Source organism: Capricornis sumatraensis, chromosome X (assembly GCF_032405125.1).
Source record: "Capricornis sumatraensis isolate serow.1 chromosome X, serow.2, whole genome shotgun sequence".
Taxonomy (NCBI): Eukaryota; Metazoa; Chordata; class Mammalia; order Artiodactyla; family Bovidae; genus Capricornis; species Capricornis sumatraensis.
Genome location: NC_091092.1, coordinates 28,451,146 through 28,523,234, shown reverse-complemented (window position 1 = coordinate 28,523,234; position 72,089 = coordinate 28,451,146). Strand labels below are relative to the sequence as shown.

At 39.5% G+C, this 72,089-nt stretch overlaps 1 protein-coding gene across 2 annotated transcripts; it reads left to right on the top strand.

Moving 5' to 3' along the window:
• The first annotated feature begins 20,208 nt into the window (after positions 1 to 20,208).
• Positions 20,209 to 60,129, top strand: SLC25A14 (solute carrier family 25 member 14). Of its 2 annotated transcripts, none has more exons than XM_068962564.1 (10): positions 20,209 to 20,274; positions 25,098 to 25,191; positions 26,551 to 26,698; positions 29,175 to 29,269; positions 30,517 to 30,602; positions 34,096 to 34,191; positions 46,649 to 46,773; positions 47,551 to 47,686; positions 59,025 to 59,105; positions 60,062 to 60,129. In XM_068962564.1, exons 1-10 carry the CDS (start codon positions 20,209 to 20,211, stop codon positions 60,101 to 60,103), a joined length of 969 nt encoding a protein of 322 aa, XP_068818665.1. In that variant the 3' UTR covers positions 60,104 to 60,129. The 2 variants fall into 2 exon arrangements, with proteins under 2 accessions (XP_068818665.1, XP_068818664.1); XM_068962563.1 differs by having other exon boundaries at positions 20,209 to 20,283.
• The last annotated feature ends 11,960 nt before the right edge of the window (positions 60,130 to 72,089 follow it).

The window sequence follows — 72,089 nt, the reverse complement described above, 5'->3', positions numbered from 1 at the left end:
TTATTAAGCACTCTATAAACACTCATTCCTCTTTTTACTTCTGTTCCCATGAAAAGTTACAAATTGATTTTGATACAAACCATGTTGGGAACTCTTAACAGTCTTGGATGCTCCTTGGAGAGGCAGCTGTTTTGAATTCCTGCAGTTTGTTCTGAGCAAGATATGGACCTCTTAACCATTTTTTAAAAAGTGCTCAACCAAAGGTTGTGTAAGTCAGGAAAAGTAAACTCTGTAAAATTGGAGACATTGGAGAAGTTCCCTACATTAAGAGGTTTTTCTTGGTTTGGGAAGTTATTGAGAAAAAAACTGAGTCAACCCAGATTCTTATGACAGAATGCAGATTCTTAGAAGACAGAACGCCTCAGTTTCTCAAATCTTTTTAAAGGCAAGGGGAGCTATTTACCTCACAGGGTAGTTATGAGACCTAATGGGGTGTGTCTGTCAAGAGTTTGTCATGCTCAATAAATATTAGTTTCTTTCATTTATTTATTTTTGGTTGTGCTGCGTCTTTGTTGCTTCCTGCAGGCTTTCTCTAGTTGTGATGAGTGGGGGCTACTCGTCCTGGGGTGCATGGGCTTCTCACTGGGGTGGCTTCTCTTGTTGTGGAGCATGGGCTCTAGGTAAATGGGCTCCGTGGTTGCGGCTTGCAGGCTCTGGAGCACAGGCTCACTAATTGTAGTCCATGGACTTTAGTTGCTCTGCAGGCTTGTGGAGTCTTCTCGGCCAGGGATTGAACCTGTGTCCCCTACATTGACAGGCGGATTCTTATCCCGTATACCACCAGGGAAGTCCTTCTTTTTGTGATGTGCTTTTGTTTTCATATATTCTAATACTTTTATTTTGAGAATAACAAGCTTGAAATGATTTCCCTCAATATATTGAATCTCTACTTGTTTATGATATATATCCAATGTTACCTAACTGAAATGATTATTTTAATGTTAATATGTCTTACTATGCACTTTTTTTTTTTTTTTTGCATGGAGCAAGGCATTTTCTTGGCCTTTAGCATAGCTAATTATGCAGTAAGGTACCAGCTGTCCTGAACCAAATATCTTCTCTGAATTAAAGATACCACTGTATCTAATTGTTTCTTCTTTCCTGATTTCTTGCTGTGCTGTTCTTAATTTCCCACCAATCCTGTCTCCCTCCATGGTATCACTTTTGCTCAGTATCTTTTTTCCAGCTCGGAGTCTTGTACTCTTAGATATCTGTTCTCTTGTCCTTGGACTGTTTACATAGAAATCTGCCCCCTCCTTTCATTTGTGAAACATTTATTGATATTCTGTCGTATTCAAGTCACTGGAACTGCGTGGACAAAAGAAAAATGATCAGTTCACATTCCCTGGGCAGGAGTGCTGAATTTCATGGGAAAGACAAGTGATTGTACTATATGCTGATAAGTGATATAATACAGACAGCCCATGGAGTAGTGGAAACACAGAAATACAAGCAACAGTTGTTTAATGAAGCCTTCAAAGCATACACCAAACTGAATGAAAATGATAATCTGTTGTGTAATACAAGGAGCAGAAGATTTCAGCCTGGAGACATGTTCTATTATTCAAGTGGTCTTGGTCAAGTGAATCACTCTATCTAGATATCCCATTCCTCGTGTGTAAAGCAAAAGTTTGGAACAAGACCGTGGTTTCCACAGTGTATTTTATACAATATTACTAGTGTGCAGATAAACAGCTCCATGATCAAATACATTTGTGATTACTGGGTGAAACCAGATTAAGCAGATTTGTTTATTGTTGAATTTCTCAGTTTTTGATTGGATATTGTAAATTATACATCTTCAAGAGAGGGATCTAATTCTTTACATTTTTTATACCATAGAATCCTTTTGTATCAGAAATTAACTGCTACATAACATTTTAAGAAATACTTATCCTTTAGGTCTGTGATTCATTGCGAGTTTACTGCTATATGAAACATAAAATGAGTGATTTTTTTTTGTGTGTAAGATTATCCAATTTTTACAGCATCATTTATTGAAAATATTATCCTTGTCACCTCAGTGGAAAATCAGTTGACCATACATGTATGGGTCAACTTCTGGACCATCTGTTCTGTTCTGTTGATCACTGTGTCTATCCTTCCAGCAGTACTATTATGTCTTGATTACTGTACCTTTATGATAAATCTTGAAATCAGATAGTGTAAGTCTTTAACTTTGTCATTCTTTTTCAAAATTGTTTTGTCTATTCTAGGTCCTTTGCATATCAATTATGAATTTTAGAATTAGTTTATCAATTTTTACTGGAAAGCCTCCTAGGATTTTGGTTGGTATTGTGTTGAATCTATTCCTCAACTCGAGGAGAACTGACATCATATCAATATTGAGTCTTCCAGCTCATGAGGATAGTATCTTTTTCTATTTAACCAGTCTTTAATTTTGCTTAGTGATCTTTCATAGTCTTGTAGTTTTCAATGTCTAGGTCTTGCACATTTTTCATTCCATCTATCCCTAAATATTTCATATTTTGATGCAGTTTTAAATTACTTTGAAAATCTAAATGTCTAATATATGAAAATACAATTGACTCTTGTATATTGACTTTATATGCTGTAATGAGCCTTACAGCCTTATATCCTATAAATGAGCCTTTATAGGCTCATTTGTTAGTTGTTGTAGCTTTCTTGTATTAATACATTCTTTAAGATTTTCAGTTTCAACAATTTATCATGTTTGAATAATGAGAACTTAACATTTTCCTTTCTACCCTAGATGCATTTTTTCTTGTCTTACTGCTCTGACTAGAATTTTTAGTATAATATTGAATACAAGTGGTAAAAGTAGATTGCTTTGATTTGTTCCTGATGTTAAGGGAAAATCATTCAGTTTCTTACTAAATATGATGTTAGCTATAGGATTTTCTTCAGACTGAGGAAGACCTCTTCTATTCTAAGAGATTTTATGCTTTTGCTAAGAAATTTTATGCTTTTGTCCAATGCTTTCTGTGTCTAATGAGATGATTATATATTTTCTTTATTCTTTTATTAATATGGTGAATTACAGTGATTAATTTTCTTTTTATAATTGAAGTATAATTTGCAATGTTGTATTAGTTTTAAGTGCACAGTAAAGTGATTTAGTTATACATATTCTTTAAATTTTTTGTTTTTAATTGATTTTTTATTGAAGTATGATTGACTTATAATGTCATGTTAATTTTAGGTATACTGCAAATTCATTCAGTTATATATATATACATGTGTGCATATATATTCTTTTTCAGATTCTTTTCCCATATAGGTTGCTACAAAATATTGAGTATAGTTCCCTGTGCTGTACAGTAGGTCCTTGTTATTAATTTGTTTAATATATAATAGTGTGTATTTGTTAATCCCAAACTCCAAATTTATCCCTTCCCTCTACTTTCCCCTTTGGTAACCAAAAGTTTGCTTTCTATGTCTGTAAGTCTATTTCTGTCTTATAAATAAGTTCATTTATATAATTTTTTAAGATTCCACGAAGTAATATCATATATTTGTTTTTCTCTGACTTACTTCACTTAATATGATAATCTCTGGGCCCATCAATGTTGCTGCAAATGGCATTATTTCATTCTTTTTTATGACTAATATTCCATTTTGTATGTACCACATCTTCTTTATCCATTTATTGATGTACATTTAGGTAGCTTCCATGTCTTGACTATTGTAAATAGTGCTACTATGAACACTGGAGTACTTGTATCTTTTCAAATTACAGTTTTCTCTGGATATATGCCCAGGAATGGGATTCTGGGATCTATGGTAGTTCTATTTTTAGTTTCTTAAGGAAGTTCCATACTGTTCTCAATAGTGACTGCACCAATTTACATTTCCACCAACAGTACAGGAGAGTTTCTTGTTCTCCACACCCTCCAGCATTTATTGTTTGTACACTTTTTGATGATGGTCATCCTGAATGGTGTGAAGTGATACCTCATTATAGTTTTGATTTGTATTTCTCTAGTAAGAGTGATATTGAGCATCTTTTCATTTGGCCATCTGTATGTCTTCTCTGAAGAAATGTCTATTTAGATCTCCTGCCCATTTTTTGATTGGGTTGTGTTTTTTTTGCTATTAAGCTGTACCAGCTGTTTGTGTATTTTGGAAATTAATTACTTGTTGGTCACATCATTTGCAAATATTTCTGCCCATTCTGTGGGTTGGCTTTTCATTTTGTTTATGGGTTCTTTTGCTGTGCAGAAGCTTTCAAGTTTAATAAGGTCTCATTTGTTCATTTTTGTTTTTTATTTCCGTTACTGTAGGAGACAGTCCCCCCAAAAAAATGTTGCTGTGATTTATGTCAAAGAGTGTTTTGCCTATGTTTTCCTTTAGGGGTTTTATATTATCTGGTTTTACATGTAGGTCTTTAATGTGTTTTGAGTTTATCTATCTATATATATATAATTTCATTCTTTTACATATAGCTGTGCAGTTTTCCCAGCACCACTTATTGAAGAGCCTGTCTTTTCTCCATTGTATATTCTTGTCTCCTTTGTTGCACACTGTGCTGTGTATTTAGTCACTCAGTCATGTCCGACTCTTTTGTGACCCCATGGACTGTAGCCCGCCAGGCTCCTCTTTGCATGGGGATTCTCCTGGCAAGAACACTGGACTAGGTTGTCATGCCCTCCTCCAGGGAATCTTCTCAACCCAGGGATCAAACCCAGGTCTCCCACATTGCATGTGGATTCTTTACCATCTGTGCCACCAGGGAAGTCCAGGAATACTGGAGTGGGTAGCCTATCCCTTCTCCAGGGAACCTTCCTGACCCAGGAAGTCCAACTGGGGTCTCCTGCATTTACCAGCTGAGCTACCCGGGAAGCCCTTGTTGTACATTAATTGATCTTAAGTGCATGGGTTTATTTCTGGGTTTTCTATCCTCTTCGATTGATTTATATGTCTGTTTTTGTGCCAGTGCTATACTGTTTTGATTACAGTGATTGATTTTTGATAGTCAAACATAATCTGCATTCCTCAGATAAATCCCACGTAGTCATGATGAAGCATCCTTTTTACATATTGTTAGACTTTACTTTGGAGAAGGCAATGGCACCCCACTCCAATACTCTTGCCTGGGAAATTCCATGGACGGAGGAGCCTGGTAGGCTGCAGTCCATGGGGTCTCGAAGAGTTGGCCACAACTGAGCAACTTCACTTTCACTTTTCACTTTCATGCATTGGAGAAGGAAATGGCAACCCACTCCAGTATTCTTGCCTAGAGAATCTCAGGAATGGGGGAGCCTGGTGGGCTGCCATCTATGGGGTCACACAGAGTTGGACACGACTGATATGACTTAGCAGCAGCAGCAGACTTTACTTGCTAAAATTTTGCTAAAAATTTTTGCATATAAGTTCTTGAAGAATCTTGTTCTTTGTTTTTTTTCTTATAATGTCTTTGAATTTACTGCTAAGTCACTTCAGTCTTGTCTGACTCTGTGCGACCCCATAGACGGCAGCCCACCAGGTTCCCCTGTCCCTGGGATTCTCTAGGCAAGAACACTGGAGTGGGTTGCCATTTCCTTCTCCAATGCATGAAAGTGAAAAGTGAAAGTGAAGTTGCTCAGTCATGTCCGACTTAGCGACCCCATGGACTGCAGCCTACCAGACTCCTCCGTCCATGGGATTTTCCAGGCAAGAGTGCTGGAGTGGGGTGCCATTGCCTTCTCCAGTCTTTGATTTTGATTCTGGAGTAATGCAGGTCTCACAGAATGGGCTGGAAAGTAATTCGGTGGCTTCTATTTTCTGGAAGTGTTTGTGTAGAATTGCAATAATTTCTCACTAAATGTTTAGGAACATTCACCAGTGACATCATCTGGGCCTAAAGTTTCTTTTGTGGAAAAGTTTTTAAACTACAAATTAATTTTTGTAATAGTTGTAGGGCTAGTTGGGTTGTTGATTTCTTCTTTTGGAAGCTTTTTAAAAAATAAGTTAATTTTTATTGGAGTATAGTTGCCTTACAATGTTGTGTTAGTTTGTGCTGTACAGCCAAGTGAATCAGCCATATGTATACTTATATCTCTTTTTTCTTTTCTGGATTTCCTTCCTATTTAGGTCACTACAGAGCATTAAGTGGAGCTCCCTGTGCTATACAGTAGGTTCTCATTATTTATCTATTTTATTGTACTAGCGTATATTTGTCAATCTCAGTCTCTCAATTCATCCCACCCTCCCCACCAGTATCCATATGTCTGTTGCTGATTTCTTTTTTTCAAGACTTATTTATTTATTTTTAGCTGCACTGGGTCTTCGTTGCTACACTCAAGCTGTAATGTGCGGGGGCTACTCTTCATTGCAGCGCATGGACTTTTCACTGCAGTGGCTTCTTGTTGCAGAGTACAGGCTCTAGAGCCTGGGCTCAGTAGTTATGGCACACAGGCTTAGTTGCTCTGAGGTATGTGAAATCTTCCAAGATCAGGGACCAAACTGGTGTCCCTTGCATTGCAAGGCAGATTTTAACCACTGGACCACCAGGGAAGCCCCTGATTTTTTCTTGAATGAGCTTTGACAATTTGTGTATTTTTTAAAAATTTTCCGTTTATCCTTTTCATTATCAAATTTATTATCATAAAGCTGTTGATAGTATTTCCTTATCATTTTACATTCATACTACTTAGCTATTTTTAAATAATTAATTACCCAAAACTTAACAGCTTAAAACAATACATATTTATTATCTCACAGATTCTGCAGTTCAGGAATTTGGGTACAGCTTAGCTGGGCTTCCCTGGTGGCTCAGACGGTAAAGAATCTGCAGTGTAGGAGACCCAGGTTCAATCCCTGGGTTGGGAAGATCCCCTGGAGAAGAGAATGGCAGCCCACTCCAGTATTCTTGCCTGGCAGGCTACAGTCCACGGGTTCCCAAAGTCAGACACAACTAAGCAACTTAACACTTTCACTTTCACTAGCTGGATCCTCAGTTCAAGGTCTTCCAGAAGGCTGTAATCAAAGGCCCTGTCAGCCAGGGCCAGGGTCTCATCTGAAGACTTGACTAGGGAAGAATCCAATTCTATGCTCACATGAGTGTTAACATGATTCAGTTCCTTGTGGGTTGTTGAACTGAGGTCCTCAATTTTTTGCTGGATGTTGGCAAGAGGGGCCCTCAGCATGGCAGCTTGTTTCATTCAAGTCAGCCATAGATGGGGTTGTTGAACTGAGGTTCTCAATTTTTTGCTGGATGTTGGCAAGAGGGGCCTCCAGCATGGCAGCTTGTTTCATTCAACTCAGCCATAGAGGGTAGCAAGATGGAGTCATAGCCTAGTTATGGAAATGACATCCCCCTACCTTTGCCATGTTTTACTGGTTAGAAGCAAGTCACTAGGTCACTTCAGACTCAAGGGGAGAGGACTACACAGGGGCATGAATACTGGGAAGCAAGCATCAATGGGGATCATTTTAGACACAATATTTGTAGGATCTATGTTTTATAGTTTATTGACATTCTCAAAGAACCAGCTTTTCTTTGTTTTTCTGTTTTCATGGTGTTTGAATTCTGTCATCTTTATTTTGGGTTTATTTTCTTACTTTAAGTTTAATTTGCTTTTTATCTTTTAATTTCTTTTTTCTTTTTTGGCCACACCATGAAACATGCAAGATCTTAGTTTCTTGACCAGGGATCAAGCCCATTCCCCCCTGCAGTGGAAGCACAGAGTCCTAACCACTAGACCACCAGGGAAATCCTTTTTAATTTTTTAATGTGAAAGCTAAAGGCATTGTTTCCAGGTCCTTAATGTTTTCTAGTATAGGCATTTAGTGCTATAAACTTTCTTCTAACAATTGCTTTAGCTACATCCTATAAATTTTTATGATTTCATTTTCTTTTTAGCTGTAGAATATTTATTTTTATTGAGGTGTAATTGGCATATAACATACTAGTTTCAGATGTACAGCATAATGATTTAGTATTTGTATATATTGTAAAATGCTCACCACAATAAGTCTACTTATTTGTGTGTTCATAATTTTCAGTTGCCAACAACTGGCCATGACCGGAAAACTCAGCACCCTAACATTCTAGTTGACTCAAGCAATGAAAATGGGTTCACGCCATCAATCTTGATATTTCTGTGTGAAGCAACTCTAACAAGATGATACAACAGTGACTGCTACTCCAGATGTACACAACAAAATCATCAGTCCGTTGGTGATATAAAGAACACTCTGACAGACACATTCTTTTGGGTTGGCTGAGGATCAGTTATGGTTCTCTTGGAGACAGGCAAGGAGTAAGTTACCAAGCCTGCTGTGTGAACTCTTCTACCCACAACATGCAAACATGAGATTTCCTATTGTGCTAATAGGAGCGTTGTTTTCACAGGGGAGGAAATTTAGGAACAGGCAGGGTGGGTACTTGTCCAAGACCACACAGCTGGTGAAACCTGGCCCATCAGTGGGAAAGCCTAAACAGAGTTAAGGAATAGAGTTGGCATGTGAAAAGTTTCTGAAATATAGAAGTCAATAGAAGGTAGAGTTTGTTTTTTTTTTTTTACTACTTTTATTATTACACGGTTCTCATAAACATAATTTCTGACAGCTGCAAATTATTTGAAAAATCATGTATATTTAAGGCAAGCACAACTCTAAAATACTATTCCTTCAAAAACATGTTTAGAATTCCATGGTAACAAAACCTTTATTTAGAGAAACAGTTGTCATAAAAAGAAATTCAGAAAGAACATTTATCAACATGTGAAGAATTTTATAGGATATAGGATTATAGATTTTTACAAAAATCTTATCTTTCCACTCCAGTTTTCTTAAAAGAGGATATTTTTAAAATGTTCTGATCAGAAATAAAGCCACAATAACTGTTCTTATTTTTTTAAAAAAAGCTATAACAAAATAATGAAGCTGCTATGAAAAGCAGTTTGGTAGTTCCTTGAAAAGTTTAATATAGAATTACCATATCGCCCAACAATTCCACTCCTAGGTGTAGGCCCAAGAATTCAAAGCAAGGAGTCAACCAATATAATTCAAACCAAGGAGTCAAACAGATTCTTGTAACCAGTTTTCAAAGCAGCATTATTTACAGTGACCAAAAGGTGAAAACAACCCAAATGTCCATCAGCATATGAATGGATAAGCAATATGTGGTACATATATCAGTTCAGTTCAGTTCAGTTGCTCAGTAGTGTCTGACTCTTTGTGACCCCATGGAGGGCAGTACACCAGGCTTCCCTATTCATCATCAACTCACGGGGCTTACGCAAACTCATGTCCATCGAGTTGGTGATGCCATCCAACCATCTCGTCCTCTGTCACTCCCTTCTCCTCCTGCCTTCAATCTTTTCCAAAATCAGGGTCTTTTCCAATGAGTCAGTTCTTCACATCAGGTGGCCAAAGTGTCAAGAGTTTCAGCTTCAGCATCAGTCCTTCCAATGAGTATTCAGGACTGATTTCCTTTAGGATGGACTGGTTGGATCTCCTTGCAGTCCAAGAGACTCTCAAGGGTCTTTTCCAACACCACAGATGAAAAGCATCAATACTTCAGCACTCAATTTTCTTTATAGTCCACCTCTCACATCCGTACATGACTACTGGAAAAACCATAGCTTTGACTAGACGGACTTTTGTTGGCAAAGTAATGTCTCTGCTTTTTAATATGCTGTCTAGGTTGATCATAGCTTTTCTTCCAAGGAGTAAGCATCTTTTAATTTCATGGCTGCAGTCACCATCTGCAGTGATTTTGGAGCCCCAAAAATAAAGTCTTCACTGTTTCCATTGTTTCCCCATCTATTTGCCATGAAGTGATGGGACCAGATGCCATGATTTTAGTTTTCTGAATGTTGAGTTTTAAGCCAATTTTTTCACTCTCCTCTTTCACTTTCATCAAGAGGCTCTTTAGTTCTTCTTCACTTTCTGCCATAAGGGTGGTGTCATCTGCATATCTGAGGTTATTGTTATTTCTCCTGGCAATCTTGATTCCAGCTTGGGCTTCATCCAGCCCAGCATTTTGCATGATGTACTCTGTATATAAGTTAAATAAGCAGGGTGACAATATACAGCCTTGACGTACTCCTTTTCCTATTTGGAACCAGTCTGTTGTTCCATGTCCAGTTCTAACTGTTGCTTCCTGACCTGCATACAGATTTCTCAAGAGGCAGGTCAGGTGGTCTGGTATTCCCATCTCTTTAAGAATTTTCCACAGTTTGTTGTGATCCACACAATCAAAGGCTTTGGTTTAGTCAATAAAGCAGAAGTAGATGTTTTTCTGGAATTCTATTGCTTTTTCTATGACCCAACAGATGTTGGCAATTTGATCGCTGATTCCTCTGCCTTTTCTAAATCCAGCTTGAACATCTGGAATTTCTCAGTTCATGTACTGTTGAAGCCTAGCTGGAAGGATTTTTGAGCATTACTTTGCTAGTGTGTGAGATGAGTGCAGTTGTGCAGTAGATTGAACATTCTTTGGCATTTGCTCTTCTTTGGGATTGGAATGGAAGCTGACTTTTTCCAGTCTTGTGGCCACTGCTGAGTTTTCCAAGTTTACTGGCATATTGGGTGCAGCATTTTCACAGCATCATCCTTTAGGATTTGAAATAGCTCAACTGGAATTTCATCACCTCCACTAGCTTTCTTCATAGTGATGCTTCCTAAGGCCCACTTGACTTTGGACTCCAGGATATCTGGTTCTAGATGAGTGATCATCGTGGTTATCTGAGACATGAAGATCTTTTTGGTATAGTTCCTCTATGTATTCTTGCCACTGCTTAATATCTTCTGCTTCTGTTAGCTCCATACCATTTCTGTACTTTATTGAGCCCATCTCTGCATGAACTGTTCCCTTGGTATCTCCAATTTTTTAGAATAGATCTCTAGTCTTTCCCATTCTATTGTTTTCCTCTATTTCTTTGCATTGATCACTGAGGAAGGCTTTCTTATCTCTCCTTGCTATTCTTTGGAACTCTGCATTCAAATTGGTATATGTTTCCTTTTCTCCTTTGCCTTTAGCTTCTCTTCTTTTCTCAGCTATTTGTAAGGCCTCCTCAAACAACCATTTCGCCTTTTTGCATTTCTTTTTCTTGGGGATGTTCTTGATCACTGATTCTTGTACAATGTCATGAACCTCTGCCCATTGTTCTTCAGGCACTCTATCAGATCTAATCCTTTGAATCTATTTGTCACGTCTACTGTATAATCATAAGGGATTTGATTTAAGTCATACATGAATGGTCTAGTGGTTTTCCCCATTTTCTTCAATTTAAGTCTGAATTTGGCAATAAGGAGTTCATGATCTGAGCCACAGTCAGCCCCCAGTCTTGTTTTTGCTGACTGTATAGAACTTTTTTATCTTTGGCTGATTTCAGTATTGACCATGTGGTGATGTCCATGTGTAGAGTCTTCTTGTTTCGTTGGAAGAGGGTGTTTGCTATGACCAGTGCGTTCTGTTGGCAAAACTCTACTAGCTTTTGACCTGCTTCATTTTGTACTCCAAGGCCAAATTTGCTTGTTACTTCAGGTATCTCTTGACTTCCTACTTTTGCATTCCAGTCCCCTATAATGAAAAGGGCATCTAAAGGGTGTTAGTTCTAAAAGGTCTTGTAAGGCTTCATAGAACCATTCAGCTTCAGCTTCTTCAGCATTACTGGTTGGGGCATAGACTTGGATTACTGTGATATCAAATGGTTTGCCTTGGAAATGAATAGAGATCATTCTGTTGCTTTTGAGATTGTATCCAAGTACTGCATTTTGGACTTCTCTTTACTATGCTGGCTACTCCATTTCTTCTAAGGAGGTCTGCCCACAATAGTTGATATAATGGTCATCTGAGTTAAATTCACCCATTCCAGTCTATTTTAGTTCGCTTATTCCTAAAATGTCATTTTTCACTTTTGCCATCTCCTGTTTGACCACTTCCAATTTGCCTTGATTCGTGGACCTAACATTCGAGGTTCCTATGCAATATTGCTCTTTTCAGCATCAGACTTTACTTCCATCACCAGTCACATCCACAACTGGATGTTTTTTTCACTTTTGGTCTGCTGCATCCAGATCCCTTGCCTATGCGGCAGGCCATTGCTGACCCGTACCTTCACAGGAGATACCTAAACGCATTTCAGGCTCAGTCTCTGTGGGGTCTCTGGGTCCTGGTGTGCACAATGTTTTTTTGAGCCCTCTGAGCATCTCTGGCAGGTAAGGGGTTTGATTCTAAATGCAATTTTGCCCCTCCTACTGTCTTGCTGGGGTTTCTCCTTTGCTCTTGGAAGTGGCGTATCATTTTTTGGTGGGACCCGGCATTCTCCTGTTGATGGTTGTTCAGTAGTGAGTTGTAGTTTTGGTGTTCTCGCAGGAGAAGATGAGCGCACGTCCACCATCTTAATTAATCTTACTCTATAATGTTGGTACATATATACAATGGAATAATTATTGTACAAAGGAAGGAAATTCCGAAATAGAGTACAACATGGATTAACACTGAAACCCTGTACTAGGTGAAAAAAAACTAGATACAAAAGGACAAATATTGTATGATTTCACTTATATGAGATACCTAGAATTGTCACACTCAGAGAGACAGAAAGAACAGTGGATATTAAGGGCTGCGGGGAGAGTAGAAGGGGAAGTGATTGTTTAATGGGCTTATGTTTGAAATAATGGGAAGTTCTGGAAATGGATAGTGACTCATTCCAGGTGGCAGTGGTAAAGAACCTGCCTGCAATGCAGGAGAGGCAGCAGGAGCCACAGGTTTGACCCCTGGGTGGAGAAGATCCCCTGTAGAAGGCAATGGCCACTCACTCCAGAATTCTTGCCTGGGAAATTCCATGGACAGAGGAGCCTGGTGGGCTACAGTCCAGGTGGTTGCAAAGAGTCAGATACGACTTAGCCATTGAGCATGCATGCAGTGTTGTTTGCACAACACTGTGAATGTACTTAATGTCACTGAACTATTAAAATGATAAATTATATATATTTTACCATAAACAACAATGACAGCAGCAACAATGACAAAAGGAGTCAAAATTAGACTATTTCATAGAGTTGTAGTTGCTAAGTTGATAAAGTTTGCTCAATTTCGTATGCATTGCGTCGGTGATGTTATTTAACCATCTCATCCTCTGCCACCCCTTTCTCCTTTTGCCTTCAGTCTTTCCCAGCATCAGGGTCTTTTCCAGTGAATCGGCTCTTGCATCAGGTGGCCAAAGTATTGAAGATTCAGCTTCAGCGTCAGTCTTTCCAATGAATATTCAGGGTTGACTTCCTTTAAAATTGACTGGTTTGATCTGCTTGCAGTCCAAGGGACTCTCAAGAGTCTTCTCCAGCACCACAATTTGAAAACATCAGTTCTTTGGCACTCAGCCTTCTTTATGGTTGAACTCACGTCTCTCCACGACTATTGGAAAAAACACGGCTTTGACTATATGGATGTTTGTCTCAGAGTGCTGGGCTTAAATGAGATAATTCTTGTGCTGTGCTTAGCATAATGCTGGGCTTATGAATAAATTTCTAATACTTGGAACCATTTGAAGATGGAATGGGCTTCCTTAGGGATGGGATAGTGAGTGAGTCCATGCTACTGGATGTGTTTAACAGGAGGTGAATCAGACTTAAGTTTCCTATGCAAATGAATCACCTGGGGATAGTGTTTAAATACAGATTCTAATTTAAATAGGTCCTTCGTGGGGCATGAAATTCTGCATTTCTAATAAGCCCCAGGTGATGATGAAGATGCTTAGTGATGAAATTTGAATAGCAGGGAGCTAGATGATTCTTTCGAGTGAGGGGATGCTGGAGAAGGTCTGTGATCCTCCATCAGGTGGAGCATTGAATTAGATCTCTGCTGTCCATTATGGTGGCCACATCACCATATGTAGCTGTTTGAAATGTATCTTGTCTGAGATGAGTTGTGGGTGTAAAATACACAAGAACTCAGTATAAAGAAAAGAAACTGTAAGACAGCTCATTAATACTTTTTATATTGATTGCATTCTGAAATGATATTATTTTGGTTATGTTGGGTTAAGTAAATATTGTTAAATTTTTTAAAAGGGCTGTGAATAGAAGGTGATTGGGCAATAACTAGAGGGTGTCAAAGGATTAGAAGAGGATTTTCTTGCTTTGGCAGCCTGGAAAGAATATGAAGCTAATAAGAAAGGGAGACTTTGGCTCTCCAGGATCGGCAAAGTGGGTGAGTGAGGGAGTGAGGTCTATAAGAAGGAAAGGAGGTTAAAACAAGGTTTGTGTGGCTTGTATTGTTGTTTAGTCGCTAAGTGGTATCTGACTCTTTGCGACCCCATGGACTGCAGCACGCCGGGTTTTCCTATCCTTTACTCCTGTGGCTTGTATACAGTTATATAAAAGATGTTAAGACTGGAAGGAAACATGTAGAAATGTTAACGTTGCTTTGCAGGCAGATTCTTTACCGTCTGAGCCACCAGTACTTCTTTGTATATGTTTTTATATTTTCCTTTTTCTTCCATAAAGATGCATAACTTTTAAAATTGGGGAAATGTGGAGGGACCAGAAATTAGAGGTAGCTTGAAACACTGACTTTTAGCACATGAGGAACACCCCAGAGGAACGTGTGACAGGAGCACACAAGTCACAAGAATGATAGTATAATAAGCAAATGTGTAGGCATAGAAAGAAGACTAGGAAGAGGTGCTCCACACTGTTAAGAGGAGTGTCTGTGGATATTAGGATTTCAGGTAATTTATTCCATCTTTTCACTCCCAATCCAGGGATTGAACCCAGGCCTCCTGCATTGCAGGAGATTGTGGCTTCTTTACCAGCTGAGCCATAAGGAGAGCCCTAAATATTATCTTTTGACTTTTGTGAATAATTCACTTTTTGTGTATAAAGTTTAAAAATGATTATGTACTTTTTTATAATCAGAAAAAGAAGCTACTGTACTTTTGAAAAATAGGCATGTTCTTGCCTCACAGAAATAATAGTCCCACTATATCCTGTGTTGATAAAACCACATCTTAGGCTCTCGTCTTCTACCAGCTTGGAAGAAACAAGTGGCCTATAGAACTGCCTGTGAACTGCCTATGGAGAGGGCCAAATCACAGGAAACTGGGCCTGCTACAGGGGCTGGGAGTGGCCTCTGGCCAACAGCCAGCAAGAAAGTGAAGCCCTGGTGGTACAGCTGCATAGAAGTGAATTCTGCAACAACCTGAGTGAGTTTGGACATGGATTCTTCCCCAGTCAAGTCTTGAGATAAAAACACTGGCTATTTACAGGATAGGAGGCAGGCGGTCACTACAGGTGGGTCACTGCAAGATTATTGCATAACACGCAATAATCTGGAGAGAAAAGGGGGGAGGGAATGTCTTTTAGGGCTGTTTAAGAATCACTGAAACAATGGAATATTACTCAGCCATAAAAAGAATGAAATAATGCCATTTGTAGCAGCATGGATGGACCTAGAGACTGTCATACTGAATGAAGTAAGCTAGAGAAAGATAAACAGCTGATTCTTAAACTCCCGCCTCCCTTTTCTCTCCAGACTTTTATGAAGTGTCTTTCAAGTATTTTTCCTATTAAAAAAAAATGAGTTGCCTATCTTTTGATTGCTGAGTTTAGGAGTTCTTTATTTATACTGGCTATGAGATTTGATGGGATACATGGATTAAAAATCTCTTCTCCCAGCCTGGAGCTTACCTTTTCACTCTCTTAATTGTGACTTTTAATGAAAATAAAAGTGTTATCAATATTATTTATTTTCCCCTCAGTTTTATTGCAATATAATTGACATAATATTGTATTAGTGATGTGAACTTCACCTCAATTAATTTAAAAAAAGGGCTTCTGACTCCAAATAAAATTCTTTTTTCATTTTTTTAAGACGAGGTGTTTCTCTTGGGAGAGTAGAAAGATGAAAGCACTTTTTGGTTCAACATAAGTGAGAGTTTTCAAACAGAACTATTGAAGAGCTTAATGGGTTGACTTGTGATCTATGCTTACACTGGAAATATTCTAGCAGGGACTGGACAACTGTCTGTAATGAGTATTATAGAAGGGAGCTCTAAGTCTCCTTCTGATTTGAAGATTCAAGGATTCTATTCACTTGAATAGCTGATCTCGGAGAGATCAGAATTTGAACATTCCTGGCACCTATAACTACTACATAACCCAAGACAGAGTATAATCAAATTTGGGTTGTGTGGTACAGACTATAAACAGAAAGTGATTAAAAAGTGGCCAACTTTGACAAATTAGATTTTTTTTTAATTTGCAGTTTAAAAAAATTTTGGAAACTAAGCAAACAGCAAATATGTTAAATAAAAGTGTGCTATATGTTTATAGTGTTGTTTCTACAAATGCTATTTTAAAATTAATCTATTGTAGATCTTTTAAGATAAGTCATTTGAAAACAGTGCTTCTTTTAACGAAGTTTACCTAGGTGTTTGGTGAGATTATCTGGCAGTGGCTGAGGTGACAAAAGTGCAGCACAGTCTTGTAGAAAAGCTAAGAGAGTGATTTGGTCACAAAGAGAGCCATAATTCTACAAGGTTGGGCAGTCTGGATGTGAGGGACAGGCCCAGGTCACAGCTACAGCTAGACATATGGTTCATGTCACTGGAGAGAATATAGTCCTTCCAATTTAGAAAGACTCTAAGCTGTAACTCCCTTAGTCTGGCTGGAAGAGAGTACTTTGCTGAGATGTAAATTTAAGGGTATTTACATTTTGGAATGCATGTACAGGTTTCTCACATTATTTTTAGTAAGGAAGTTTCTGAAGGTAACAAGGCTATTCAGTTCAGTTCAGTTGCTCAGTCGTGTCCAACTCTTTGTGACCCCATGAATCACAGCACGCCAGGCCTCCCTGTCCACCACCATCTCCCGGAGTTCACTCAGACTCACGTCCATCAAGTCCGTGATGCCATCCAGCCATCTCATCCTCTGTCGTCCCCTTCTCCTCCTGCCCTGAATCCCTCCCAGCATCAGAGTCTTTTCCAATGAGTCAACTCTTCGCATGAGGTGGCCAAAGTACTGGAGTTTCAGCTTTAGCATCATTCCTTCCAAAGAAATCCCAGGGCTGATCTCCTTCAGAATGGCCTGGTTGGATCTCCTTGCAGTCCAAGGGACTCTCAAGAGTCTTCTCCAACACCACAGTTCAAAAGCATCAATTCTTCAGCTCTCTGCCTTCTTTACAGTCCAACTCTCACATCCATACATGACCACAGGAAAAACCATAGCCTTGACTAGACGGACCTTAGTCGGCAAAGTAATGTCTCTGCTTTTGCATATGCTATCTAGGTTGGTCATAACTTTTCTTCCAAAGAGTAAGCATTTTTTAATTTCATGGCTGCAATCACCATCTGCAGTGATTTTGGAGCCCCCCAAAATAAAGTCTGAGACTGTTTCCACTGTTTCCCCATCTATTTGCCATGAAGTGATGGGACCAGATGCCATGATCTTCGTTTTCTGAATGTTGAGCTTTAAGCCAGCTTTTTCACTCTCCACTTTCACTTTCATCAAGAGGCTTTTTAGTTCCTCTTCACTTTCTGTCATGAGGGTGGTGTCCTATTACTAAAGTTGAAAGCAGTGTGGCATAGTGGTTAACAGTTTGGGCTCTTAAGTCAGAAATGAATTTGAATACCAGCTTTGCCACTCACCATGATACTCTCTTAACTTAAGACCTCACATTTCCTATCTATCAAAAGGGGGAAATAATAGCCCCTGTCTCATAGGGTAGTTTTGTGCACATGAAAGCTTTTCGCACCACCCTTGGTAAGTATTCTATAGTGTCAGCTGATACTATGTGTGCTGCCTGAATGAATTTTTTAAGTGGGGGCAAAAAACCAAAATGTGAACTAAAATGAGAATGATCCTTTTGGAACAAAGGTATTCTGAACATTCATTCATTTAACAAATGCTCATTTAGAGCCACGTGCTTTGCATTGACTTTTACTCAACATCTAAACCATACTATTTTGTATTCCCGTGTGATTATGGATCCTTCACACAAGAGGCTTAAAAACGTAGCCCATTGTTTAACGTAATCACCTAGGGTGATTTGAAGTTGTCCCTTCTGGTTCCTGGGGGTGGCTAGAGCCCGAAGCTGGTCACCAGGCCCTCATATCATTTGCTGGCTGATTGTGAGGTCCGGATTAACTCTTGGACTCCCCTGTTATATTTACACTCTTTATTTTATCTAAAACTTTTTATGGTTCCCTTTTTTGCTTCTAATTTGCTCTTTCTTAACCATGCTTTTGGTTCCAAATAGGAAAAGGAGTACGTCAAGGCTGTATATTGTCACCCTGCTTATTTAACCTATATGCAGAGTACATCATAAGAAATGGTGGGCTGAAGGAAGCAGAAGCTGGAATCAAGATTGCCAGGAGAAATATCAATAACCTCAGATATGCAGATGACACCACCCTTATGGCAGAAAGTGAAGAACTAAAGAGCCCCTTGATGAAAGTGAAAGAGGAGAGTGAAAAAGTTGGCTTAAAGCTCAACATGCAGAAAACGAAGATCATGACATCTGGTCCCATCACTTCATGGCAAATAGATGGGGAAACAGTGGAAACAGTGTCAGACTTTATTTTTTGGGGCTCCAAAATCACTGCAGATGGTGACTGCAGCCATGAAATTAAAAGACGCTTGTTCCTTGGAAGGAAAGTTATGACCAACCTAGACAGCATATTAAAAAGCAGAGACATTACTTTGTCAATAAAGGTCCATCTAGTCAAGGCTATGGTTTTTCCAGTGGTCATGTATGGATGTGAGAGTTGGACTGTGAAGAAAGCTGAGTGCCAAAGAATTGATACTTTTGAACTGTGGTGTTGGAGAAGACTCTTGAGAGTCCCTTGGACTGCAAGGAGATCCAACCAGTCCATCCTAAAGGAGATCAGTCCTGGGTGTTCATTGGAAGGACTGATGTTGAAGCTGAAACTCCAGTACTTTGGCCACCTGATGTGAAGAGCTGACTCATTTGAAAAGGCCCTGATGCTGGGAAAGATTGAGGGCAGGAGGAGAAGGGGATGACAGAGGATGAGATGGCTGGATGGCATCACTGACTCAATGGACATGGGTTTGGGTAGACTCTGGCAGTTGGTGATGGACAGGGAGGCCTGGCGTGCTGCGGTTCATGTGGTCACAAAGAGTCGGACACGACTGAGTGACTGAACTGAACTGAACTGAACCATGCTTTGAGGGCCTGGCGACCTCAGACCTGATGCTGAGGTTATTTGCTTACTTGATGTTTATTTCTGTCTCCTCCGCCCCCATCTCCTCCCTCCGCACCCCCCCAGCTCAGCTGCTGCTGCTAAGTCACTTCAGTCGTGTCCGACTCTGTGTGACCCCATAGAGTGCAGCCCACCAGGCTCCCCTGTCCCTGGGATTCTCCAGGCAAGAACACTGGAGTGGGTTGCCATTTCCTTCTCCAATGCATGAAAGTGAAAAGTGAAAGGGAAGCCGCTCAGTGGTGTCCGACTCTTCGCGACCCCATGGACTACAGCCCAGCTCAGGCACCCCTCTAAGTACCACTCATGCCTTTTCCCACTTTTAAGATCTTTGCCCCGCCTCCTCACGCTCCCTTCATTCCCGTACTCTGCGCGCAGGCGCCCCACCCCTCTTCTTTCCCTAGACCTTGCACGCACGAGGTGGGTGGTGATACTGTAACAAGGCATCACTGCGCCCACGTTAGCTGCAGAAGCTGCTACATTCTCATGCCTTAGCCTCTTCTCCCTGCACTTCCCTAAAGTCAGGTTTCCCCCTCTGGGCCTTTGCGCTGGTAGCCTGCCCAACTCCCCCGTTAAGACCCTTGTCATTTCCGCCTCTTCTTTCGCGCCTCCGTTTTTAGGCTTACAGGGGCGGAGTTGGGATGGCTGTACCACCGTTACCGAGGCGACAGCTTGGTTACTTCCGTTGGTATCAATGCTTCCGGGTTGGCGTTGCAGTGGCGCTTCCGACTGTGGGAGCCTCGGCTTCCCAGTCGTCCGATGAGCCCGAGCAGGTGAGGGGGAGCTCCTGCACTTCCAGGCTGGGGAGCGGGGCTGGGCCGCGCCAGGCCGCGCGGGGCCGGGCTGGCCTGGTTCCCGACCTGGGAGGGGCTTAACGGTCCTTTGATCTCTCTCTCCCCTCAGCTGAGTCCCTTCCCTGTTTTTCACTCTTCTGGAATCGGTGGTTTTACTTCTTCGATTGAACCCTGCTTCCTCGACCCCCCAGGGAGGCCGCCTCATTAAGGCGCCTCCCTTCTCTCCACGAACTCGCTCTGACAGCTGAGGAACTGGCAAGATCCTGCTACCCAGAGGGTGAATGGGTATCTTTCCTGGAATAATCCTAATTTTTCTAAGGGTGAAGTTTGCAACGGCGGCCGTGATTGTAAGCGGAGTAAGCAAACACCTCCATTGTATTAGTGTGAGGGATGCTGTTGAAAGGTGCTCCCTTTCAATTTCTAGCCCCTGTCACTCTTGAGATCAAGGCATTGAAGGCATCTATTAAAATGCAGTTCAGCTAACTGATTGGGATGACAGCCATTATGAATATGAATTAGCTTCTCAGACAAGGTAACAGCAGGGACATTTGTAGTTCTCTGTCAGTGTTTCCTTGTTTTTTTGTTTTTTGATTTTTTTTTTTTTCAGGCCAAGGGTGCTTCAAGTCATCATCAACTCTTCCCTCACCTTCATCCCCTACATCATCAAGTTCCTTTGTGTCTCCATTTTAGAAGTTTATCTCTAACCTTGCTGCCAACAATCATCTTGTCTGCTTTACTTCACACCATCCTAAGCTAGTTTCCCTGCCTCTCCTGTTTGTAATGCATTGCTTGCTGCAACCCTAGTAGGCTAACTAAAATGTGGTCGATTTCATCAGGTCACTAGTCTATTCAAAAATTTACAGTATCCCTTCCACTCTGCCACACTCACTTTGATTTCATGCCTTTCAACTGAATCTGTTCCTTATCATACTGTTTGTCTGATATTGTTTCAATATAAACAATATGTAAACAACATATTGTTTCAATATAAAATAATTCTCTGTTCCAGTTAGGTTGCGTTCTTCCTTCTGAGAACAAACCATACTGATGCTTGCCTCCACATCCTGTGTTTTTCCCCAAATTTGTGTCTATACAGCCTGTTCTCCCCTTACTCTCTCCTTTACCTACACCTGTTAATATTCTACCTGCCCTCTATCATGGCCCACTGTAAGTTCTCTCATTTCCATAAGCTTTTTCAAATTATTCAAGCTCACGTGGATTGGTTCCTTTTCCATGCTTGTCCTGCTCTTATAGTTTGTGCTATATAGTTTAGCACTTATTTTTTTTTTTCTCTGATGAACTACTTTGATTTCTTCCACCGGATTATAAGCTCTTGAAAGGCAAGTACTGTATTTCATACAACTTTTATCCCCACACCCATCTCCTTAATTATCCAGGAAACATAAATATTGCCATGGTGTTAGAACATGTTATGTGTTTTTTTTTTTAAAAACTGGCATTTGCACCTGTAGCACATTTGGGCATTTAGTATGCCTTCAATAAGCATTTGCTTGAGTCTCTATTTTATCTTCTGAATCTGAGAATATCTAATGCCTACTCTTTCTTAAAGGGGAAACCAAGAAAAGCACCTGGATTTTTCTGACCAGAGCTTTGCAGTAGTGTGACAGGATTATGTAACTTGTGTTCTAGGACATTCTTCTCACTCTTTAGGCTATCAAATTTTCCTTAGTCAGATTTCAGAATACATGTCTGCATTTTGAAGGCATTTTTCATTGGCTTCTTTACACAATAAAAATACTTAAGGTACTGTATTTCTATATTAACTCAGATGTGGCTTCTTTTACCCATATCTGGGGATAGACCCCACAAATCAAAATCCTTTGGGGAGTATTTTGCACAAATAATTTTCTGCAACAAAACCTAGGGAGAGAGTCTCTGAGGATCAGCAGTGTCATGTACAGAGTGTGTAGTATTGGTTGGGTCCAGCAAGTTATCTTTCTGATTTCCCCTGTAACCTTTTACATACAAATGTTTATAAAGGACATCACGCTGGAACCAACCAGGTATTTAATGGATGTGTACCCAATTCTATGTAAGCTATACCAGGGGTTATAAAAAGTACTGTGAGACCAGGTGCCAGCCTTCAGGGATCTTACCTAGTTAAGAGAAAATAACATGGGGCAACCAGAATATAAACCTCATCCTAGTCATTATTTGTATGCCTGAGATTTAAGATATAGAAGGGATAAATGAATGCTCAAAAGAGCGTTACACAGCTGTGAAATAGGTATGACATAACATGCATGCATATATACAGCCTTATGTAAAAGACTTGGGGATTATAGCTGACATTTTAATGATTCAGTAGTGTGATATGACTCCCATAAAAGTGACTGCAATTTTCAGCTATAGTAATTGAAATGTAATATGGAGAACAACAAAAATTATTGGTAGATATTTAGCCTAAAAAATAAGATGTAGGAGGAAAATGGTAGCTGTCTTTAACTGTTTGAAGGACTCCCCTAAGGGAAAAGAATAAATCGTTCATACTGCCTCCAAAATATGAGTGAAAACTAGAGGAAGACAGACTTTTGGCTCAGTATGAGGAGGGAATGTCTAAAATCAGACTTAAAGATGATACAGGATTTCTTCATAACAAGATTCTTTCCCTGCATTGGAGGGAAAGAAAGTTTACTATCAGATGGGAGCGGGAAGATGGCAGTGGTCCCAGACTTTTAGTCTTCATGGACCAGTAAAATTGAAATGAAAGTGTGGGGAGGCAGCACAAATTAGGGTAGCCAGTCTTATTTGGCCAAATAAGAACACTAAACAAAATCAACTACCAGCTATTACATTTCATATAAGAAAGGTGATTTTTGAAAAATGCTCTAGGAGTAGGAAGAACATGATCTTCTAATAGTCCTTTAAGTGAGATACATTTTTAGCTGAAAAAAGGCACTTGGTGCCCTTATTTTCTTTATTTCAACTCAGAATTGTGAAAATTTCATTAAAGAACTACTGGGCTAACTGACCAGAGATTGTGACTGGTCTTTCTGCTCCCTGCTGTGACTTTGCCCCGTGCCTTTAACTGCATTACTAGTATTCTCTGAACCCTGAGTACATCTTTATTAAAAGGCTGGGTAGCAGGTAGTCAAGTCAGGCTTCTTCTATAATGAAGAGTTGAAAGAAGTTATAAAGAGAGAGCTTTCGAGAGAAGCATAGCTGCCATTTGAAATATTTGACTGTTTGGGGAAATCTCTAAATTAGTGAATGGAAAGGGCATTCCCCCTCCCCTAAACTTAGAAAAGGGATATGCCAGTTCCTTGCTTTTCCATGTCTACCCTTTCATTGTGTGTGTCATGTGTTGCTATTATTTGTAGTCTTAAAATATGGGCATAACTGAAAATGTTAATTAGGTAGTATTTAGTACTCAAGACTCTTCTTTCAAGCTGCAGCTGATATTTAAAGTACTTATTCCTACTTTGCTTTTTAGAATTCTTTTAAGCAGTTTTCCTCCAAAAGAGCTATGTATTGCCGACCCTGTATGTCAGATGGACTGGCTGATCATATTATGCATGAAAGGAAGTTTCCATAATTATTTTTGTGGCCTCTTAAACATTTGTCTGCATGTTAGCTATCCTTTCTGGAAAGTTGTTTTTCTGTCCTTAGTTACAGAGGATTCCTTATGCGGAAACAAAGCAAAACCTTGTCTCCTCTTAAAAGAGACTGTCAGTTCAGTGCTAATCCCAGATTGGGCAGTAGGGGAAGTGGGCAGTAAGTATTATCTGTTAAAATATATATATTTGAGTACTTAACTATTCAAAAAATGTAATAATGTTAACTAATAGTTTTTGAATTAGGTGCCAGGTACTTTTTCTAAGAGTTTTATATGTTTTATTTAATTTTCACAACAATCCTATAATACAGTACTTATTATTATCATCCCCATTTTACAATTCAGCAAACTCAGGGACACGTGGTTAAATAACTTGCCCGAGGTCACAGAATGAATAAGTGGTGGTGCCAGGATTTAAACCTAGGCAAGTCTAACTTTTTGAATCCTCATTCCTGGCCAAAGACCAATTGAAGTTGCTTTTGAAATTCAATAGTAGGCAGACCTTGAAGATCTGAAAAAAGGAATATTTAAGAGAAATCTGAGAAGCCATCCTAAGAAAATAGCTTCCAGCTGGACCAGAATTTAGTAGGCAAGGCCTAGAGCAGTAGGTCTTAAAGCTTGGAAGTATCAGCATTGTTTGCAAATTTTCACTTTCTCAGGCCAGACCCAGACCACCAGTCAAAAACTTGCAGGAGTAAGACCCAACAATCTGTGTTTTAATCTGCCTTCTGGGTGATTCTGGTGCCCATTAAAATTTGAGAACCACTCATGGAGAAAGCAGAGCTGTGGGGAAAATAAAATTCCAGAGAGAAAATAGGCTGAAAAGATTGAAGGTGACAGGTCTAATGGGGGCAGGAGGGGGAGGGAGGTAAGGAGGACTGGGAGTAGAATACTTTGTTAAAGAACTCAAATATCAAAGAGAAATAGCATTTGTATTTATGTGCTTTAAAAGGACAGGGACAAGGAGATTCACTAGATGGATATATGTTAAATGTCAGAGAGAAGAGAGACATCATCCATGTTGCTGTCATTCCTCAGAGAAACAAAGGAAGGTGAAAAGGTGCTTAACCTGACCTAGTGTGAGGAGGTTTTGTGTAGCTGGGAAGTAGCTAGATGAAATAAAGTTTAGTGGAGAGATGAGGGCTAAGAATATGAGAGGGTAGTGATGCCAGTCTGTGCTTTGCACCTGAATCAAGCTAACAATACCATGAACTGCTTTTATGAGATGCCTCAGCCTATGTAATTTAAACTCCAGATTCCTTCACTTGTAATTGTCTAGTTGAATGTCTAAGTTGGGTGTGCTAGATGGACTGAAACCTCTTCATCGGGTGGGATGGGGATAAAACACTAAAGAAACTAGAGAACGTGAAGTGCACAGGTTGACATTTGAGTAAATCGCACACTTACCCCTACAGAAAGGCAGCAAAGAACACATTCACGGTCATCTATCACATAAAACAGGAGCCTTCATTTTGTGTCATTCCACTTGGTAGGGTTTTTTTCTATGTCTGTTTTGTTTGCTCTAAGTTGTGATCATACACTGACAGGTGCTCCTCACTCTTGTGCCTTGTTCTGATTTGTGTTTATTTTTAGCACCAGAAAAGTGCCACTGTAAGCCATGAGATGTCTGGTCTGAATTGGAAACCCTTTGTATATGGCGGCCTTGCCTCTATTGTTGCTGAGTTTGGTAAGAATGTGGAAACTGACATATCTGCTCCTTTAGGGTATAGATATGGTAATGTTATTTTTGGTAAAAAGTGGAGAAAAAGAAGCTTGCCCTATTTGTTTTAAAAACTGTTGTCTCGTACATAAACATGGATCATCCAGAAACCAACACAATACTGTAATTATCCTTCAATTAAAAATAAGAAAAAAACTTGCCTCAATGCTATCAAGTAATATTTTCTGGGAAAGTACTACTACTGTAAGTGATGTTAAGAAAAGTCAAACTTAGGACTCTATTTTGGTGGTTTAATGATTTAATTTGCTAGGCTTAAGAAGTGTGCATGAACATATAGAGGAGTTTGGTAAGATAGCGGTTTCTGCTATATTCTTATACTAATGGCCTTTCCTTTGTGCTAAGTTGTTCATAAATTTCTTAGTAAGTGTTCAAACTCCTTGTTTTCAAACCTCTTTCCCATTTTGGAAGAAAATTGACCAACAAGATCAAACCAGATTCTTCTCTTTTTGATTTTAACTTTGAAGTACTTTTAGATTGTTTTTCATTTTCCAGATTCTCTTTCCTAAATTGTTAAGTGACCCCACTAGCTTTTCTTGACTTTCTTGTCATGAACTCTGGTGTTCTGATATCAGGGTCATCAGTGACCAGAGTTGCATAATCACTGTGTTAGTTTTAGACCTTGAAATAGTCCTTGAAACATTTTGCCAATATAATGACTACTTTGTGTTGATATAATAAGAGAAAGAAGTTTGGTTAAAGAAATTTTCCTGCTAAACACTGTGCTGGTTACTCCTGAATTACCTAAGGAACCAGATGAGTAGGCTATTTAGTCCTGTTTAGGACTTTACCATTATCTTTCATAATGCTAGAAAACTGTTTCTTATAAACAGATAAAAGAAAAACCCACAAAACTTTGTAACAGTATTTAAAAGTATGTGGAGCAGCGATCCCATGCTTTCCTATCTTCTTTGCAAAAATTTGCAGAGATTTTATGAGGGGGAAGTGGGGAGACGAGGTGGGAGGTGGAGCAGAAGGAAGAGACAGATAATTGCCAGATTGTATGTTAAGATGAAATTAAAACAGCATGTAAGTTATTTTGCATTTACAGTGTGTTAGGACTGTGCTAAAGCACTTTATTATATCATAGTTTCAGTTACACTGTGGATCAAATCCTGCTGCCTAGATATAGTACATTTCACTTTATCATATACAGCCCTTGTCCTCTGATAGTAATATTTTAGTGAAGATCTAGCTGTTATAAAAAGGACTTTGCCTTATGTTTTAAAAATTACCATTGGCCTGAATCATCCAAAATTTAACTATGACTCTCTGGAAAAACTTATAAATGAGTGTGTTACTTCATAGGAACTTTCCCTGTGGACCTGACCAAAACGCGACTTCAAGTTCAAGGCCAAAGTATAGATGTCCGCTTCAAAGAGATAAAATACCGAGGAATGTTTCATGCCTTGTTCCGAATCTATAAAGAAGAAGGTGTTTTGGCTCTATATTCAGGGTGAGAATGGATTCTTGCCTTACATCATGAATAGAAATAATTTTTTGAGAAGCCATGTAGTTCAGCGTTCGATAGTTTGTGCCCTTTATATTCACCATTTCAACTTGTAATTCAATATTTTTTTAACTTTTTGTTTTATATTGGAGTATAGCTGATTAACAGTGTTGTGATAGTTTTAGGTGAACAGTGAAGGGGCTCAGCCATACATATACATGTATCCATTTGCCCCCAAACTCCTGTCCCATCCATGCTGTCACAAAATGTAATTCAGTATTGATGTGCCAATTTATATTTCACTTGCTTGTAAATCTTGAACTTTGGATTTTGTGTTTATTTGGCTATAAGTGATACATTTTAAAAATAGATATCTCAGTGTAGCCCTGGCTTTCTCCTTTTTTTCCTGAGAGTCGTCCATAGCCACCATGAATATAATTGACAGTATATATTTCTGTGATATTCTTCCTGAGTTGCCAAATCCTGACTTAAATACTATTCTGGCAGTTTAAACAGAAAATGAAGACTAAGAGAGAGGGAGACCCGTCATTTTTGGGGGGGGAAATCATCTTTTGATTATTCATAAATCGGTGGCTTATTGTCCACTGTGTTGTTTAATCTCCTGCCAATTTACTAGTTCACTTCTGCATCTAGGGTCCCAGTTCATTGCTCTGGGAATGGATATCAATTTTATTATTAACTTATGTTGGACTTAATTTCAAAGATAATTTACTTGGGGAAAAAATCAAGAATTATATCCTGAAGCAAATGAGTCATGGATCATGTGTTTCACCTTGTTCTTTCATCGGCACAGATAATCACAAGATATTTTTTTCAGATAGCAAGCAATAAAGTCAGAAATATGCATGTTTTGTCATCATTTTAAAATCTTAACTGTTTGAACTGCTGCTGTCTTTCTATTTATAACTGCTAAAGTTTAATTCTGCAATATGGAAGAATCTCAAAGGAGGTATGAGTGAGAATGTCTCCAGTTAATAAGCAGAACTTAAATAGAGTGAAATCTTGGCTCTGGTGTCTCCTGGATAAGATTAAAGTTGTATCTGCAACTGCTAGGAATTAAGGTGGATTTTTTAAAAAAAGCTATGAAGCAGGTAATAGTGTATACTTCTTCTGCATTACTGGATTCAATTTGCTAATATTTTGTTAAAGATTTTCGTATCTAAGTTCATGATAGATATTGGGTTGTAGTTTTCCTTTTCTGTACTGTTTTTTTCTGGTTTTGTTATCGGGGTAATACTAGCTACGTAAAATAAGTTGAGACGTGTTCCCTCTTCTGTTTTCTGGAAGAGATTGTGTAAGATTGATGTTAATTTATTAAATGTTTGATTGAATTCCCTAGTGAAATTATCTGGGCCTAGAGATTTCCTTTCTGGAAACTTTTAAATTATAAATAAAAATGTTTTAGATGTTATGAGATTATTTGGATTATCTGTTTCATATTGATTGAATTTTGGTAGTTTGTGGTTATCAAAGAATTAATGCATTTCTTCTAAGTTGTTGGATTTATAGCATAAGGTTGTTTATTGTTGTTGTTGAGTCACTAAATCATGTCCAACTCTTTTGAAACCCTATGGACTATAGCCCGCTAGGCTCCTCTGTCCATGGGATTATCCAAGCAAGAATATTAGCCATTCCCTTCTCCCAAGGGACCTTCCCAACCCAGGGATCAAGCCCAGGTCTCCTGCATTGCAGGTGGATTCTTTACCACTGGGCCACCATTCTTCTAATGACTGTAGGGTTGTAGTGCTATTCCCCATGTCATTCCTGATATTGGTGACTTACTGTTTTTCTCCTATTACTACCATGGCTCTTACTAGAGGTTTATTACTTTTGTTGACTTTTTTCGAAATAACTTTTTGTTTCATTGATTTTTCTCTATTTTCCTGTTTTCAATTTTATTAACTTATGCCATTTATTATTTACTTCCTTCTGCTTGCTTTGGGTTCACTTTGCTCTTCTTTTTTCTTGTTTCATGAGGGTAGGAACTTAGATTATTGATTTTGAGACTCTCCCTCTTTTCTAATGTAAGCATTTTGTGCTATAAATTTCTCTCTCAGCACTGCTTTGGCTGCATCCCACATATTTTAAAAGGTTGAAATTTCATTTTCATTCAATTTTATGTGTTTAAAAAATACACCAATGTCACCCAAGGATTGTTTAGAAGTACCATTTAATTTCCAAGTGTTTGTGGGTTTTCCTTACCCTACTGATTTCCAGTTTAATTCCATTATGGTGAGAGAACATACTGTATATAATATCAATTATTTTAAATTTTTTGAGGTTTGTTTTATGACCCAAATATGCTCTCTCGGTGCATGTTCCATGGATACTTGAAAACAATGCCTATTTTGCTGTTTTTATGGAATGAGGCTGGTGATGGAAGTGAATAGGCAGTCTAGATATGTATAATCTGCAAGTATATGATAAGGATAACTTTTTTTTCTTTCCTTCTCTTTGGCAGAATCGCTCCTGCTTTACTAAGACAGGCATCATATGGCACCATTAAAATTGGCATTTACCAGAGCTTGAAGAGATTATTTGTAGAACGTTTAGAAGGTCAGTGTAGACTCCTCATCCTCTTTTGAGATAACACTCAGAGGGATTGTTGAAATTATGCTTAGTGAGAAGTGTTAATCATGGGGTGTCTGAGAATAGATAACAGTCATTGCAGGTCAAAGTAAGTTTGTACTGATTTGAGATTAATCCCACTATAGGTTTGAGGGATCTGCTCTTCAAGTTTGTCCCTTTTCCTGTCAAACAAAAAAAGGCTTCTGGTCATCAGAAGGAGGACATGGAACAAACTTGTTGAGAAAATTAATGCTGTCCTCATCTATAAGAGAATTTCAACTATAAGGAATCCTCTAGCTGTGGATTTTGATAAGCTTTGGTTAGATAGAATGGTTTTATATATACATAAAATATGCTCATCTTAACCCACATTCAACATTACCATATGTCTATTTGCTGCTATAGCTTTTTCAGCTAAATACTGTACTAAAATGATTATTTTACTACAGGCCTGAGGCTGTTGCATAGTTGGGGACAGCTGGAGAGCCTTTCGGTTAGTAATGTCCTTTGAATTGCTTTATTTTCTAACTCAGCTTTTTCTGAAGCCTCTTCTTTGAGGATCCTGAAGTCTTCTAGTCCTGAAATAATTTCCTCTCACATTTTCTTCACTTGGGTTTACCTACTTTCTCTTCGTATGCTTTTCATGGTGAGGAGGCAGGGTGAAGATTGAATCTTAGAATAATATGCTCTGGTTTCTTTGTTCTTTTTCCTAGCTGAGAGAGTTTAGTTCCAAATGACTAGTTTTTCACATTTAACTACAGAAATCTTCTGTAAATAAATAGACGCTAGTAGCTATCAAGGCCAATTAAAACTAGTATTTAGGAAATTTTTTTCTATTAGACATAAGATTTTATTTTTTAATATTTGGTTCTGAGTCTATAGAGTTGATTATTCTCTAGAAAGAGACTTAAAATTTTTTCTTTAGATGTTTGAAGTGATTAAAGTGCTATTTGCACTTCCTGAATTTATATGGAATATTGGCAGTTATATAGAATAATAGGATATATTCCAGTATATTTTAGAAATATTTTAAAATAATCTATGTTTTACAAATATTTTGTTTCAGTACTCATTTGGAACCTAGAAATATTTGAGTTTCTTTATTTTCATAAGCTTTGTAGTTCATTCCTACGGTCATTTTTCTGACCATGGTTCCCTTTCTCTGATAGCTCAGTACTCTCTTTTCAGAAACTCTCTTATAAGCAGACTTTTCTTTTTCTTGTTCCTTTTTACAGATGAAACTCTTTTAATTAATATGATATGTGGAGTAGTGTCAGGAGTGATATCTTCTGCAATAGCCAATCCCACTGATGTGCTGAAGGTAAGAAAAGTCTGGTTGCATTGGGTGTGTTCAGTGTGAAGCAAAAAGACATGAGCTTTGTATCAGATTTGGTTACAAATCCCTACTGTGTCACTTGCCAGCTGTAAAACCTTGGGCAGATCACTTAACTGCTTTAAGCCTCAGTTTTCTCATTTGTAAAATGAAGATAATTCAGTATATAATACATAAAGTTGTTAAGAATTAAAGATAATATATGTAAACTATCATGTGTAAACATGGTAGGTAGTAGATGCTCAATAAATAGTAGTCAGTTTATTATGATATGCTTTAATCCATTGGTCTTCAGACTATAAAGTATGCAAACCTTTAAACGTTCTTTCCAAGAGCTATGCAATTTTAAGGGAATCAATTTCCAGATCTTCTTTCCAAGAGCTATGCAATTTTAAGGGAATCAATTTCCAGATCCCTTACTTTCTTTATACCCCTCTCAAAAACTGATCTAAAAATGAACTTATGTTTATAACAACCCTTTCCCTACTTTAAAAGAGAAAGGCATATTATATTCCCCCACCCATCCCAAATCTTAGTATGGTATATCGACCTGTAGTGTAACCTGGAATATCAAACAAAGGGATACACTGAAATACAGTTTTAGAGAAACCTCCTTTAATGACTAATTGAGGTATCTTAAGTCTATAATGTTGATGTCTTTTCCTGTCTTATCCATATTTCTATTAAAGATGAGATTTGGCTTTAAAATTATATATTTTGGCTTATGTTGAGATATTCTGAATTCAGGACCAGAACATTATAGGTTAGTGGTACTGAATTTTTTACAATATAATTGGATTTCTTTCAGTATTTATCAGAACACAAAATGAAACATTTATTTAATTATATCAGTAACATCAGTCAATATTTTATTTAATCTAATAATTGAATTTGATCTAATAGTATCAATCTATATCTTATATTTGAGATAGAGTGGTAAACATTTCCAACTTATTAACTCATTTAAACTTATGATAATTAAAATTACTAAATATATGATTAAAATGTATAAGAAGATCCCAAGTTTTAAAAAATTATTTTAGGGGAAATGTGGGGGAAAAAAAGTAGGAGAACATATACTTTATTTATTTGAAACCACAGGTGGCTAGGTTAAGTGGAAAGGGCATCTGTTGTGATTCAGAGAGTTTTGAGAACTGAGAGAGTGACTTGAAAAACACATGAAAGAAATCAGTGGTGGTTGATGATATTTCTGGATTGAATTGAGAAAATTTTACCTACTGAATTTTTATATCACTTTAGAGTATACAGACCAAGTATTTTTAAAGATAACTGCTGCTGAGCCGCTAAGTCACTTCAGTCGTGTCTGACTCTGTGCGACCCCATAGACGGCAGCCCAACAGGCTCCCCCGTCCCTGGGATTCTCCAGGCAAGAACACTGGAGTGGGTTGCCATTTCCTTCTCCAATGCATGAAAGTGAAAAGTGAAAGTGAAGTCGCTCAGTCATATCCGACTCTTAGCGACCCCATGGACTGCAGCCTACAAGGCTCCTCCATCCATGGGATTTTCCAGGCAAGAGTACTGGAGTGGGGTGCCATTGCCTTCTCCGAAAGATAACTGACTGTATCCTAAAACTCTAAAATATTTGCCATGTAATTACACTTGTTAGAATGTGCTTTTCAGATTCACTTCAGTTTCCTGTCCCTCTGACCTGTCTGGTACAGTTGCAACCACTGACGAATGCTACAGTCTGCCTTTTCCTTTCTTATACTTAGGTAGGGCTGAGTGGTGAGTGGTCCCAGGGAGTGGGGGACCAGTGTAGTCACAATCTTATTAGGAGTTATAATCACTGTTGATCTGTTTAATCCTTTCACTTATCCTTAAAGGGTTCTCTGAACTATGTGCTGCTTTCTTGCCTGTGTGCCTGTAGTTCTCTTTTTGCCTGCAATGATTTCCCCCCCTTTCCTCACAAATTTGTCCTTCAAGACAGCTCAGAAACAGGGTCAGGACTAGGACAACACAAGTGATATACTCCGCTTGGGTGCAAAATGTAAAGATGTGCCAAAAAAAACCTCAATAATCAAGAGGAAATAACATTTTATGCAATCTTTTTTAAAAATTTAAATGAGTGCAAAAAATTCATGATGAAACAAAATAGCCATATTTTGTACAATCCATCTCACTTGCTTATGTTAATCCTGCCCTGTTGGATCCTGTCTTTAGTTACAGTTTTGATGATTGGTTCATCGTAGGTTTTTGTGCATTCATTTTTATTTTTAAAAATATTGCATTGAAATATCATTTATCTGAATTTCTGAGGTTTTTTTTTTACACCCCCCTGCTACATTCTGTGGCTGAGGAAAGTGCCACACTTACCTCAATGTCATCCCAACCCTGCTCAGGAATTACCTCCATAAAGAAGTCCTCTATTTACCATAGGATATTTATGGTTTCAGTTTGTCTTTGTGATAGTTTCTATTTCATTTTAATATGGTTTAGGTTTTATTTCTACACTGTTAGTAGTAGCAGTTGACTTTCCACATAAAAACATATTGCTGTACCATGACTTACCAAGAACATTTATTAAAACCTAGAGTTGTGCTTCATGAAAGTCAGGCCTGAATTTGGTCCAGTAGAATTTAGTGGCTGACTACTATGATCTGTATGTGCTCTCAGTGGTGAATTGTACCAAATCTTTCACATGGCCTGTCAATGCTATCTCCCCTTTCTTGTGCTTCTCAGAGGCTACTTTGCAGAGTACAGTGTCATGCTTTTTACAAGTAAAACTCAATGTGAGGTCTTGTGAGCATTAGATTATATTTTAAAACTCCCCTCCCCTGCTTTTTACACCTCAATAAAGAATGCATGTTCAGTGTAGCAAAAAGTGGAAGGCAGGAAAAACACAAAAGAGAGAAATGCCCGTTTGCGGCTTCATCACTTAAACTTAAGCTACCATCAACATTTGGTTGTGCATATGGTTATTTTTAAGTTTACGTATTTTTGATAAAAGTGATATGCCATACATACTGCTTTGCAACCTGCTTTTTCTATCTAGCAGTTAATTGTTGACATTTTCAAATATCCACAAATATTATTCTACAATCAAATTTTATGGCTGCATACTACTCCATTAAATGGATGTTTCATACTTTATGCAACTAATCCTTTGTTATTTTTGAACATGTAGGTTGTTTCTAGTTTTTCACTAAACTAATCATAGTTTAAATGGATTCTTTTCTATCCTCTCTGAGTACATGTTCCTTTTTTTCCCCCAATTTTCTTCCAAATCAGGAAATGATGGACTTAGTATGAAGAATGTGAGGCTGATGAAAATCATCTTTATAAAATATACTTTGACACAAATAATGCTTTCTATACATAGCTTAAGTCATTAATTTCATCATAATAGCAGGCTGATTTTTTTTTTTATAATTCCCAAATACTGTTTTCTTTATTTTAAATGAGTGAAACGTTTCATTTTGGTTCTCTGGCAAAACAAAATGTGCACCTCTTCTGATTTTAGATTCGAATGCAGGCTCAAGGAAGCTTGTTCCAAGGCAGCATGATTGGCAGCTTCATTGATATATACCAACAAGAGGGTACCCGGGGTTTGTGGAGGGTGAGTACTCTTGGTATTATTCTTTACACCTGGAATTTGTGAAGAAGACCTTTAATGTAAAGGCATAAAATTGTGAATTGTCACCTTATACTATGTAAGATTCTTGATAACCCCCCAAAGATAAGAGGGTAAGAAGCTCCTTATCACCTTTGAAAGGACTAAAACTTATCAGTTGTCTTTCAGTTCAGTTTAGTCGCTCAGTTGTGTCCGACTCTTTGTGACACCATGGACTGCAGCACGCCAGGCCTCCCTGTCCATCACCAACTCCCAGAGTTTACTCAAACTCATGTCCATTGAGTCAGTGATGCCATCCAGCCATCTCATCCTCCATTGTCCCTTTCTCCTCCTGCCTTCAATCTTCCCAGCATCAGGGTATTTTTTAATGAGTCAGTTCTTCACATCAGGTGGCCAAAGCATTGGAATTTCAGCTTCAGCACTAGTGCTTGCAGTGAATATTCAGGACTGATCTCCTTTAGGATAGACTGGTTTGATCTCCTTGCAGTCCAAGGGACTCTCAAAAGTCTTCTCCAACACTGCAGTTCAAAAGCATCAATTCTTCGGCACTCAGCTTTCTTTATGGTCCAACCCTCACATCCATACATGACTATTGGAAAAACCATAGCTTTGATGATATGGACCTTTGTTGGCAAAGTAATGTCTCTGCTTTTTAAAAAAATTTTATTTATTTTTAAATTGAAGGATAATTGCTTTACAGAATTTTGTTGTTTTCTGTCAAACCTCAACATGAATCAGACATACGTATACATATATCCCCTCCTTCTTGAACCTCAAAAGGAACCACAATATGATGGGCATATTGTGCCCATCTTTGCGTGAAATGCTCCCTTGCTGCTACTGCTGCTAAGTCGCTTCAGTTGTGTCCGACTCTGTGCGGCCCCAGACGGCAGCCCATCAGGCTCCCCAGCTCCTGGGATTCTCCAGACAAGAATACTGGAGTGGGTTGCCATTTCCTTCTCCAATGCATGAAAGTGAAAAGTGAAAGTGAAGTCGTTCAGTCGTATACGATTCTTCCCTTGGTACCTCTAATTTTCTTGAACAGCTCTCTAGTCATTCCCATTCTATTGTTTTTCTCGATTTCTTTGGATTGATCACTTTAACATTATAAAAGTTAAAAGATATACTATAAAATATTGAGAAAATATATGAAGAAGAAAAATATCCAATAATTCCACTAGCAAGTAATGTCTGTGCTTTATTAATATGCTGTCTAGGTTGGTCATAGCTTTTCTTCCAAGGACCAGGTATCTTTTAATTTCATGGCTACAGTTACCATCTGCATTGATTTTGGAGCCCAAGAAAATAAAATTTGTCACTGTTTCCATTGTTTCCCCATCTACTTGCCATGAAGTGATGGGACCAGATGCCATGATCTTCGTTTTCTGAATGTTGAGTTTTAAGCCAGCTTTTTCACTCTCCTCTTTCACTTTCATCAAAAGCCTCTTTAGTTCCTCTTCACTTTCTGCCGTAAAGGTGGTATCATCTGTATATCTGAGGTTATTGATATTTCTCCTGGCAATCTTGATTGTAGCTTGTGCTTCATCCAGCCCAGCATTTTGCATGATGTTCTCTGCATATAAGTTAAATAATCAGGGTGACAATATACAGCCTTGACGTACTCCTTTCCCAATTTGGAACCAGTCTTGTGCTCCATGTTCAGTTCTAACTGTTACTTCCTGACCTGCATACAGATTTCTCCGGAGGCAGGTGAGGTGCACTGGTATTCCCATCTCTCTCAGAATTTTCCACAGCTGGTTGTGATCCACACAGTCAGAGGCTTTAGCGTAGTCAATGAAGCAGAAGCAGATGTTTTTCTGGAATTCTCACACTTTTTCTATGATCCAGTACATGTTGGCAATTTCATCTCTGGTTCCTCTGCCTGTTTTAAATCCAGCTTAAAAAACTGGAAGTTCTTGGTTCATGTACTGTTGAAGCCTAGCTTGGAGAATTTTGAGCATTACTTTGCTAGCATGTGAGATGAATGCAGTTGTGCAGTAGTTTGAACATTCTTTGGCATTGCCTTTCTTTGGGATTGGAATGAGACTGACTTTTTCCAGTCCTGTGGCCACTGCTGAGTTTTCCAAATTTGCTGGCATATTAAGTGCAGCACTTTCACAGCATCATCTTTTAGGATTTGAAATAGCTCAACTGGAATTCTGTCACCTCCACTGGCTTTGTTTGCAGTGATGCTTCGTAAGACCCACTTGACTTTGGTCTCCAGGATGTCTGGCTCTAGGTGAGTGATCACACCATCGTTGTTATCTGGGTCATGAAGATCTTTTTTGTATAGTTCTTCAGTGTATTCTTGCCACCTCTTCTTAATATCTCCTGCTTCTGTTAGGTCCCTACCATTTCTGTCCTTTATTGAGCCCATCTTTGCATGAAATGTTCCCTTGGTATCTCTAAATTTCTTGAAGAGATCTCTGGTCATTCCCATTTTGTTGTTTTTCTCCATTGCTTTGGATTGATCACTTCAACATTATAAAAATTAAAAGATATACTATAAAATATTGAGAAAATATATAAAGAAGAAAAATATCCAGTAATCCCACTAACTAGAAATATCACTGTTAACATTTTGTTATATTAACTTCCAGTATTCTATATATACTTCGGGTGTTTTTTTTTTTTTTTTGTTCCTATAACTTTTTATCCTATGTTAATCACTTAAGTTTGTAATATTAAATAAGACTACTAGTTCAGTTCAGTTCAGTTGCTCAGTCGTGTCCGACTCTTAGCAAGCCCAGGAATCGCAGCATGCCAGGGCTCCCTGTCCATCACCAACTCCCAGAGTTTACTCAAACTCATGTCCATCGAGTCAGTGATTTTATCCAGCCATCTCATCCTCTGTCATCCCTTTCTCCTGCCCCCAATCCCTCCCAGCATCAGAGTCTTTTCCAATGAGTCAACTCTTCGCATGAGGTGGCCAAAGTATTGGAGTTTCAGCTTTAGCATCATTCCTTCCAAAGAACACCCAGGACTGATCTCCTTCAGAATGGACTGGTTGGATCTCCTTGCAGTCCAAGGGACTCTCAAGAGTCTTCTCCAATACCACAGTTCAAAAGCATCAATTCTTTGGCGCTCAGCCTTCTTCACAGTCCAACCCTCACATCCATACATGACCATTGGAAAAACCATAGCCTTAACTAGACAGACCTTTGTTGGCAAAGTAATGTCTCTGCTTTTGAATATGCTATCTAGGTTGGTCATAAATTTCCTTCCAGGGGTAAGCATATTTTAATTTTATGGCTGCAATTGCTATCTGCAGTGATTTTGGAGCCCCCCAAAATAAAGTCTGACACTGTTTCCACTGTTTCCCCATCTATTTCCCATGAAATGATGGGACCAGATGCCATGAGCTTTGTTTTCTGAATGTTGAGCTTTAGGCCAACTTTTTCACTCTCCACTTTCACTTTCATCAAGAGGCTTTTTAGCTCCTCTTCACTTTCTGCCATAAGGGTGGTGTCATCTGCATATCTGAGGTTATTGATATTTCTTCTGGCAATCTTGATTCCATCTTGTGCTTCTTCCAGCCCAGCATTTCTCATGATGTACTCTGCACACAAGTTAAATAAGCAGGGTGACAATATACAGCCTTGATGTACTCCTTTCCCGATTTGGAACCAGTCTGTTCTTCCATGTCCAGTTCTAACTGTTGCTTCCTGACCTGCATATAGGTTTCTCAAGAGGCAGGTCAGGTGGTCTGGTAGTCCCATCTCTTTCAGAATTTTCCACAGTTTATTGTAATGCATATAGTCAAGGGCTTTGGCATAGTCAATAAAGCAGAAATAGATGTTTTTTTTGAACACTCGCTTTTTCGATGATCCAGTGGATGTTGGTAATTTATCTCTGGTTCCTCTGCCTTTTTGAAAACCAGCTTGAATATTTGGAAGTTCACGGTTCCTGTACTGCTGAAGCTTGGCTTGGAGAATTTTGAGCATTATTTTAGTAGCATGTGAGATGAGTGCAACTGTGCGGTAGTTTGAGCATTCTTTGGCATTGCCTTTCTTTGGGATTGGAATGAAAACTGACCTTTTCCAGTCCTGTGGCCACTGCTGAGTTTTCCAAATGTGCTGGCATATTGAGTGCAGCACTTTCACAGCATCATCTTTCAGGATTTGAAATAGCTCAACTGGAATTTCATCACCTCCACTAGCTTTGTTCATAGTGATGCTTTCAAAGGCCCACTTGACTTCACATTCCAGGATGTCTGGCTTTAGGTGAGTGATCACACCATCGTAATTTTCTTGGTCGTGAAGTTCTTTTTGTACAGTTCTTCTGTGTATTCTTGCTACCTCTTCTTAATATCTTCTGCTTCTGTTAGGTCCAGACCATTTCTGTCCTTTATCGAGCCCATCCTTGCTAGAAATGTTCCCTTGGTGTCTCTAATTTTCTTGACGAGATCTCTAGTCTTTCCCATCTGTTGTTTTCCTGTTTCCTTGCATTGATCGCTGAGGAGGGCTTTCTTACCTCTTTTTGCTCTTCTTTGGAACTCTACATTCAGATGCTTATATCTTTCCTTTTCTCCTTTGCTTTTCGCTTCTCACTTTTCACAGCTATTTGTAAGTCCTACCCAGACAGCAGTTTTGCTTTTTTGCATTTCTTTTCCATGGGGATGATCTTGATCCCTGTCTCCTGTACAGTGTCATGAACCTCTGTCCATATTTCATGAGGCTATCTATCAGATCTAGTCCCTTTAAATCTATTTCTCACTTCCACTGTATAATCATAAGGGATTTGATTTAGGTCATACCTGAATGGTCTAGTGGTCTTCCCCACTTTATTCAATTTAAGTCTGAATTTGGCAATAAGGAGTTCATGATCTGAGCCACAGTCACCTCTCAGTCTTGTTTTTGCTGACTGTATAGAGCTTTTCCATCGTTGGCTGCAAAGAATATAATCAATCTGATTTCGGTGTTGACCATCTGGTGATGTCCATGTGTAGAGTCTTCTCTTGTGTTGTTGGAAGAGGGTGTTTGCTATGACCAATGTGTTCTCTTGGCAGAACTCTATTAGCCTTTGCCCTGCTTCATTCCATATTCCAAGGCTGAATTTGCCTGTTACTCCAGGTGTTTCTTGACTTCCTACTTTTTTATTCCAGTCCCCTATAGTGAAAAGGACATCTCTTTTGGGTGTTAGTTCTAAAAGGTCTTGTAGGTCTGTATAGAACCGTTCCTCTTCAGCTTCTTCAGCATTACTGGTTGGGGCATAGGCTTGGATTACTGTGACATTGAATGGTTTGCCTTGGAAACGAACAGAGATCATTCTGTTGTTTTTGAGATTGCATCCAAGTACTGCATTTTGGACTCTCTTGTTGACCATGATGGCTACTCCATTTCTTCTAAGGGATTCCTGCCCACAGTAGTAGATACAATGGTCATCTGAGTTAAATTCACCCATTCCAGTCCATTTTAGTTCGCTGATTCCTAGAATGTCGACGTTCACTCTTGCCATCTCCTGTTTGACCACTTCCAGTTTGCCTTGATTCATGGACCTAACATTCCAGGTTCTTATGCAATATTGCTCTTTACAGCATCGGACCTTGCTTCTATCACCGTCACATCCACAACTGGGTATTGTTTTTGCTTTGGCTCCATCCCTTCATTCTTTCTGGAGTTATCTGTTCACTGATCTCCAGTAGCATATTGGGCACCCACCAACCTGGGAAGTTCCTTTTTCAGTGTCCTGTCTTTTTGCCTTTTCATACTGTTCATGGGGTTCTCAAGACAAGAATACTGAAGTGGGTTGCCATTCCCTTCTCCAGTGGACCACATTTTGTCAGACCTCTCCACCATGACCTGCCCATCTTAGGTGGCCCCACATGGCATGGCTTAGTTTTACTGAGTTAGACAAGGCTGTGGTCCGTGTGATCAGATTGGCTAGTTTTCTGTGATTATGGTTTCAGTGTGTCTGCCCTCTGATGCCGTCTCACAATACCTACCGTCTTACTTGGGTTTCTCTTACCTTGGATGTGGGGTATCTCTTCACAGCTGCTCCAGCAAAGCACAGCTGCTGTTCCTTACCTTGGATGTAAGGACCTTGCTCCTTACCTCTCCCGCGTCCTCGTCCAAGACTACTAGTAGTACAGTCTATAATGGGAAATTTTTTAATAGGTTCTTAAAAGGGAGAGACTCACTTTTATTCTTTCTTTATAATTTTCCCTAACTGTGCTGTGCTGTGCTTAGTCGCTCAGTCGTGTCTGACTCTTTGCAACCCCATGGACTGTAGCCCTCCAGGCTCCTCTTTCCACAGGTATTCTCCAGGCAAGAATACTGGAGTCGGTTGCCATGCCTTCCTCCAGGGGATTTCCCCATCCCAAGGATCAAACCCACATCTGCATTGCAGGCAGATTCTTTACCTTCTGAGCCACCAGGGAATGTCAGACATACAGAAAAGTTGAAAGAACACAACAATGAATAGAACCTACTCACCTGGATTAAATGACTCAAAGTTTAGTCATATTTGCTTTATCTACTTACATATATATATACACATATGCATACCTACCCACCCACCCACACACACACACACATTTTTTGCTAAATTATTTGAAAGGAAGTTGCAGACGTCATAGTACTCCCCTAAGTACTTCGTTATGCATATCCTAATAATAAGGACATTCTCCCTCATAATGACAGTAAAAGCTCCAATATTTTGGCCACCTGATGTGAAGAACTGACTCATTAGAAAGGCCCTGATGCTGGGAAAGATTGAAGGCAGGAAGAGAACGGGACATCAGAGGATGAGATGGTTGGATAGCATCACTGACTCAATGGACATGAGTTTGAGCAGCTCTGAGAGATGGTGAAGGACAGGGAAGCCTGATGTGCTATGGTACATGGGGTCACAAAGAGTTGGACATGACTGAGTGACTGAACAACAACAACAAATTGTCACAACTCAGAAAATTTATAAGTCCCTAATACCTAACACCCAGTCCATATTCAGTTTTCTTATAAAATGTTTCCTTGTATTTCCCCTATATTTTCTGTATGCTGGAGGTTAGATCTGTTGGCTTGATTAGATGCATGTGAAATGTTTTTGGTAAGAGAGCTTCATAGGTGACCCTGTATGTCATATTGCACCACAGCAAGAGGCACATAATGTTAGGTTGCCCCCAAATTAGTGATGCCAAGTTTGTTCACTTTTTAAGATACTGTCCACCACCTCTTACCATAATAAAAGATAAGTCTTTCCCCCTTTGCAATTAACAGGTAATGTCTATGGTAATATATCTAACAACAACATGTATATATTCTGTTACTTAATAACCTTTAATCAGTGGCATCCATCAGTGATACTTGAGGTTTGCTTTTTGATAAAAAGGGTCTTTGAGGTACCCTATCTTGATTAGTCTAATTTAAAACCAGAAAATGGAACTAACTAGAACTCTTTCACAAACTAATGCTAGGAGAAAGACAAAGACAGAGCAATAAATAGAATTGGAGATTTTGTCAGGGGAACATAACTACTTAATTTTTATTTAAAATAATCTTTTAATTGTGATAAAATATATACAACACAATTTTACATAGTTGTACAACCAGTCTCCAGAATTCTTTTCATCCTGCAAAACTGGGACTCTGTACCCATTATACAACAGCGTGCCATTTCCTCCTCCCCCAGCCCCTGGCCACCAACCTTTTATTATCTCCTTATGAATTTGATGGTTCTGGGTACCTTGTGTAAGTGGAGTCATACAGTATTTGTCTTTTTATTACTGGTTTATTTCATTTAGCATAATGTCCTCAAGGTTCAACCATGTTGTCACATGGGTCAGAATTCCTTTTTTAAAGCTGAACAATATTATATACATACACTGCATTTTGTTAATCCATTCATCCATTGATGAACATTTAGTTTGTTTCTGTATTTTGGCTGTGAACATGGATGTGCAGATGCCTTTTCAAGACTGGTTTCAATTCTTTGTGTATATACCCAGAAGTGGGACTGCTGGATTGTATGATAATTCTGTTTAATTTTTTGAGGAATTGAAAATGGCTACTTTTACAATCCAGGCTATTTACATCATCCAGACATGTAAGGTAAAGAAGTGAAATACATTGTGTTATGTATTCTTTTGACTTTCCAGGTGGCGCTAATGGTAAAAAACCTACCTGCCAGCGTAAGAGACATGGGTTCGCTTCCTGGGTCGGGAAGATCCCCTGGAGGAGGAAATGGCAACCCTCTCCAGTATTCTTGCCTGGAGGATCCAATGGACAGAGGAGCCTAGCTGGCTACAGTCCAGGGGTCGCAAAGTGTCAGACATGACCGAGCAACTTAGCATATTCTTTTGACACAGACACGTATTATTTACATATTAAAATACAGGAATATTTTTTTTCATTTCAACAGGGAAATGTGTTTGCATTTTTCTTCAAACACAGGGCCCTTTTCTTCTGTATTTTATTTTCTTGCTTTGATTGTAATAACATGGGTACTGGAAACATTTCATTTTCACTGGAAGCATTTCCCTTTCTTCCTAACTCCATTGTGAGAAATAACAGCAGGAGTACAGTAAGAAAGTGACTGGCGCTTAAGTCAGGGTCGGAGAGACAGTAGAGTGGCGACCTGGAGAGCACTTGCCCTGTTCATTGCTGCCATGCACCGTGGGAGTCCATTGCGCTTTCAAGAGAGGCTGAAAATCTGCATTCCTGTGTGAAGTATCCATTCCTGTGGTAGTTTTTTTTTTTTTTTAAATGTTGACAGCTAATTCAGCCTTCTAGGAAATACTGTGTAGGCCACACAAAACATGTCTGTGACCAAAATTCACCCTGTGGAGCCATACTGTTCACCAAACTAGTCTTCTTGGGCTACCTTCTAACAGAGTTGAGCAGGTGGAAGGGTCAGAGAGGAAGGTACTGCTGGGCAAACCAGCCAGACCAGCTGAATCAAGCATCGGATGATAGCACAGCTCCATCACGTCCACATTATGAATTGCGTTTGGGAATTTAGAGAGGATTGAACTCTAATTTTAACAGGTATCCCAGAAAGCAGTTATTCCTCCTGGTATATTATTTTCAGTTTTTTTATCAAATTATTTTAAATTTTATTTTTTGGCCACGTCACACAGCATGTGGGGATCTTAGCTCCCCAACCAGGGATCAAACTCATGCCCCCTAGATTGGAAGCATGGAGTCACAACCACTGGACCACAAGGGAAGTCCCTCAGTTTTTTAAATGATATTTAAACACAGTTATAAAAGTAAAATATTCCTTGTAAAAATTTTTACATAAATTTGTCATTTGTGTATATACCTCTCCTCCTAAAGTTAGAATGCTCAGTCACTTCAGTCGTGTCTGATGCTTTGCGACCCCATGGATTATAGCCCACCAGGCTCCTCTGTCCATGAGATTTCTCAGCCAAGAATACTGGAATGGGTTGCCATTTGCTACTCCAGGGGATCTTCCTGACCCAGGAATCAAACCTGCGTCTCCCATGTCTCCTACATTGGCAGGTGGACTCTTTTTTTTTTTGGCAGGTGGATTCTTTACTCACTGAGCCACCTGGGAAACCCAGTTAGAATAATGCTATCTCTTCCCTTCTTTAGCATTATAAGCAATTTCTTGTGTTATTCTTATTCTTCAAAAACATGACTTTTTAATGCTCTAGCAACCCTGTGTTGTAATGTAAGCTGTGATAGGAATAGTGTGCTTGTGACTGAAAAGCTGGTAGTGTTACTGCAGGAGGACTTGTAAGGAAGTGCAATTTGCCTTGGCCTTCTCCCTGGCTGTGGCATACCTTTTGTGTGATCCTAGTGTATCCTTTCTGCACATCCTAAATTCTGTGAATTAAACTTGAAAGCTCTCCTCTCCCTACTGACTTTTGCTTCATGCTTTTATTTTTTAAATTATTTATTTATTTATTCTTGGCTCTGCTGGGTCTTTGTTGCTGTGCATGGACTTTCTCTAGTTGTGGCAAATGGAAGCTACTCTTCGTTGCAGTGTGTGGGCTTTTCATTGTGGTGGGTTCTCCTGTTGTGGAGCATGGACTCTAGGGCAGGCTCAATAGTTGTTGTTCCAAGGCTTAGTTACTGCTGGCCATGTGGAATCCTCCCGGGCCGGGGATTGAACCCGTTTCCCCTGCATTGGCAGGTGGTTTCCCAACCACTGGACCACCAGGGAAGCCCAACATCTTTATTGAGATAATTCACATACCATAAAATTTGCCATCTTAAAGTATATATTTTAATGTTTTTTGGATATCCACAGACTTGTACAGCCATCACCACTGTCTAAGTTTAGAACATCTCATCACCAGAGAAAAAACCCTATACCCATTCACAGTCACTTCTCACAACCGCCAACCCTCCCAGACCTAGGCAACCACTAATCTGCTTTCTGTCTCTATAGATTTCCCAATTCTGGCATTTCATGTAAATGTAATTATACAACATATGGCATTTATGACTGGGTTCTTTAGTTTAGCATACTATTCTAAAAGTTTCATCTGTGTTTTAGCATTTATCAGTACTTCATTTCTGTTTATGGCTGAATAATAATTGTATGTACATACCACATTTTGTTTATCCTTTCATCAATTAATAAGTATTTATTTGTACTTTTGGGCTATTATGAATAATGATGTTATGAACATTTATGTACAAGTTTTTGCATAAATACATGTTTAATTCTCCTGGATATATCTGGATGCGAAATTGATTGGTCATATAGTGATTCTGTGTTTAACTTTTTCAGGAATTGCCAAAGTGTTTATCACAGTGGCTGCTCTATATGGTATTCCCACCAGCAGTATATAATTGTATATCTTCTTTGGGGAAATGTCTATTTAGATCTTTTGCACATTTTAAAAATTGGGTTGTTTGTCTTTTTATTGTTGAGTTGTAACAGTTCTTTATATATTTTGGCTACTAGGCCATATCAGTTCAGTTCAGTCGCTCAGTCGTGTCTGACTCTTTGCGACCCCATGAATCGCAGCACGCCAGGCCTCCCTGTCCATCACCATCTCCTGGAGTTCACTCAGACTCACGTCCATCGAGTCCATGATGCCATCCAGCCATCTCATCCTCGGTCGTCCCCTTCTCCTCCTGCCCCCAATCCCTCCCAGCATCAAAGTCTTTTCCAATGAGTCAACTCTTCACATGAGGTGGCCAAAGTACTGGAGTTTCAGCTTTAGCATTATTCCTTCCAAAAAAATCCCAGGGTTGATCTCCTTCAGAATGGACTGGTTGGATCTCCTTGCAGTCCAAGGGACCCTCAAGAGTCTTCTCCAACACCACAGTTCAAACGCATCAATTCTTTGGCGCTCAGCTTTCTTCACAGTCCAACTCTCACATCCATATATGACCACAGGAAAAACCATAGCCTTGACTAGACAGACCTATGTGGGCAAAGTAATGTCTCTGCTTTTGAATATACTATCTAGGTTGGTCATAACTTTTCTTCCAAGGAGTAAGCGTCTTTTAATTTCATGGCTGCAGTCACCTTCTGTGGTGATTTTGGAGCCCCCAAAAATAAAGTCTGATACTGTTTCTACTGTTTCCCCATCTATTTCCCATGAAATGATGGGACCGGATGCCATGATTTTTGTTTTCTGAATGTTGAGCTTCAAGCCAACTTTTTCACTCTCCTCTTTCACTTTCATCAAGAGGCTTTTTAGATCCTCTTCACTTTCTGCCATAAGGGTGGTGTCATCTGCATATCTGAGGTTCTTGATATTTCTCCCAGCAATCTTGATTCCAGCTTGTGTTTCTTCCAGTCCAGCGTTTTTCATGATGTACTCTGCATATAAATTAAATAAGCAGGGTGACAATATACAGCCTTGACGTACTCCTTTTCCTATTTGGAACCAGTCTGTTGTTCCATGTCCAGTTCTAACTGTTGCTTCCTGGCCTACATACAGATTTCTCAAGAGGCAGGTCAGGTGGTCTGGTAGTCCCATCACTTTCAGAATTTTCCACAGTTTATTGTGATCCACACAGTCAAAGGCTTTGGCATAGTCAATAAAGCAGAAATAGATGTTTTTCTGGAACTCTCTTGCTTTTTCCATGATCCAGAGGATGTTGGCAATTTGATCTCTGGTTCCTCTGCCTTTTCTAAAATCAGCTTGAACATCGGAGTTCACGGTTCATGCTTTGTACTAGTCCAGATATACGACTTGCAAATATTTTCTACCATTGTGTGGGTTGTCATTTTACTAATCACAAGAATGTTTAATTATGATGAAGTCCATTTATCTATTTTTCTTTCATTGTTTGTGCTTTAGATGTCATATCAATGATTTTATTTTTAGTACAGTAAGTGAATTGGGAATTTATAAGTGTTTCAGTATATGCAGTTGATGTGAAATAGTGATCTTATGCTGCAGACTTGGATTTTTTTCTGCCATTTTAAAATTCCTGACCTCTTTTGTTCACCCTTTGACTCAACTCACTACCAATGTATTTCCCCAGTGTCTCATGTCACTTATGTTTTGTAGGGTGTTGTCCCAACTGCTCAGCGGGCTGCCATCGTCGTGGGAGTAGAGCTACCAGTCTATGATATTACGAAGAAGCACTTGATATTGTCAGGGCTGATGGGAGACACAATCTTAACTCACTTTGTGTAAGTCTGATAGATTGTGTTCATTCCATATTGTCAGTACTTCAAGCACAAAAAGCATCTTTCACTGAAGTCCTCATTTAGAATTGATAATGAGTACATATGGCCTAAATACCTTTTTCTCTCTCATCACCAGAACTTCAAGCCTTCTGATAAATGTACAGAGATTCCAGATGCAATAGGCACTTTCGTACTTGGGAGCAGTGTCTAATTCCAGATGTCTGCAGTATTTGCATTTGTTCATATATAGACTCTATACCTAATAAACTCATCCATTATTTGCTTTGATTAATTTTGGGTCAGAAAGCAAATTTTCTCAGTGATAAGCAGAATAAAAGGGTGACATTTTATAGGGCTTGTGAAGCAAGACCACAGTTTTGGACTGAAATGTTGCTCATTTCATCTTACATTTTCTTCATCTTGCAACTTTTATGATATTTTAATACTCAAATTCCTTTTGCATATGATGTTGTGACTTGAAAATTTTACATAACTAACAGATGATGCATAATACTTCCTGCTTAGGAAACTAGCTAGACTTACAAGCTCTTTAAAAAAAAAAAAGGCTATCTGAATTTTGGATTGAAAAGTGAAGGGGACAGCTTTTGACTAATGTCTCTTTAGTAAATATTTCCTTTCTCTTTAGATTGTAATAAAAGAGCAAGTGCCAGGTTTTATGTGATGTCTGACTCATTGTACATTTATGTTTGACCTAATTTCTGTTTACGTGGGCAGGGGTGAAAATGGAGCAGTCTGTCTTCTTACAGTTTTTATCTTTAGTTCCAGCTTTACATGTGGCTTGGCTGGGGCTCTGGCTTCCAATCCAGTTGATGTGGTACGAACTCGCATGATGAACCAGAGGGCAATTGTGGGACACGTGGACCTCTATAAGGGCACTTTGGATGGCATTTTAAAGGTACGCACATAGTAAACTTGGATTGTATTTTTGACTTTCTTTGATGTCTCAGACTTGCAGTCCTTATTCTTAGTTGCTGCTCTGAAGATGGAAGAATCATTATATCTATTTTTAGTAGCCTCTCAGAGTAGTTCCCAGGTAGGAAAACTGTCTCCTTGGTAATCTGCTGATGCTTAGTGGTCCTTGATATTATTATTCCAGTTTGAATGCTTAAGACTGCAGGATACCTTATCAATAGCACCATGTAGAATTACTGATGAAAAGGACCTGACATATTCCACATTTGCCCACTTCAGACAAGGCAGAGATGCTGTAATAGAAAATCTGATACTCGATTCTAGTTCAGTATTGTACTATTGTTCCCAGTTTGGCTTTGAAAGTTTTTGCTGTGTTATATTTGTAGGAAGCTGAGAATCATACAGGTATTATGCATTATATAACCACTAGTAATAATACTTCTAAAAAGGCAAATTTGGAGCTAAAATATGATACTATCGTATGGTTTCTCTGCTGTTATCAGTTAACTATTATCTATCAGATACCATTTTATTTTATTAATATTTTATTTTTTAATTAATTAGTTATTGGTTGTGCTGGGACTCCATCCTCCTGGATCAGGGATCAGACCCATGTCCCCTGTATTGGCAGGTGGATTCTTATTCACTACCACCAGGGAAGTCCCCTCAGACCATTTTAGTAGAAACAGAGAAATTACAGTGTACTGCAGGTATACAAACAGATAATCAACACATCTTGTTAAGTGATAAACTCAGGGCTCTATGGGAGGAAATTTTAGTCCAGTTTGGAAATTTGGGATAGGTTTCCTATAGATGGAAGAATACTGAATATAATAATTCACATCTGTTGAATGCTTTACTATGTATCAGATTGTTCTAACGAGACTTACATGTATTCATTCATTTAATCTTCACAATTACAGCACACTGAAGCACTAAGAGGTTAACTAACCTGCCCAAGGTTTCACAGCTAGTAGGTGGGAGAGCTGGGATTTCAACTCAGACCATTGGTTTCAAACCAACATTTTTAACTACACTGTGGTGTCTTCCCTATGTTGGTGGCTGAGGGTTAGTTAAGTTATAAAGGATATTAAATGCTAAGTTGAGATGCTTGGGCTTATTTTTTTAGTTGATGAGGAGCTGTTGAAAGATTTAATCAGGTCAGATTTATGTTTTAAATAGATCATACTGGCTTTGTGGAGAGTGGATCTAAGACAGTGGTTCTCAATCTTAAGTGCACATTGGAATCACCTGGGGAATGTTCTCAGCTTCTGTGCTCACCTTAGACCACTGAAATCAGAATAGATGTCCCCACCCTCTGGGGTCTAATGCCTGATAATCTTACATGGAGCTGATGTAATAGTAATGGAAATAAAGTGCACAACAAATGTAATACACTTGAATTACCTCAAAACCATCTTGTTCTCCCAGTCCATGGGAAAATTGTCTTCTACAAAACTGATCTCCGGTGCCAAAAAGGATGGTGACCACTGCTCAGAATGTCTGGAGTAGGAGCCAGGTTGTCAGAATTTTCAAAACTCCTCAGGTGATTGCAATGTTCACCCAAGGCTGAAAACCGTAAAACCAAGGGAATAAGCCTGAAAACTTTAACATGTGTCTGTACCACCTGGAGGGCTTGTTAAAATGCAGATGGCTAGGCCCCATCACCAGACTGTGATTCAGTAAGTTTGGAGTAGGACCTGAGAATTTGCATTTCTAACCACTTCCCAGGCAATACTGATGCTGCTAGTTTGGGGCCACACTTAGAGAACTGCTGACCTAGGGATAGGGAAACTTAGTGGAAGGCTCTTAGAGTGGCCTGAGCAAGAGGTGATGAGAGGCTGAACTTGGCATGAATAGTAGGGATAGAGCTGAGAATAATTTAATTGATAAAGTCAACAGGATTTGGTTGACCTGGTGTGGAGAGGTGGGAGAGAAAGTGTCAGAGATAACTTCCCAGTTTTTGGTTTTGGTGACCATGTGGTGACTTTTATTGACAGAGACATTACAGGAAAAGGAACAGGTTTTGTGGGAGACATCACAGTTCTGAGATACTTAGTTTGAAATGCGGGAGGAATACCCAGTGAGTATATTTGGATATCCTAGTCTTAACTTGGAGGTTCAGGGGTGGAGGTCAGAACTTGAGGAAACAGTAGTATACAGGGGTTACATAACTGTGGAGGGGAGGCCAAGGAGAGCAGGAAGAAGCGTTCACAAGTTTGTTGCTTTCATCACACACTGGAGTATTGTAAAGCTCCTGCCATTACTAGAGATTCACAGAAGCAATGATTCTCATACTCTGAAGAGTAGAATTTTGCAAAATCCCTCCTTTCTATTTCTAACATGCTCACTCTTCCACTTGACAATCACTGGTATAGAGAGAGAAGAGTAGGGCCAAAGAAAGAACTCCCAATTTTTAAGGGCTTGACAGATGAGGAACTCAGGAAAGACACCAAAAGATAACAGTTCAAAGATATGAAGGAACTTACAAGAGATACTATTGTCATAGAAGCCAAAGGAGAAATGAGTTTCAAGAATGGATGAGAAGTTATTTAATACTAAATAACTGGGATAGAGAGATCCAATATAAGGGCTGCAAAGTCTGTTGGGTTTAATGTTTTCTAGAGGAGGTTTGCTGGATTGGTATTTGCAAAAGCCAGATTGCTGTCCACTGGAGAGTGTGTTTAATCCTTCATTCATTTTTGCAAAGTTATTCAAGTGTCTTTTGTGCTAGGTACTGTTCTAGGTTGGTGAACAAAAAAGTCCCGGCCTTCATGACATTTTAATTCTAATAGGAAGAGACAGATAAACACATAGGAAGTGAGGATAAGTAGACAAGTGTAAAATACTCTTTCAAGAAGGTTGGCTAAGAGGAGATAGAGGTTACAGTAATATAGTAATAGTTAGCATTTATTGAATGCTTATTATGTACCACACACTAGAGTATATCCTTTAACTATCAGCAACCATGTAGAGTAGATAATATCTTTGCCATTTTATAAATGAGAGAACTTAGGTTCAGAGTAGCTAAGTATTTACCCAAGATTATATACCTATTCGGAGAAGGCGATGGCACCCCACTGCAGTACTCTTGCCTGGAAAATCCCATGGACAGAGGAGCCTGGTGGGCTGCAGTCCATGGGGTCACGAAGAGTAGGACATGACTGAGCGACTTCACTTTCACTTTTCACTTTCATGCATTGGAGAGGGAAATGGCAACCCACTCCAGTGTTCTTGCCTGGAGAATCCCAGGGATGGGGGAGCCTGTTGGGCTGCCATCTGTGGGGTCGCGCAGAGTTGGACATGACTGAAGCGACTTAGCAGCAGCAGCAGCATATACCTAGTAAGTAGCAGATCTGGGATTTAAATCAGAGTTCATCTGGTTCCAAAGTTTATATTCGTAACTACTATGCCATATGGTATCGTCAAACATATTTTCGTGTTGAAAGTAACCTTTATGTACTTATATTTACCAGCCATTCATTTATTTGCTAGTAAAACACCTTTGCTCTATATTGTCATCATCCTTTATTATTTTATCTGTAAGAGTACACTTGGGTGAATGGAATGATGCATTCCTCTTTGATTTAGAAATGAGCAGCTGTACATCTCATCCTCTTAACCTCTATCTGCAAACACTTGAATTGCTTCTCATTGACACAAAGCTCATATTATTAGATCCCTCTTTACTTCTTATAGTCTTATCTTTGCTACCTTTATTCTTTATTCTATATTCTATATTCTACCTTTATTCTTTATTCCGACAGACTGAACAGGTTCTAGTACTAGACTTTGTTTCATTGCCAAGTTTTCACCCATGCCATGTACTTTGTTAGATGGCTAGCTCCCACTCATTCTTCAGATTGCATTATTTTTTAATATTTTTTAGCATGTGTGAGAATTCTCTTCTTTTTATTTTTTTAAAAACATTTTTGAGCAGTTTTTTTAGGCTGTGCCACATGGCATGTGGGATCTTTTCTCTCTTTGCTTTGTTTTTTTTAAATTTATTTATTTTTAATTGAAGGATAATACTGTAAAGAAATTATTTTTAAATTTTTAATTGGAGGATAATTGCTTTACAATGTTGTGTTGGTTTCCGCCATAAGATTGCGTCATTTTCATAAGTGCCTTCCCTGACCATTAAACTATATATGTGTGTAGTTATATGTTCTTGTTCTCTCATAGCATTTATTATATTTTGAAAAACATCTTTTTGAGGATCAACTCACTAATTCATAAAATTCATCATTTGTGTGGTTTTTGGTATGTTCCGAGCTATGTGCAACCATCAACCCCACCGTCAATTTTAGAACATTTTCATGACCTCAAAGAGAAATCCTGTGCCTTTTAGCTATTATCCCACTATCCTCCCAGCCCTAAGCAACCACTAATGTACTTTTATTTCTGTAGATTTGCCTATTATTGGGTATCTTATATAAATGGAATCATACAATATGTGAGGTTTTTGACCAGCTCCTTTCACTTAACATGTTTCAAGGTTCATCCATGCTGTAGTATGTATCAGTCCAGACAGAGCTATGGAAGAGATGTGCTTCCAGACCACCACAATAAAGCCACACTGCAATAAAGTGAGCCACATGAACTTTTTGGTTTCCCAGCACATGTACAAATTATTTTTACATCACATAATAGTCTATGAAATGTGCAATAGTATTGTCTAATAAAACAATGTACATACCTCAAAATGTTAACCATCATCTGAGCCTTCAGCAAGTCATAATCTCTTTACAATAGTAACATCAAAAGTCACGGATCACAGATCACCATAACAAAAGTAATATAATGAAAAAGTTTGAAATATGATGAGAATAGCCAAAAGTGACAGAGAGATACAAAATAGGCAACTGCTGTTGGAAAAATGGTGCTCATAGATTTACTCAACTCAGGGTTGCCACATACTTTCAGTTTGTGAAAAATCCATTATCTGCAAAGTGTAGTAAAGTGCAATAAAATAAAGTATGTCTGTACTTTGTTCCTTTTAATGGTTGGGTAATATTCTGTGGTATGGCTATATCACATTTATTGACATTTGTTACATTTTATTGTACAATTGACCCTTGAGCAACTCAAATTTGACCTGCACAGGTCCATTTATATGCAGATTTTTTTCAGTAGTAACTACTACAGTACTACATGACCTATGGTTGGTTGAATTTGTGGTTGCGGAGGGCTGACAAAAAGTTATACCAGGAGTTTTGACTGCACAGAGGGTCGGTGTCCCTGACAACTGTGTTGTTCTGGAGTCAATTGTAGTTGCTTTTAATGTCTGTCTGCCCAGTAGATGTAAGTTCCCTGAAGGCAGAGACATATCTTATTTGTCTCTCTATCCACAGCAAATTACTTATTGAATGAATGTATAACTTCGTAAAGTAGCCTCTTGTCTCTGTGTATCTACAGAAGTTCTTGTTTGTTTTTACTCAACTGCCTCAAGCCAAGGAGTGGTGTGTCCCAGTTCTAATGTTTGGAAGTTGGTCCCTGTTTTGCAACTCAGCAAGGAATCATTAGGCTCATGAGACTATTAGCGACTGTGTGTGTGTAAAAGTTTGTGTGTTCATTTACTCAACAAATATTTATTCAGATATTTAGTGGAGACTTTACTATGCCAGAGAGTGTTCGGTAGTGGAGTAGAATGGTGAAGAAGACCAACATGGTCCCTGCTCTCTGGCTTTCCTGGAGATTACATTCTAGTTGAGGGAGACAGAGAATAAACACACAGATAATAAACAGTGTAATTTCATAAAGAAGTAAATGCTGTGAAAAAAGTAACACAGTGTAATGAAATAGTGACTCTGTGATGGTGGTGGGGAACTACTTCAGCTAGGATGGTGAGGGAAAGGGTGTGAGGGGGTGATATTTATTTGAGCAGGGGTCTGAATGATGAGAAGAGGGTGGTCACGAGAAAATCTGAGAGAAAAGCATTTCAGAAAGAGGGAATGGGTACAAGGGCTCTGAGTTTGGAATGAGCTGGACACTTTCAAGAGTTAAAAACAAGGCTGGTGTGACTATGTGTGATGAATGAAGGGAAAAGTGGTAGAAAATGAAACTGGAGAGAGGCAGGGCTAAATCATGTAGGATCATGCAGGTCACTGAAGAAAACTTACAATTAGAATCAAATCCACTGGGACGTCATTGGACAGCTTTAAGCAGGAAAGTGACACTACTGATTTATAATTTTAAAAGATGGCTTGGCTTCCTAGGTGGAGATCATAGACCAGTTAGGAGGCTTGTTGTGGTATTCCAGGTGAGAGGTGATGAGATTGGCTTGAATCTCTAAGGTCCCTTGTCTTAGCAGTCTACTACTGTGAGCAAGAATCCCTCAGAAGAAATGGAGTAGCCATCATGGTCAACAAAAGAGTCTGAAATGCAGTACTTGGATGCAATCTCAAAAAAGACAGAATGATCTCTGTTCATCTCCAAGGCAAACCATTCAGTATCACAGTTATCCAAGTCTGTGCCCCAACCAGTAATGCTGAAGAAGCTGAAGTTGAACTGTTTTATGAAGACCTACAAGAACTTTTAGAACTAACACCCAAAAGATGTCCTTTTCATTATAGGGGACTGGAATGCAAAAGTAGGAAGTCAAGAAACACCTGGAGTAACAGGCAAATTTGGCCTTGGAATGCGGAATGAAGCAGGGCAAAGGCTAATAGAGTTTTGCCAAGAAAATGCACTGGTCATAGCAAACACCCTCTTCCAACAACACAAGAGATGACTCTACACATGGACATCACCAGATGGTCAACACCGAAATCAGATTGATTATATTCTTTGCAGCCAACGATGGAAAAGCTCTATACAGTCAACAAAAACAAGACCAGGAGCTGACTGTGGCTCAGATCATAAACTCTTTACTGCCAAATTCAGACTCAAATTGAAGAAAGTAGGGAAAACTGCTAGACTATTCAGGTATGACCTAAATCAAATCCCTTATGATTCTATAGTGGAAGTGAGAAATATATTTAAGGGACTAGATCTGATAGACAGAGTGCCTGATGAACTATGGACTGAGGCTCATGACATTGTACAGGAGACAGGGATCAAGACCATCCCCATGGAAAAGAAATGCAAAAAAGCAAAATGGCTGTCTGGGGAGGCCTTACAAATAGCTGTGGAAAGAAGAGAGGCAAAAAGCAAAGGAGAAGAGGAAAGATATAAGCATCTGAATGTAGAGTTCCAGAGGATAGCAAGAAGAGGTAAGAAAGCCTTCTTCAGCGATCAGTGCAAAGAAATAGAGGAAAAGAACAGAATGGGAAAGACTAGAGATCTTTTTAAGAAAATTAGAGACACCAAGGGAACATTTCATGCAAAGATGGACTCGATAAAGGACAGAAATGGTCTGGACCTAACAGAAGCAGAAGATATTAAGAAGAGGTGGCTGTACAAAAAAGATTTTCATGACCCAGATAATCACGATGGTGTGATCACTCATCTAGAGCCAGACATCCTGGAATGTGAAGTCAAGTGGGCCTTGGAAAGCATCACTACGAACAAAGCTAGTGGAGGTGATGGAATTCCAGTTGAGCTGTTTCAAATCCTGAAAGATGATGCTGTGAAAGTGCTGCACTCAATATGCCAGCACATTTGGAAAACTCAGCAGTGGCCACAGGACTGGAAAAGGTCAGTTTTCATTCCAATCCCAAAGAAAGGCAATGCCAAAGAATGCTCAAACTACCGCACAATTGCACTCATCTCACATGCTAGTAAAGTAATGCTCAAAATTCTCCAAGCCAGGCTTCAGCATACGTGAACTGTGAATTTCCTGATGTTCAAGCTGGTTTTAGGAAAGGCAGAGGAACCAGAGATCAAATTGCCAACATCCGCTGGATCATGGAAAAAGCAAGAGAGTTCCAGAAAAACATCTATTTCTGTTTTATTGACTATGCCAAAGCCTTTGACTGTGTGGATCACGATAAACTGTGGAAAATTCTGAGAGAGATGGAAATACCAGACCACCTGACCTGCCTCTTGAGAAATCTGTATGCAGGTCAGGAAGCAGCAGTTAGAACTGGACATTTAACAACAGACTGGTTCCAAATAGGAAAAGGAGTACGTCAAGGCTGTATATAGTCACCCTGCTTATTTAACTTCTATGCAGAGTACATCATGAGAAACGCTGGACTGGAAGAAACACAAGCTGGAATCAAGATTGCCAGGAGAAATATCAATAACCTCAGATATGCAGATGACACCACCCTTGTGGCAGAAAGTGAAGAGGAGCTAAAAAGCCTCTTGATGAAAGTGAAAGTGGAGAGTGAAAAAGTTGGTCTAAAGCTCAACATTCAGAAAACGAAGATCATGGCATCTGGTCCCATCACTTCATGGGAAATAGATGGGGAAACAGTAGAAACAGTGTCAGACTTTATTATTGGGGAGCTCCAAAATCACTGCAGATGGTGATTGCGGGCATGAAATTAAAAGACGCTTACTCCTTGGAAGAAAAGTTATGACCTACCTAGATAGTATATTCAAAAGCAGAGACATTACTTTGCCGACTAAGGTCCGTCTAGTCAAGGCTATGGTTTTTCCTGTGGTCATGTATGGATGTGAAAGTTGGACTGTGAAGAAGGCTGAGCACCGAAGAATTGATGCGTTTGAACTGTGTTGTTGGAGAAGACTCTTGAGAGTCCCTTGGACTGCAAGGAGATCCAACCAGTCCATTCTGAAGGAGATCAGCCCTGGGATTTCTTAGGAGGGAATGATGCTGAAGCTGAAAGTCCAGTACTTTGGCCCCCTCATGTGAAGAGTTGACTCATTGGAAAAGACTCTGATGCTGGGAGGGATTGTGGGCAGGAGGAGAAGGGGACGACAGAGGATGAGATGGGTTGATGGCATCACTGACTCGATGGACGTGAGTCTGAGTGAACTCCGGGAGTTGGTGATGGACAGGGAGCCTGGCATGCTGTGATTCATGGGGTCGCAAAGAGTCAGACACGACTGAGCGAGTGAACTGAACTGAACTGATTCTAGGTTATCTGCATCCAGGATTTATTTTGGTTGATTTTCACAGTTTTCCAACATCAATTTTGGTCTGAGACCTTTAGCATTTGCTGATGATCAATTGGGACAAGCATATTACCACTGTGTTTTCATAAATAGTGCCCTTATGTTACTGTTTGCTTCAAAAATGATTAGTAAGGATAATCATATCAAGTCTTCTTAATCTATAGCATAGGATAAGGGATATTTAGAAGTCTGGATTTTCATATTGTTGTTTTATCCAAATATATTCATTTTTTAGTATAGTGATGGGTTTTACTTTACCAGTGAGAGGGCAAAATTACATTTTTCAATGTAGAAATGATATCTTAAACACAGGAGTTACTTAATATTTATCCATTAAACAGGAACTGTTTCTGTTGACTGAATTTAACACACATCATCAATTTATGACCTTTGGTATGCATTATTCGTCATTTAATTCTAATAACCACTCAGTTGGTATATATAGGACCTCCATCGTATAAAACAGAAAACTTAAATTCAAAACATTTCACGTTGTCCCTCACCTAATCCTCCAGCCATTCCTATAAAGTCAGCCATTACATATGCATAATTTGTAATGATGAAACAGACTCAGAAAGGATAGTGACTTGCCCAATTTCCTATTCCCCTACCCTGCTTTAGTTTTCGTATTAGTACTTATCCCACTCCAGTACTCTTGCCTGGAAAATCCCATGGATGGAGGAACCTGGTAGGCTGCAGTCCATGGGGTCGCGAAGTCAGACATGACTGAGCGACTTCACTTTCACTTTTCACTTTCATGCATTGGAGAAGGAAATGGCAACCCACTCCAGTGTTCTTGCCTGGAGAATCTCAGGGACGGGGGAGCCTGGTGGGCTGCCATCTATGGAGTTGCACAGAGTCGGACACGACTGAAGCGACTTAGCAGTAGCAGCAATATAATATTATTAATTTGTATATTTGTTCATCAGTTCCACTCAAGTATACATTCTATGGGACTTCCCTGGTAGCTCAGTGGTAAATAATCTGCCTGCAATGAAGGAGACACAGGATACACTAGTTCAATCCCTAGGTCGGGAAGATTCCCTGGAGGAGGGCATGGCAACCCACTCCAATATTCTTGCCTGGAGAATCCCATGGACAGAGGAGCCTGGTGGGCTACAGTCCATAGGGTCACAAGGAGTTGAACATGACTGAAGCTACTGAGCACACACATGCACGTATGCATTCTATGAGGGCAGAGAATGTATAAGTTATCTGCTGCTACTGCTGCTAAGTTGCTTCAGTCGTGTGTGACTCTGTGCGATCCCATAGACGGCAGCCCACCAGGCTCCCCTATCCCTGGGATTTTCCAGGCAAGAATACTGGAGTGGGGTGCTATTTCCTTCTCCATTGCATAAAAGTGAAAAGTGAAAGTGAAGCCGCTCAGTCGTGTCCAACTCCTAGCGACCCCATGGACTGCAGCCTACCAGGTTCCTCTGTCCATGGGATTTTCCAGGCAAGAGTACTGGAGTGGGTTGCCATTGCCTTCTCCGTATAAGTTATCTATGGCTGTGTAATAAATGACTCCAAAGCTCAGTGCCTTAATACATCATACATTTATTATCCCACAATTTCTGTAGATTTGGAATTAAGAAGCAGCTTAGCTGAATGATTTCAGCTGTAGGCTCTCTCATGAGGTAATTGTCCAGATGTCAGCTAGGGCTATAATCATCTGAAGGCTTGACTGGTGCTGGGACATCTACTTCAAAGATCACTCATGTTATTGTCAGCAGGAAGGCTCTGTTCCTCTCTGACTGTTGGCCAGAGGCCTTAGTTTCCCCTCACGTGGGCTTCTCTTCATGATATGGCAGCTGGCCTCCTCCAGAGCAAATGATCCAAGAGAGAATAAGGCAAAACCTTCTTAAATGCAAAGTATCTTTTATAGCATAGCATAGCATAGCATTGTTAACTACTGCCATATGCTATTGGTGACACAGACCAATCCTGATATATTGTGGGAGGGACTACACAAGGGTATGAATAACTAGAGATGGTTATCATCTTGAAGGCTGGCTACCACAGCTACTTTTTCTCTTGTTTACGATTATTACTATTATCCCAACACTGAGAAGAGTATCTTGCATATTGTAGGTGCTTAGTAAATATTTGTTGAATGAGTGGGTGGATGGATTTAGAATACCATACTAATTAAAAATGTATGTCGATAGCAAAAAGGACCATTCGTGGATCCTAAGTTGTTGGGGAGGGGCGTGGAAGATGAGTACTATAATAACAGTAATTGTCAGATGTAAAGTGCAAGGAGGATTCACTCTTATTTCTTTGTATCTTTCCCTCAGATGTGGAAACATGAGGGCTTTTTTGCACTCTATAAAGGATTTTGGCCAAACTGGCTTCGACTTGGACCCTGGAACATCATTGTATCCTTTTAGAACGTGAGAATAAAAGCACATGGTTCAAGCTCCCAGGTAATTTGAGGCTATGGGAAGGAAAATTTTGATTATTGGAGCCTTTTAGGCAAATGAGAATCTATTCTAGTGATGACCATTGCAGATGGAACTAAGTACAGAAATGGCTTTCAGTTGGAGTCTAATACAAACTAAAGGGATTAGAAAAGAAATGTCAAAGTTTTTTTTTTTTTTCCCTCTTTTAAACAAACAACAACAAGCACAGCCAAATCTGGAAGGGGCTAGGAAGGTTTTGAAAGCCCTGCCATGAGGTATCCTCTGGAAGGTCTATGTAGTCCACATTTCCTACCCCCAAGTATAGGACCAGAGTAGCTGGGGAAATAATAAGACGGAAAACACTCATACAACAAAGGAATCCAGAGCCAAGGGGGACTCTTTCCTCCTGGGTAACTTTCCTTCCTTTAGCTGTGTTTGAGTGCCTCCTGTGTGCAGAGCCATGAGTTGGATGGTGTGTGTGGTGGTGTTTGTATTGTGGTGAGCACTGCAGGGTAGAAAAGTCATTCCCTGCCCTTGTGGAGTCTATAGGTTGAGGGAGATGGTGTCTCCGTTCCTCTTCCTGATCATCTAATGTCTGTAACAGTTACTCTAGCACTGAATTTTATGTTGTTGATGTTCTTGGATGCGCGCGCGTGCATGTGTGTGTGTGTGGCCTTTTTGCCCCTAAAGAATAGAAGTATGTTAGACTTTGAATATGCTTATATTGCTAAATGCCAACAGTCAAAATGGGTGCATGATGGGCACTCAACACATGCTTGATTTGCCAGATGTAGTTTTTAAAAAGACTTTTAAGCAAGTACAACTTAGAATAGTAGAGCCTAAGTATCCCAATAAGAGAATACAGTGTACAATTTATAACCAGGTTTGACTTTCAGTATCATTCCAGTGATCTTCCGTGACTTACTCTTCAGTTTTTTATTACATACGAGCAGCTCAAGAGGCTTCAAATCTAAGGATGTGAGCCAAACCCTACCAACCTTTCTACTCCCTTTCCCCTTTTTTCTGTGTTCTAATGCATTTTGATCAAGTTGTAAGTGTTTACTGAACCATTGGTCTCCCAAGGCCCTTCTGGTAGAAGAATGATGGGATGGTTCAAAATTGCTCATGTGTTTGTGTTGCCATGTGAACTGTTCCCTGAAAGGAAGTATTAACATTGAGACTCTGGCCCCAGATTGGTATCTTCTGTGAAGATGGATACTGATGGATGATACTCAAAATGGCCTTCTCCTCAAATGTGGGTTAAAAGTAGTTTGTTAGCCCCAGACTTGGGCTAGAGCAAAAGGCATAGGCCAGGGCAGTTACTGCTATGTATGTTACAGACCTCAGTTCTCATTAAAGTATTTATTGACAGAATCACTCTGGCTTTGTCTTCATTTACTGTTCTCTCATCTGCCCACTCTTTAAGTTATATTCTCCGGAAGTTGATAAAGATAAGGTGACTATGAAATTGAGTCTGGACTCTTAAAGCACATTTATGGGAACAGACTAAGTGCGTTGTGCTTTCCCACTGCCATTCATTCTCATAATGCCACTCGCTTGTAAACATCAGACAAGTGGTTCTAACCTAAAGAGTGAATAAGCAAACAAGGGGCTCATTTGGACAGTTTCCACAGATAAAATGCTGAAAGAGGCTTAAAATAGAACCCTGTGTCCAAGGTTCTAATTGCCTTACAGGCAAAAATTTCTGGCTACTTTCTTATACTAGAATAATATCTACCACATTGTAGGCACTCAAATACTTATGAAAGGAATAGTTCTTCATCTTTATCCATCCATTTATTTGTTCAGCAAACATTTATTGTATGTTTAGTATGTCCTAGATGCTGGGGGTGTAAAAATATATTAAGACATAATCACTATTTTAGAGGTCACATCCAAGGAGAAGCAGACATGTAAATAGATTCTAAGTACAATAGGTACTAAGTACTGTCTGACGAATGAACTAAGTGCTGTAGAAGCACAGAGGAGGAACAGTCCATTGCCTAGGGGCCGGGCTAAAGGCTTCACAGTAGAGGTGCCATTTGTGCTAAAAAGCGGATGTTACTATGTAGATTAAGGCAGGGAAGGACATTCCAGGCAGGGGAATTGTGGGGGGGGGGGCGGCAGGGGGACGTTCAGCATGGCTAAAATACAGGGTTCTGGTTTTCAAATACCATGTGAGGCAGAATCACCTGAAGATCTTGCAAAAAATGTAGATTCTTATGTCCTATCACCTGAGATTCTAACCTTATTTGGGGAAGAGGTATTTGCTTTTGTCACAGGCATTCGATGGTGGATGATCCTTAGATTACACTTTGAGAAGCACTTGTAAAGAAATATGGGCTAGAATGAAAGGAAATTACAGTGTGGCCAAAAGGGTCAAATTATGAAGGCTTTCTATATATCCCTAAGAAAGAGTTTGGCTTTTATCCTCGAGGAGGCAGGCAAAGGAAGCTGAAAATAGGGGATAATATAACCAGCTTGTGATTTTTAGGATGATAACCCTGGTGTGGAGGGTAGCCTGGAAGGAAGCAACCCAAACCAGGTTAGGATCCACTGAGATCTACTCCCCTTTATGTACAAGGTCCAGAAAAGCTAAGAAAATGTGTCCTAAGTCACATAGCCTGATTGTGGCAGGTTTGAGGCTAGCACATAGTTATCAGATTCCTTCTCTGTCTCATTCTACCACCCCACAGTGCCTTCTTATTTGTTAAAGTACTACCTTTTCAAAATAAACTTTAACAGACTATTTTTTTTAGAGAAGTTTTGGGTTAATGGCAAAGTCCTGTGGAAGGGGTGGAGATTTCCTGCATACCTCTTATCCCCACAAGTGTGCAGCTTCCCCCTCGTCAAAATTCCTCAGCAGGGTGATTCATTTGTTAGAGTCAGTGAATCTATATTGGTGCATCATTATTACCTCACATCCATCATTTATATTAGGGTTCACTCTAAGTGTCATACATCCTGTGGGTTTTGACAAATGTATAATGACATGTATCCACCATTATAGTATCATACGGTAGAGAGTCACTGTCCTAAAAATCCTTTCTGCTCTATTCATTCTTCCTTCTCCCCCAAACCCCTAAAATCCACTGATCTTTTTACTGTATCTGTGGTTTTGCTTTTTCCAGAGTGTCATATAGTTGGAATCATACTGTATGTAGCCTTCTTAGATTGGTTTCTTTAACTTAGTAATATATACTTAAGGTTCCTCCATGTTTTTTCATGGGCTTATGGCTCATTTTCTCTTTTTTCCTTTCTGCACATACCACAATGTATCTATCCATTCACCTGTGGAAGGACTCCTGCTTGCTTCTTCCAAGTTTTGGCAATTATGAACAAAGCTGTTATAAATATTCATGTGCAGGCTTTTATGTGGACACAAGTTTTCAGCTCATTTGGTTAAATATCAAGTGAAATTGCTGGATGGTATGGGAAGAGTCTGTTTAGTTTTGTAAGAAACTGCCAAACTATCTTCCAAAGTGGCCATACCATTTTGCATTCCCACCAGCAATAAATGAGAATTCCTATTTCTCCACATCCTTGCCAGCTTTTGGTGTTAGTGTTTTGGATTTTGGTCATTCTTATAGGTGTGTAATGATACCTCATTGTTTATTTTTTATTTTTAATTTGAGTATAATTGCTTTACAATGTTGTGTTAGTTTCTGCCATACAACAGAGTAAATCAGCCATCAGTTCAGTTCAGTCTCTCAGTCGTGTCTGACTCTTTGCGACCCCATGGACTATAGCCCACCAGGCACCTCCGTCCATGGGATTCTCCAGGCACGAATACTGGAATGGGTTGCCATTTCTTTCTCCAGGGGATCTTCCCGACCCAGGGATCAACCCAGGTCTTCGGCATTGCAAGCAGACGCTTTAACCTCTGAGCCACCAGGGAAGCCCTAAGTATATATCAGCCATAAGTATACATATATCCCTTCCCTTTTGAACCTCCCTCCCCCGATCCCACCTCTCTAGGTCATCATAGAGCACTGAGTGAGTATTACACAGCAACTTCCCGCTAGCTATCATTGTTTATTTTTAAGACTACTACACCAGTCAGATACTCTACTCCTTTCCAAATAGATGAACGAAAAGGAAGCCACTTTTTTTCACAGTGGTATAATTTCTTGTACTAGAAAGATAATTTCTTGTAGGGTGTGTATATATTGGAAATTGACTTTCAGCTCAGTTTAAATGTTATTCCTTCAGAGAAACCTTCCATTGATTTCCTCTCCACGAATCTAAATCACTTTCATCATTGTAATTCCTTATACCATGAATTTATAACTATACATTATATTTATGTGATTATTTAATTAATAATATCTATATCTCCCATTAGTCTGTATACTCCACAAAAATAGGGATTCTGTCAGTTTCATTTACTGCTTTGTTCTCAGGGCTGAGTACAGTTATATATACTCAGCAAATATTGTTTAAATAAATTGATCTGTATCCAAAGACCTGATAAAATGTCTAAAGCATAGCAAAGGTTCGCAAATGCTGTGCGATCTAAATGAAATGAAACTAAATTTGGAATTACTAGATAATGGTGGGTGATAGGTTATTTAAGAGATAATAGAAGTGCTTGGGGAATGCATGCCACCTTTTAAACTGATTATCTGTTCATTTGTTCATTCAACAAATATCTACGCCTCATGGAGCTTATAGTTTACAAAGGGAGACATCATAAAAAGATAAATGAGTAATATATAGTATATTAGATGGCAGTAAAAGGTTTCTAGAAAAATAAATTGGGGGAGAGATATGGAGAATATAGGAGTGGGGTTGCACACTAAGAAAGCCAAATTGGATTGAAGTCTATAGTTTGAGAGAAGAAGCCAACCTAGGGTTAAAGCAAATGTAAGACCCCTTAGGTACGAGTGTGCCTGGAATCTAATGTGATAATTCAAGCAAGAACTAATGGTGGCTTTGATGAGAGTAGTAGCAGTGGAGGCTGTGAAAAGTGGTTGAAATTCCGATATGTTGGAGAAGAGTGAATAATGACTTGCTAAGGGATAGGATTTGGGCTTTAAAAGAGAAAGAGAGCAGAGGTTGGAGTTTTAACTCCAAGGCCTGGGCCACGAGAAGGGCAGTATTGTCATAGAGGTGGAGAAGACTAGAAGGTACAAGGCTTTTTTGGCAGGGGTGGGGGGCAATAATTTTGTACATGTTAAGTTTGAAGAGCCAGTTAGACTTTTGGAGAGATGTGGTTTAGGCAGTGAGACATTGAAGTGTGTTCAGGGGGGATATGGGCTGGAGATGTATATTTGGAAATCATCAGTATGTAGATGGTGCTTAAAGCTGTGATAATGAATGAGATCACTAAGGGAGTAAGCGTCAATAGATAAGAGGTTCAAGAACTGAACCTGGGCAGTCCTTCATAAAACAGTTGTCTAAAAAAGAACAATATTCTGGTGATAGAAAAAGAGTGAAGGAGGCAAGGAGGTAAATTATTTTCAACATGAAATTTGAAGAAACAGAATTTGAAGCTAATGAGATCTTTAGCCAAATTGCCAAAGCTTTAATGATTGCTGCCTTTAAGTAGCCATATCATGAGCAGATAGTTCAAATTCAAGAATTTGACTTGCTATTTTTGTTTTTGGTGTAGTATTCCTATCTTATCATAGTCAAGATCTTTTTGTACAGTTGTTCTGTGTATTCTTGCCACCTCTTCTTAATATCTTCTGCTTCTGTTAGGTCCCTACCATTTCTGTCCTTTATCGAGCCCATCTTTGCATGAAATGCTCCCTTGGTATCTCTAATTTTCTTAAAGAGATCTCTAGTCTTTCCCATTCTGTTGTTTTCCTCTATTTCTTTGCATTGATTGCTGAGAAAGGCTTTCTTATCTCTTCTTGCTATTCTTTGGAACTCTGCATTCAGATGCTTATATCTTTCCTTTTCTCCTTTGCTTTTCACTTCTCTTTTCACAGCTATTTGTAAGGCCTCCCCAGACAGCCATTTTGCTTTTTTGCATTTCTTTTCCACGGAGATGGTCTTGATCCCTGTCTCCTGTACAATGTCACGAACCTCTGTCCATAGTTCATCAGGCACTCTATCTATCAGATCTAGTCCCTTAATTCTATTTTTCACTGTATAATCATAAGGGATTTGATTTAGGTCATACCTGAATGGTCTAGTGGTTTTGCCCACTTTCTTCAATTTCAATCTGAATTTGGCAATAAGGAGTTCATGATCTGAGCCACAGTCACCTCCTGGTCTTGTTTTTGCTGATTGTATAGAGCTTCTCTATCTTTGGCTGCAAAGAATATAATCATTCTGATTTCGGTGTTGACCATCTCGTGATGTCCATGTGTAGAGTCTTCTCTTGCTTTGTTGGAAGAGGGTGTTTGCTATGACCAGTGTGTTCTCTTGGCAAAACTCTATTAGCCTTTGCCCTGCTTCATTCCATATTCCAAGGCCAAATTTGCCTGTTACTCTATCCACTAATAATTTCGTTGCTGCTGCTGCTGCTAAGTCGCTTCAGTCGTGTCCGACTCTGTGCAACCCCATAGACAGCAGCCCACCAGGCTCCTCCATCCCTGGGATTCTCCAAGCAAGAACACTGGAGTGGGTTGCCATGTCCTTCTCCAATGCATGAAAGTGAAAAGTGAAAGTGAAGTCACTCAGTCATGTCTGACTTCTCGACCCCGTGGACTGCAGCCTACCAGGCTCCTCCGTCCATGGGATTTTCCAGGCAAGAGTACTGGAGTGGGGTGCCATTGCCTTCTCCGATATTTTCGTTAGCCTAGCACAATCAAAATATTGCATATAAGTCAGAGTGATAAAGTTGCTTTTTAAAAATACCATCATATCTTCTCAGTGAAAATGGCTACTCGCAGTAATCTTAATTCCTGAGGTTTCAGTAAAGGATATTTCTTCTCTCTATTCAGTGTCTCAGCATCAGAATTCAGTTGCATTTGGGGCTGTCCCTAACTGATTATAAGCACTCTTCATGCATCCTTGGCTTTCCCATTTATTTAGTAAATAAGAAAAACAATTTAGCACATCATTGCATAAGATTTCTAGGGGACCTGATAATTTTAAGGTGGTAGTTGGAATTTTGGATTATTAGCCCATTTTCCATATTTGAAATAACCTCATAGCCTTCAGCTCTAATTTCTTGGTTCAATTTTCTTAACTATTTAAACCACCTCTGAGATGACATCAGTTTGCTTTTACATAGGATGTGCTTTAGTATTTGTGGAATGGCTCAGTGGGAAAATCTGCAAATTTTATGAATCATAAAAGCACATTTGTAAGACAGCATGGCATTTTATTGGGCCAATGACTGTTATCTCAGCGTGTTCATCATCTTTTAAAAAATTAATTTTACTGATTTTTTTTTGGCTGCACCACGTAGCATGCAGCATCTTCGTTCCCCAACCAGGGATTGAATCCACACCCTCTGCAGAGGAAGTGCAGAGTCTTAACCACTGGACAACCAGGGAAGTTCTCATCCTTTTAGTGTTGTAATGTTAACACAATCAAGAGAGAACTGGAACCAATATGGATTTATTATAGTAAATGGGAAATATAATTCAATCATGAAACTGTTGGGTAACATACACCAAATGAAAGCAAACCTAAAAAAATAGAGACCCCACCCCCCACCCCCCAGGTTCTTGGTGTGATTTTAGTCCCTCTGGTGCTTTGGAGCAAATGAATCCTGCTCGCCCCATTGTGTGGAAGGCATTCAAAGGAAACAGGCACTGCTTTGTGCATTAAAACAGACTCTGAGACCCTTAGCAGCTGCATCAGTCATCTCTAGGACTCCTCATGAGAGGGCTCTTTGAGCTCAATGGCGGCTTATGGTCCCAACAGCTTGGAAATCCAGCGAACATACAGCTGCCTGGTTGCCTGTGAAGCCCTCCCGCACTTCAGCCTGCCACAGTGGATGTGTTAGGTGGAACACATCTTTCCCGGTCAGCCAGGCTGCAAGACTATGGCTTCGAGGCTTCAGCTGCATCAAGAGCTGACTCCTGGCTCCATGTGATCATATTTTCATATTCTCATGCCTACTTAGCATTTTATGGTATTGCATAAAGCAACTCCCTCAGAAGATTTTAAGAGTGAAAACACACTGAAATTGGTATCTATATCACATGGCGCTGTATCAAGCATGCCTTTGTCCTATGAGGGGGGTTGTTAAACTGCTGTGTCTCAGTCCAGATTTCTGGATTTGCAGATTAACCCCGTGGCAGAGTATACCAACAGGTTTTCTTTTGTAAACACAAACAAAATAACTGGTGAGCCCTCTTGGTATGGATTATGCTTTCAGGAAGCCATGCACATTCATTTCTTTGAGATATTCATATCGGTGTGATCTGTTCATTTATGGCTCACTTTTGACTTCTTGTAGCAAATATCCATGGAGAAGGCAATGGCAACCCACTCCAGTATTCTTGCCTGGAGAATCCCAGGGACGGGGGAGCCTGGTGGGCTGCCGTCTATGGGATCGCACAGAGCCGGACACAACTGAAGCGACTTAGTAGCAGCAGCAGCAGCAGCAAATATCCTAGGGAAACATTTTGTTGTTGTAGTTGTTTACTCGCTAAGTCATGTCAGACTCTTTGTGATGCTGTGTACTGTAGCCCACCAGGCCCCTCTGTTTATGTGATTTCCCAGCCAAGAATACTAGAGTGGGTTGCCATTTCCTTTTCCAGGGGATCTTGATCCAGGGATTGAACACATGTCTCCTGCATTGGCAGGCGGATTCTTTACCACTGAGGCGCCTGGTAAGCCCCCAGGGAAACATTACCCTCCCAGAAATGCCAGCAAAAGTGTGAATCAAAATTCTTATAAGTGTTTAATGCTCCTTGACCTAGTAATACTACTTCAGATAATTTTATCCTGAGGGATTAAACAGACATGTCAAAGATTTATGGCTGTATGCATGCTCAGTCATTCAGTCATGTCCAACTCTTTGCAACCACAGGGACTGTAGCCCACCAGGTTCCTCCGTCCATGGGATTATCCTGGGAAGAATACTGGAATGGGTAGCCATTATCTCCTCCAGGGAATCTTCCCAATCTAGTGACTGAACCCACATCTCCTATGTCTCCTGCATTGGCAGGTGGATTCTTTACCACTGGGCCACCTGGGAAGCCTGACAAAGATTTATACACAAGGGTGTTTGAAGTGGTATTATAACAGTGAGAAATCGGAAATAACAAATGTACAACTATAGAAAAATGGTTAAAATATTATATATTCATGTTGAAAAACATGCAACCTTTACAACTCATTTTTTTGAAGAAAGCTTAATGACATAGGAAGATAGCACAATATAATATTAAGTGAAGAAAACAGATAAAGGAAAGTAACAGTGAGTATCTCTGGATGGTATAATTATAGGTACCTTTATAATTTTCTATATTTTAAAAAACTTCTAAAATGAATAAAAATTATAATCAGAAAAGAGTAATGACCATCATGTATGCATGAATATATCTCTAAAAGAAATCCAGGAAATCTGGGGTAGTTTTAGCACCTAGCTCTCAATAAACATTCATGGGGTGTGTAGACAGATGAATGAATAAATGGCAGTTGACACTTATAGGTACCATCATTGGGTTTATATGATTACAAGAAATAACAAATGAAGATTTATTAATTAAAAGGAGAAGAATTCCAGACCAGTCAGTAGTTTGAAGGATGACATAGAAGGTACTGAAGGAATCACAAAATGAGTGGCTGATGGCAGCTAAGGTGTGGGGCCGGTTGCTGTTCTTGTTGCCCAGCTGTCAGCATCATCTTTCTTCTCGTTATGTGCATCCTTGAAGTATCTCTCGAGCCTGTTGTTTTCACTGGTCTCTGTTCACTTTGGCCAGTGACTGAGCAAGTGCAGGTGAAATCAAAGTCACAAGTTCATTTCCCATGTGAACCTGCAAACACTTCATCATACAGGGCGACAGTATCCCAAGGCCAAGTCTAGCTAGCAAGCTCTCAGAGATGGCTGTTTGGTCATGTGGACAAGCAGGGGAGTGGTGATGGATCATGGAAACCTGCCTCTAACATTTGTGGGACGACTCAAAATGCCCATGTCCAGAGGGCTGTGTGTTCTGTTCTTGAGGGTTGTTGTCTGAAACAGAGGGGTGCTATGCATAACATTAGCTACCCAAGGAATTAGTATAAAACTTAGCCATGTCACAGTATTTTTTTTAAACAGATTCATAGTAAGCTGTTCATGGAAATGATTGATGAGCCCAATTGGTCTACATTCTGTCCTTCAAGGTATTAATATCTTTTGGCTATTTTGATCAAATTGCTGAACAGGATCTGGCTTCTCTGCAAGTGCATCGGGAGACAACATTGGATGTGTGAATGAAATATAAATATTTCCATGCCAGTGCATTCCCTTATCTGTACAGGAACCTGCATCAAAGAAAGCCATTAGACTAGTACAGAGCTTTCTGTATCTCTGCTCTTGGTGGCTTATCAAACACAGGGTTCTTGATTGCGGTTACTCTTAAACCCAAGTATATGGTAATAGTACCCTGTTTATATCTCCTCTGTCTTGATCCTGCTAAGGTATTAGATTTATGTTTGTCTTTTCCAGCCTGAGTCACCTCTCATCACTAATTTTTCAAAATCTTTATTCAGGAATTGAGGAATTCATGGTTTGGGGCCTGATAGTCCTTGTCCTAGAGGTCACAATGCCTGCAAATGTGACTGATTCCCTTGAATCGATCAGCGGGATATTTTATTCCTCAGGATTTTTAAGGAAGAGGAAGAGGATATTTTCTGAGCACTAACAATGTGCTGTGGTTTACTAGGCATTTTCACATACAGTGTCTGAGTTAATCCTCACTAATAACCAAAGAAGGTAGGTATAATTACCCCCAATGTTACAAATGAGAAAGCTGTGGCTTTGAGAACTTAAACGACTGAATCATAATTTGAATACTGGTCAGTTGGATTTCACAACCTGCAGTTTTCCCATTGGACACACTGACTCCCAGGAATAGCAGGAATTTTTTAGGCTGAACCTCATAGCACAACAATCAGCTGGCCTCTGCTCAGCTCCTGCCTTTCTCCTGTAACTAAATTCCATTCCACTTTTCTTGTGTTACCTTGGCAAGATCAGGCCTTTGCAGCAAGGCCAGAAAATTAAGCTTTGAACCACTAATAAGGAGACCATTGATTTGAGCCTGTTTTCAATTTTGTCCTCAAACCCAGTTACTCTTTGTGTTTTACCTCATTCCCAGTAACTCATAACCCAGTCCAAGCTGGCATAACTGGTACTTGCTGGGTGCTCAGCCTTTCAAGGCATGTTGGACTCCATCATCCACTCAAGAGCCAGAAAGTTCTTCAGTTGTAGGAACATAAAGGTTACTATGGCAAAGGCAAGCATGGCCCTCCTCTAGGTCAGAGTAGCAAGCAGAACAACTTGCAAAATGATCTACCAGAGGAGACTTGATGTGTATTAGAAGAGACCAGAGAAAAATGTGCCATTTGGTCTGAAGGTAAGAGAAGAAAGGGAGAAGGGAACTTTCAAGAACATGGACATGAAAAGGGATGACCGTTAACTTCAGAACAACTGAGGAGAGCAAGCTGGGGGTTAATCTAAGACTGAAGGGGAATGAAAACCCAAGTGCGAAGCATCCTTCTGAGAGACCAATTTCATCCAGGTTCTGAGCATCATAGTTTGAGATTGGAATGAAAATTGTCAGAGGCCTCTTAGAGTTAGGCATTACACATTAGGCTCAGATGTATCCCCAAGCCATCATTTTTAGAGATATTGAGGGGTTAACCTTCCAAGGTTGTTTGGCACCAAGTCCCAGACAAATCAATCTGTACTGTTTTGGTTTCTTCCTTTCCCATTTTTGTTGTCCACTTGGCAGCTTTCTAGGGAAATAATCTAGTTTAGGGCCTTAGGCGGCAAATTTCCGAGGAATGTATTGTAGAGACTAGGAGGTTGGATAAAGGGTTATAGGAAACTCAAGATGGCTGAACATGGCTCCTAGATTTCTTCCCCACTATGCTCTTATAGTTTCTGCTGCCAGGGTTGCCCAGAGGGAGCCTGAGCATAATTCCCAGTTGCCAACTGTCATTTTCTGTACCCACAAGAGCAGGATGAGGCTAGTCTCCTGGGCCATTTTGGAGGCATCCTTTTATGCAACTGAATTTCTTAGGGAAATGCAAATTTGGGAGTAAATGGCAGAAAGTCAAGCTTTGAGGAACAAAGTGGGCCCAGTGTGGAGAGCTTGGCAGTGCTGTGTTTTGGTACCTGCCCCTTTCTTCCCTTTAAGTGTCTTGGAATCTGTGGTTCAGCATTGTTATCAGCAAGAAGCTACAAGTGACATAAGAGGCCAACCGAGGGGAAGGGACACCACAGAGTTAAGAAGGTGGTGGGCTGGGTGGGGAGGGGGTTAACAGCAGAAATAATCACAAGACTGGCTATTTGTCAAAGAAACACTCCTTTGAACACCATGAAGCATGGGAAAAGACCAGCTTTAGTATCTATTTCAGGTTCCTACATTTATACAACCTCACTACATAAAATGTCTGATTATATCAGGGAGGGCAGGACTCCTCATTTTATCAAAGCAATCATTATAGTAAATAGTTACAAAGAACAGAACCTCATTTTTCTAATACTGTGCTGTCTAATCTGATAGCCACTGTCCATGTGTAGCTCTTCAGCATTTGGAACATGGCTAGTTTGAATTGAGATGTTCTGTAAAGGTAAGATACACAGCAGAATTCAAAGATTTAGCATGAAAAAAAGTATAATGTTTTATATTGATTACATGTTGAAATAATAAAGTTTGAGGTATATTGAAGTAAATGAAACATTAATTTTGTCTGCTTCTATTTTTACCTTTTTAATACGACTACAAGAACATTTAAAATTACATAGGTGGCTTGCAATAGATTTCTATTAGACAATGCTGTTTTAGTGCATTCAAAAATAAGATTTGAGTTTAAGCATCTTTCCAGTAGTACACTTGT

Bases quoted from the DNA above. Each gene is read 5' to 3' on its own strand.
- SLC25A14 (XM_068962563.1), top strand. From the start codon at position 20,209: ATGGGTATCTTTCCTGGAATAATCCTAATTTTTCTAAGGGTGAAGTTT. The intron at 25,192-26,550 runs GTAAGAATGTGG...GTTACTTCATAG, and splicing joins CTCTATTGTTGCTGAGTTTG to GAACTTTCCCTGTGGACCTG. The intron at 59,106-60,061 runs GTATCCTTTTAG...CTTACTCTTCAG, and splicing joins TTGGACCCTGGAACATCATT to TTTTTTATTACATACGAGCA.